Source organism: Nicotiana sylvestris, chromosome 3, assembly GCF_000393655.2.
Source record: "Nicotiana sylvestris chromosome 3, ASM39365v2, whole genome shotgun sequence".
Classification (NCBI taxonomy): domain Eukaryota; kingdom Viridiplantae; phylum Streptophyta; class Magnoliopsida; order Solanales; family Solanaceae; genus Nicotiana; species Nicotiana sylvestris.
In genome coordinates this window covers 2184889-2256977 of record NC_091059.1, presented here as the reverse complement: position 1 = coordinate 2256977, position 72089 = coordinate 2184889, and the positions used below count along the sequence as shown (strand labels likewise).

General features: G+C 38.7%; 3 protein-coding genes and 1 non-coding gene across 4 annotated transcripts; 1 reads left to right on the top strand and 3 right to left on the bottom strand.

Moving 5' to 3' along the window:
* Window positions 1-16853: 16853 nt before the first annotated feature.
* Window positions 16854-21731, bottom strand: LOC138886834 (uncharacterized). The gene is made up of 3 exons (XM_070168530.1): window positions 21362-21731; window positions 17860-17954; window positions 16854-16895 (listed from the first exon to the last, which is right to left on the bottom strand). The coding sequence occupies exons 1-3, from the start codon at window positions 21729-21731 to the stop codon at window positions 16854-16856; spliced, it is 507 nt and encodes a 168-aa protein (XP_070024631.1).
* A 21983-nt stretch (window positions 21732-43714) lies between these two features.
* Window positions 43715-45714, bottom strand: LOC104210193 (protein DELAY OF GERMINATION 1-like). The gene is made up of 2 exons (XM_009759023.2): window positions 45124-45714; window positions 43715-44381 (listed from the first exon to the last, which is right to left on the bottom strand). Exons 1-2 carry the CDS (start codon window positions 45557-45559, stop codon window positions 43990-43992), a joined length of 828 nt encoding a protein of 275 aa, XP_009757325.1. The 5' UTR covers window positions 45560-45714; the 3' UTR covers window positions 43715-43989.
* Window positions 45715-59886: 14172 nt separating this feature from the next.
* On the bottom strand, window positions 59887-61565 carry LOC138886833 (uncharacterized). The gene is made up of 3 exons (XM_070168528.1): window positions 61275-61565; window positions 60527-61091; window positions 59887-60458 (listed from the first exon to the last, which is right to left on the bottom strand). The coding sequence occupies exons 1-3, from the start codon at window positions 61563-61565 to the stop codon at window positions 59887-59889; spliced, it is 1428 nt and encodes a 475-aa protein (XP_070024629.1).
* Window positions 61566-61568: 3 nt separating this feature from the next.
* On the top strand, window positions 61569-61673 carry LOC138888828 (small nucleolar RNA R71). The gene has a single exon (XR_011406407.1). It is a non-coding gene; the product is annotated as a small nucleolar RNA R71 (small nucleolar RNA).
* The last annotated feature ends 10416 nt before the right edge of the window (window positions 61674-72089 follow it).

Below are 72089 nucleotides of genomic sequence, written 5' to 3'. Positions count from 1 at the left end.
AAACTACATGAACAAATTAATAATGTCTAAAACTACCAAGGACAAGTGGCACCTTCTATCCAGAATACACGAACATCTTTAGGGTCAGCTCCCGACTTCTTCAGCAGCTCCGCTCCAATAGTCTGCATGGAGTGTACAGAAGTGCAGTATCAGTACAACAGAACCCCATGTACTTGTAAGTATCTTGTCTAACCTCATCGAAGTAGTGACGATGCTTTTTAGTTAAAAAATGCTTATTGATAAACACTGTAATGTAAACTAGCAATAGAACAATACCACAGTATAATAGAATAGAGTTCATGACACGACTTTACAGGGCAATAATATAGTACTAGAAAGAATCACAATTCAACAGTTTCCAGCATCTCGACCAATCCTTTCCTTAGAACGAAAACCCATAAAACACAATAAATCCCCTTACAACTTTCATAGTGTGAGAGAAGTACTCAATACATTAAATCTAACAGCAGGACAACAGACTTCATGCATTTATCTCATCCTCACCATATATGCGTAAAAGAGTACCAACCAAATAATAGAAATATCGATAATATAAATGACAAGGAAGGAAATACTCAAATAGTAATAATGAATGAGAATGTGTAGAAGAGCATCAGTAACAGACTAAACAGAGGTAATGACAACAATTAGGAAAAAGGGGTTATAACTTCAACCAACAGCATGATGGAGGCATGAAGTAAGAGAAGGGGAGAAGGGTGCATGTTCTTGATAATGCAACAAGTAGAGCATGAATGGCCAACATGGAAGAAGACTCGTACCTAGTGCAACAAAACAGATATGACATGGATGCATCTATAACAACAGGAAGTAAGTATGATGTTTACAAGTTAAACAAATAGAAGGCATAGGCAACACAACAACAATTGAGATAGAGAATAAGGACAGAACAGTGACGACAGGTCACACATAAGAACCATAAATACGATAGCAACAATTCCAGGTAAGACATGAAGATATCTTCAAGAAACGAATATTATAGCTTAATGCATGTCTCTCGTCCTCACTTGCACGGAAACACCCATCATGCCATGAACTCGCATTGATACAAAAGTATAACAGTATAAATGCAATGGCACGGCATCACCCTTCGTGCTTTTACTCACAAATAACATGGCACGGCATCACCCTTCATACTTTACACTCTTCCTCACATGATAATGAATATAAAGAATGGCACGGCATCACCCTTCGTGATTTACACTCTTCCTTACCAAGAATATAAATTTCAATAAAATGGCAAAGCAGGAAATATAAATAACACCGAGGAGAGTGTTCAAACGAATATTCCTACAAATTCTCAATCACGACATTTCTAAGCCAACAATGATTCAATAAACCCTCTAGGGACGTATAATCCAAGTACTTCCACAAATCTCACAATTTATCAGCAACATAAGTATAGAATCCAGCATTTCAAAATATCGGCCGTAGCAATGTAGTAGTGTCACGACCCAAATTCCCAACCGTCAGGATTGTGATGACGCCTAACACTAATCTTGCTAGGCAAGCCAACATTAGAGCGTTTAAAAATTAAAATAATTAAAAACATAATACGAAGTCTAATATTATCCAATAAATGATACCAAAATAATTTATAAAAAAAATAATGAAACGAACCTACGAAACTAAAGCTAATATCTAGCTACCCAGGGTTTGGAGTCACAATTCACGAGCTACTAAGAATTTACTACAAGTATTTGGCTCAAAGAAAATAAATGATTGTTTTGAACTATATAAAACAGTAAATATTTTGAACTATATAAAACAGTAAATGAATAAATGGGAGAAGACTCCAGGAATCTGCGGACGTCAGCAGATCTACCTCGTGTCTCCGTGCGAAGGTATCAACTACTACTCCAACTCAACTCTGACCGGTACTTGGATCTGCACAAGAAGTGTAGAGTGCAGTATCAGTACAACCGATCCCATGTACTGGTAAGTGCCGAGCCTAACCTCGATGAGGTTGTGACGAGGCTACGACGGGGGGCATTTATAATATACCTGTATACAATGTTTAATAAAGGAAAAAGGAAATACTAAACTAAATGAATAGTAACTTGCAGTAAATAAATAAATAACTTAGTTATCTTTCCAGATCTCGGCTATAACCAATCCTTACGAGAATTTCCATGTTACAATTTAAATAACGGTAAGAGCAGAATATAAAAACAACAAAATAAAACAATGTGTATTCCGATCTCATCATTTAACCAGTAACAACATAAATGTTCTCCCTTATTACTCCTTGTTGCAGCGTGCAACCCGATCCCACATGTCCACTCTTATTACTCCTCAATATATATATATATATCTCACCCTTATTCCTCTTGTTGCGTATCACCGTTATTCCTCTTGTTGCGGCGTGCAACCCGGTCCCACCTGTCCGCCCTTATTACTCATTTTTGCAACGTGCAACCCGCTCCCACCAGACAATCACATTTCACCATTTATAATAAAGGTTTCACAATTTAGATAAAATTCCTTCACAACATTTATGTCTCAACTAATGTAAACGGAAAGCTGTACAATTAAGAAACTTCACCAATTGTTACTACACAGCGAAACCAACCGGAATGTATCATGAAACAATGACAACCAGCTCAACCATTAATGTACCACAATGAAGCTAAGGAACAATTAATACTTTCAAATAAGTGGAACAATATCAAACAAAACAAGTAGACATGGAAGCATCAATAATCATGGAACAATTAAGACAGGAATATAATAAATTGGAAAGGGGGAAGGGAATAGGCTAAACAGGTAATTTGGTGGCGCATAGGTACTCGTCACCTCACATATACGCCACACACATGCAAATTTCACATAGCAATTAAGTCGGGGATTCCTAATCCCTCAAGTTAAAGTTAGACCAAACACTTACCTCGATTTCACAAGCCACTCACTTGCTCAAGCACAGCTTTTCCTTTAGAATTTACCTCCAACCCACTCGTATCTAATCATAATTAGTTTAATAACATTAATTATTGCTAAAGGAACTAACTTTAATGCGAAATTATGGTTTTCCTAAGTTTTTCTATCAAAAGACAAAAATCAACCCCGGGCCCGCTTGGTCCAAACTCAAGGTTCGGACCAAAATCCATTTACCCATTCTCCCTCGAGCCCGTATATACAATTAGTTTTGGAATCCGACCTCAATTCGAGGTCTAAATACGCAAATTTCGAAACTCCTAAGTTCTACCCAAAATCCCTAATTCTACCATGAAAATTCTAGATTCTAGGTTGAAATCTTGTAAAAAAAAAGTATTAAGTGATTGAAAGAAATTAGTTAGGAATCACTTACCTATGATTTGGAGAAGTTTGGGTCTTTGTAATATCGCCTATGGAGTTTTAGGGTTCGAGAGAATTGAAAAATTGGTCTCGTCTAAGTCCCAACTTAATAGCTGCATATATCGCAATTGCGACTGGAGCTTCGCACTTGCGAAGCTCGCAATTGCGAGAAGGATATAGCAAATGCGAACCTTCGCAATTTCTGCTGCCTTCGCATTTGCGACTACTTGCCTTCCTGGACATTCTTCGCATTTGCGAGAACTAAGTTGGCCCAGGCTTCTTCGCATTTGCGATAACTGCCTATATCGCATTTGCGATGCCTGATCTTGCAATTGCGAGATCAGAGGCCTGCTATAGACACCAGGTGCTCCAGCTATATTTTTTAAGTTCTAAACACTTTGTAGCCAATCCGAAACTCACCCGAGCCCTCGGGGCTTCAAACCAAACATGCACCCAAGTCTAAAAAATATCATATGAACTTGATCGTGCGATCAAGTCACAAAAATAACACTTAAAACTACGAATTTATCATCAAAACTCATGAATTCCTCAAGAACACTCAAAATTACTATCTTTTCAACCGGACGTCTGAATCACGTCAAATCAACTCCGATTCTTAAAATATTTCACAAATATAGCTTAAATATATAATAGACTTGTCTCGGGCTCCGGAACAAAAATATCGTCCTGATACCAATGAGTTCAAACATTAATTCATTTCTTTAATTCCTTTAAATTTCAATTTAACAATTTTCATTAAAAATTCATTTCTCGGGTTAGGGACCTCGGAATTCGATTCCAGGCATACGCTCAAATCCCAAATTTTACTACGGACCTCCCGAGACTGTCGGAACACGACTCCAGGTCCGTTTACTCAAAACGCTGACCAAAGTCAACTAAAAATCAAATTTTAACTCTCAAAAATTATTATTTCAAATATTTTCACATCAAGGCTTTATGGATTCACGCCGGACTACGCACGCAAATTGAGGTAAATAAAATTAATCTTTTTAAGTCTAATGAGCCCTGAATGGAGTCTTAATTCATTAGATGCCCCTTTGGGTCATCACAATCTCCACCTATAAAACTAACATTCGTCCTCGAACGGACATAGAAAAAAACCTGAGCTGGCGAACAAGTGTGGATATCTACTCCGCATGTCCGACTCGGACTCCCAAGTAGCTGGCTCAACAGGCTAAACTTTCCACTACACTCAAACTGAAGGGTAACTCTTTGACCTCAACTGACGAACCTGCAGGTCTAAAATGGATACCGACTCCTCCTCATAAGTTAAATCCTTGCCCAATTGGACAGTGCTAAAATCTAACACGTGGGACGGGTCACCATGATATTTTCGGAGCATGAAAACATGGAATACCTGGTGAATTGAGGATAACCTTGGAGGCAACGCAAGTCTATAAGCTACTTCCCCACTCTATCAAGAATCTCAAACAACCCAATATACCTAGGGCTCAACTTACCCTTCTTTTCAAATCTCATGACACCCTTCATGGGCGATACCCGAAGTAATACCCTTTCTCCAACCATGAATGCTACATCGCGTAAATATTTTAGCACGTAAATATTTAATTTATGCCCAATATAGCTATTTCAACTTATTTTTACTCTTTTAATTTATTTTACTACAAGAAAATGAAAATTACAAAAAATATTTTTATTTTATGTACCTCTCATAAAGTAAAAAAAATATAAAAAAATAAATAATTCAAAAAATAGTACCTTAATTTTATTTTTATATAATCTTGAAAAATACAAAAAAAAATGTAATAGTTTCGTATTTTAATATAGTTTAGTTTAATTAATTAGAATTTATTTTTGCATCATGTAGTATAGTTATCTTTTTTTAAGGGAATTTAGCTATGGTTTTAATTAATAGTTTTTGGAGTCTTCTTAACCCAAAATTGAAACAAAAAAAAGACATGGTCCAACCCAATTACCCTTGGCCCATTCTTCCCAACCCATTAGCCCATTTAAGTGCAAGATTTAATCCTAGCCTTTTATTTCCTTCTAATCCAATGATCATCATCCTTTCCCACTTACATATAAAATACCCAATTATAGAAACCCTACCCCAAGTTTTTCAATTCCTAGACCTAGCTAAGAAAAAGGATTCCTACACAAAAAAGAGAGAAGCTGCGCAGCAGTTAACAGACACCGAAAACAAAACAAAAAAGCTTATGCCGTCTAATTCCCAACCTAAAACCCACCCTTCCAAAATCACGTCCTTTTACTTTCTTTTAGGATTTTGTTAGTTTCTTCTGTACATTCACATACAGTAGTTTAGGAAAGTAGCTAGAAAGCAGAGATTCGGGAAATTCTTCACGCTTTAAGAGGAGGAATTGTAGGCGATCAAGGATTGAAATTCTAAAACTAATAAAAGCAGCAAAGATCGTGACCCACAAAAATCAGAAAATTAAGAAGTTTAACTTGGACAAAATCATGAAGCTTATTTAAGATAGAAGACCGTATTAGATTAACACATGAAAATGGAGTTTGATTGAAATTTTAGTTTTGGTCATGTTCGAGTTCTAGTTTTCTGGCGAGTTTCGAGGTTGCCGTTCGAGGTTCTGTTCGCAATTTTGTTACTTTTGAGCTTCAAAACAGTACAAGCATTTGAATTGTAAATTCAGCTGAAGGTACATTTCTTACTCTTATTTCTAAATATTTTCTCTGTGTTCCCGTTATCAATTTTTCATGATTTTGAATGATATATAATTGTTCTACCGTTTCATTCTTTGTTTAAGATTATTTTGTTGAGTTTTTCATTTGATTTTGGGTACATACATGGATTAGTTAGTTTTATCCATTTTAGAAGGTGAATGCACGTTATCTATTTGGTCAATTGTTTTGAACCCAAAATTTGCCGAGAACATAATTAGAATTAAAAGCAAGTTTTGGATTGTGAGTTAAAAAAAATGAATTTGGACTCGGGCGTATATTCTGAGGTTGACTTTAAATAATTTTGTTGCTCTTTTATTCTAGCTCCCATTAAGAACCGCTAGTAGCATTGCTTTAGGCGCGATTAATAAATTGTCATAGCTACGGGTACGGTTCCCGTAACGTAGTTGTGACGCTTAATTTCCAAAACTCGGATGTGCATTTATGTGACCCAAATCTAAATCTCAGCAACGTTTGAAAAATGTGTCGTGGACCGCGGGTGCATTTATGTGACGTGGTTCAAGACATATTCTAGATGACGTTGAATCTTTCTCCTAAAAATAATTAAATAAAAGCGATTACAAAATTAAAATTGAACCATAGGCTAAACATGTATTAAAAATCAGATAATAGGCCAATTATAACAGTTGAGCGACCGTGCTAAAACCACGGAACCCGGGAATGCCTAACACCTTCTCCTGGGTTAACAGAATTCCTTACCCCGATTTCTGTGTTCGCGGACTGTAATACCGAGTCAACCTTTTCCTCGATTCGGGATTTGAACCGGTGACTTGGGACACCATAAAATTATCCCAAGTGGCACCTCTGATTTTTAATAAATTAATAATCCCATTTCGATTGTCACTTTAAGTTGGAAAAAATTCCCTTTATACCCTCCCTTTCGGGGGCGCAGGAAAAAGGAGGTGTGACAGCTCTGGCGACTCTGCTGGGGATTAGAATCCAGAATCTCTAGTTCAGGGTTCAAAATTCGAGCTTAGATGAATTGTTATATTTGGCTTTATTCATTATCTGATTTTATTACATGTTTGGGCCTAATGTGCTAAATGTCGCTTTTTACTGCTTTGATATTATCTGAACTGTATATATAAACTGCTACGAAACCCCTCTCTTCCATCTCCTAAGGAGTGCATGCTGGTCGTGACTTCTTTCTATTAGTGTCATATCCCAAATAGAACAAGGTTCGGACAAGTTGCAATGCCGGATGATCTTTTGATTACCGGTAAGCAGCCCCCCCCCTCGACTTGAGTTGTCTGCTCGGGTAAGCGAGGTCTAGAACAATACACTCAGGTTTTAAACCTAGAATAACTCAGCCTCATGTCGGATCTCTAGTAGGAACGTTTGTTTGCATCATGTGCATTTGACTTTGGGGACTCAACACAGGGGTTGGGTCCGTCTAGGACAGGTGTACCCAAATTAAAAGATCATCTTGATGCATCTTACGTGCTACTTGTGTATCTATCTGTTTCGGCTTGCATGTTGACTGGCTTCTAGAATAGGGAAAGAAAATTAAAAAAAAAAGTAAAAAAGAAAATCAAAAAGAGGAGAAAGAAGAAAAAGAAACAAAAGTGAGAGGTAAATATTTAGAAAATTCTGAAAATCTACAAAAAAATTGTAAAAAAAAGTCATTTCAAAATGAGCCAAAATTTTCAAGTGTCATGTTTTCGTGTTCCGTCAAAACTGGGCGAACTACGCGGGTCTGATTCTCACCGGATGTGAGATACGTAGGCAAACCTCATCGGTTCCAGCCCATAATTTTCAAAAAATCCAAAAATATTTTCCTTTACTTCCTCTCTAGAAAAGTCTTTTTTTAGACCCCAATTTCCAAAAAACATCCAAAAATATTTTCCATTACTTACTTCTTTAGAAAGCCTTTCTTTTAGACTCTAATTGTTTTTTTAAAAAAATATACAAAAATATTTTCTTTTAATTTCTTCCAAAAATCTAAAAATATTTTCATTCTTCTTTCAAAATTGAAAAGAAAATTCAAAATTCAAAAATATTTTCTTTTCTTTTAGAAGTATTTCTTTCATAAATTTAAAATAAAATTCCAAAAATATTTTCTTTCTTCTTTAGAAGTTTTTCTTTCGAAATTCCGAAAAAATAATTCAAAAAAAAATCTTTCTTCTTTAGAAGTCTTTCTTTGCAAAAATGCTGAAGAAAAATCAAAATCCAAAAATATTCCCATTCTTCTTTATAAGTCTTTCTTTCGAAAAAATAAAATAAAAATTCAAAAAAAAAAGAGTTCGTTTATTACTTTATTCATGTTCTTCCCCAACTACGCAAGATCTGATTCATGTTCCCATATGATACGTAGGCAACCCACATCAGGTTCGATCAACCATTGAAAAAAAAATGAAAAATATTGATAATAATAAGGACCAAGTGAGTCCATTCTAACAAGTTTTGTTTTGAATTGTGAAGAAAGTTGAGGTGGTAGGTTTGTGGTAAGCTGGAAACACAAGATCCAAGGAAAAATGATAAATGACATCGAAGCTGTTACAAGTGCTCAAGAGACTCAGGGTCAGAGGGTTCAACAAGAGTCTACCGTGTTTGAGAAGAATAGAATACTGAAACAGCAAATGACCGAAATGTGTCAAGCATGGGCCAGTGGTCAAGGACAGTCTCGTCATGAGTCTCAATTTGCTACACAGCAAGAGCAATTACCATTCTCCTGAGTACCACTCGTACTCGTTTGATCTTCCTGCAAACATTAAGAAGCCTGCCCAAAAGATGGTACACGAAGAAATGACCCAAAGAGTGAAAAGCTTAGAGCAACGGTTGAAAAACATGCAAGGGTTGGCAGGTCAAAAGAGTGTTGCCTTCAAAGATCTATGTATGTTCCCCGATGTCCAGTTGCCGCTTGGTTTCAAGACTCCCAAATTTGAAAAGTATGGTGGACATGGAGATCCCATAGCCCACCTGAAAAGGTATTGCAATCAACTACGAGGTGTGGGAAGAAATGAAGAATTGTTGATGGCTTTTTTGGGGAAAGTCATATGGGAGTAGCCTCCAAATGGTTTATGGATTAAGACACGTATCGCTAGTATATCTGGGATGACATGGCACATGCCTTTGTCAAACAGTTCCAATACAACATCGACATCGCCCGAGACCGCATTTCCCTTTAAAACCTGAAGAAGAAACCAACTGAAAGTTTCAGGGAATATGCAATCAAATGGAGGGAACAAGTAGCCAGAGTTAAGCTACCCATGGACGACCACGAGCTAATCACTGTCTTTCTTCAAGCTCAAGAGCCAGATTATTTTCAAAATATGATGTTCGCAGTGGGTAAATCCTTCTCGGAAGCAATCAAAATAGGGGAAATGGTCCAGAATGGTTTTGAAACAGGCAAAATTATAAGTCAAGCAGTTCTCAAAGCCGCAACTCAGGCTGTCCAGATCAAATTTGATAATTTTAGTGACAAGAATGAGAAGGTTGAAGAAATCATGATGACATCAGGATCGAGAAGAGGTCCTAGGAGAGTGTCTCGAAGGTATGACCAACCTCGTCTGTTTTCTGATAACTCCCTTGAGCATTACTATCCCCCTCAAAACCCACAACACTCTGTTGTTCCACCTCAGTATATTGCCCAGCCACCAAAACACCCCAAAAGGCGAGCACGAGCATCACAAAATCTCTACCAGCCTCCATAAAATTTTCAAGTGCCCTATAACCCATATCCCTGCCAGGGGTATAGAAGGGAACAAACATTGAAATATAATTTTACACCAATAGGAGAGTCCTATGCAAGCTTATTTGAGAAGTTAAAGAATCATGACATGATTGCACCCATTCCTCCAATCGTGTGGACCCACGTGCAAGGAGCTTTGACCCATCTAAAAGGTGTGAATATCATTCCAATGCCCAAAGGCACAATGTTGAAAGTTGTCGGGATTTGAAAAGAGAAATAGAAAGGATAATCCAGGAAAACCTGATTGTGATCCAAGGCAGTGACATCCAGAATATCGCGTAGAATCCTTTACCTGCACATCATGATGCACACTTTGTGGGGATGATGCCTGGTGACATGGAGTATGAGAATCCTCTCAGGAACTTGCTAACTGAAGTTAATGATGTTGAAGTTGGAGAAGGCTCTACTGATTCTGATGAGCAAATTTGTGGCTAAATGCCAAGCCTAGCAATTGAAAAGTCATTCCCTCCGCACTAGGAAGGAATCTTGGTAGCTTGTTTTGATGTTTTTTCTATTATCTGGGTTATTTCAGGGTTGTGACCCAGATTTTATTTACTTTATTGAGTCAAACCCTTCTATCCCTCCATTCTGTTTGTGTGAGTCTTGTCTGTCTATTCTGTTGCTATTTTCATTATTCGGGCTATTTTAAGGTTGTAACTCGTATTTTAGGTTGCTTGTTTAGTTGTAAAACTCTTTCATCCTTTACTCAATAAAATACAGTTTGTCCTTTTGTGTCATTTTGTTCCTAGTTCTTTTCTCGCTAGTTCTAATGACATGACATGCATGCGGAAATTTTGGCCAGATCTAAGGAACTGATTTAATTTGGAATTCAATGATTAAAAAAATACTTTTGAGGATGAATAAAGAGTTGTAATACTCTGGAACTAAGGTCGAGTAAAATTCACCTTCAAATCATTGTGAAGATCGGGCTTGAGGATGTTTAATCAATTGATGTTTGCTGGAAAGTTTGTCACTAAGGGATGAAAAAATGTCTTGTGACCATGGCACACCAAGAAGACAGACATGTTCGTCAATGTTGTGATCGCAAAAAGATATCATGTTTGACATTCTTGAGGTTGGGACGCCCTTTTTCTGCTACCCAAACACTTTATATCCTTTTCTACCCCTGTTGAGTCTGTGTTATTTTTCTTTGATTACCCTCTTTTGGAATCAAGTTTAGAGTCAACAAAAAAGTCCATGCCCCAAGAGTACAAACTGGGGCAGCTTTTAGAAAGCTCAAGTGAAAAAAAAAAGCAAAGAAGAAAAGAATTTTCAAAGGTCCATGCCCTCAAAAATAGAAGCTGGGGCAAACAAAAAAAAGAAGAAAAAGAAAAGAAAAAAAACAGAAAGAAAGATGAAAACTAATTTAGGCCAGATGTTTGAACTATGTTCGACCTGATTCTTTAAAAAATAAGGATACGTAGGCAGCCTCACAGTTCGGTCCAACCAAATAAGAATTTAGAAGAAAAAGAAAAAAAATAGAAAAAATAGAAAAATCCAAAAATCCCCTGCATCTGAAACTGGGGCAAGAGATCTTATTTCACTTTTGAAAGAGTCGATTCCAAGAGTTGTAAGTTCACAACCCCTTTTACTTTGAGTTTATTCTAAGCCTTCATGACGTCATTTCTTTCCAACCCTATCCAAAATCCTTCCAAATAAAGACCTCTCGATATGTCTTCAAGAATGCCAAGATAAGCATGCAATGAGCGACGGTTGTCACATGACGTAGAACACCGTCGAGTTTCTCACAAAAAGGAAAAGAAAAACAAAAGAAAAATGAGAGAGTCTTATTAGTGAAAACCCTCACGGGCACTGTAAGATGACGGTAAGCAGAGATGAATAAATGAGAGAGACTTGTTGGTGACAACCCCTCGGGGCACCACTAGTCGAAAGTGAGTCACGAAGCCGGTGCAAAGAATTGGCACAAACAAGCCCGAATTCAAAGCTCATAAGAATGGCAAAAGGGAAGATTGGATTAGTTTGATAGATCAGGCTGTTGTGTCCAAAATGCATGTCATGACCATTAAGGCTAGTTATTGAAAAAAAGAAGAAAACTCTTCTTTCTTTCCTTCCGACATGGGGCATTTCTTGTTAATATTGTTTCTTTATAGCATTGTGTCCTCCCCTCTGAGTCAGTCCTTGTCAAAACAATCAAGAAAAGGTTTCAAAATCTGCTACCAGCTTTTCAATTGCATAAAGCAAATTTGGCCAGCATTAAGTTGTTTATGTCAATATGCCTTGAGGATTCATACAAAGGCTCTCCCAAAAAACTCTTGTAAACCTACTTGGCGCAAACAAAGATAACTTTTGATTCTCTCTGACAGACAAATTGCTCAAAAAGCAGGAAGTCATTCAAGATATCAGAAAAGGTCACCTAAGCAAAGATATCCAATTGGGATAAGGCTGATTGAGCCACAACTACAAATGGTACTGGGTATGAAACAATTAGGATTGATCCAGAGGAAGAGTCTCTTGAAACCGACTCAAGCTGATTGAGCAGAAGCCAAGCTGTCAAAGACGTCAAGGCCACGAACCGACCACCACTTTTAAAACTGACAAAATTTTCCCTGTTTGAAATAGGAACAAAGCAGTGCAAGAAAAGTGGTTCAAAAAAAAAGAAAAAGAAGAAAACAGAAGAGCCGACAAAGGGAAGTTTCTCAAATCATTGCCTTTACTTGTCTGCATGTGCATAAAATTTTGCCATTTCTTTTCACATTTTTCCTCCTAGGATAAAAGTCCTAGATTGATGGATTTTTCTCCCAATAAAAATCTTAGTCTGACGAATTTTTCTCCTAAGATAAGAAAATCTAGTCTGATGAATTTTCTCCTAGGATCAAAATCTTAGTTTGACGAATTTTTCTCCTAAGATAAGTAAACCTAGTCTGATGAATTTTCTCCTAGGATCAAAGTCTTAGTCTGATGAATCTTTCTCCTAAGATAGAAGACCTAGTGATGAACTTTCTCCTAGGATCGAAATCTTAGTCTGATGAATCTTTTTCCTAGGATAAATGTCTTAGTCTGATGAACATTTCTCCTAAGATAGAAAACATAGTCTGATGAACTTTCTCCTAGGATAAACATCTTAGTCTGATGAATCTTTCTCCTAAGATACAAAAAAAAATCTTAGTCTGATGAATTTTTCTACTAAGATAGAAGACCTAGTCTGATGAACTTTCTCCTAGGATAAAAATCTTAGTCTGATGAATCTTTCTCCTAAGATACCAAAAAAACAAAACAAAAGAAAAGAGAAAAAGGACCTAGTCTGATGAATTTTCTCCTAGGATTAACGTCTTAGTCTGATGAATTTTTCTCCTAAGATAGAAAACCTAGTCTGACGAATTTTCTCCTAGGATATTTTGAAAAAAAAGGAAGTCTGGATTTGAAAAAAAGAGAGTCATTTTTTAGTTTTCTTAAGATTATCAATGTTTAGTTTTCCTGAAATCAGGGGGGCGCTTGGAGAATAGGGTCAGTTTTTACTTTAGTTAAGCTTAGTTTATAGTTTTCCGCAAGCTCAATCACGTTTAGGAGACGCACATCCTAGTCGAGTCATTAATTTTACTCTCATCATTGCATCCTTCATCAGCAGCGCAGGTGATTTATAGTTTTGTTAACACTCACAGATATTCCCAATATCAAACTAGGGCAGGAAAATATCTTTTGTTTTGTCTGTTTTGTTGTAATCAAGCACCCACCTGGAGAACAAGGGAAGACAACTCAAGTTTCTAGGGAAAGCAGTGTAGAAGGAAAACAATTTGAGTTTCAAGGGAAAGCAGGTCAAGTCTCAAAAGAAAACAGTTCAAGTTAGAAGTAGCAGAAGCTCGCGAAAAGAAGGCGAGTCAATAGACGAGATGATCAATGGAAGTAATCTCAGTCCAGAATTTTTTAAAAAAAAAAGGGAAAAAGGGAGTGAATCCAAAATGCGGAAGCTAAAACAAGAGGCGGATTGCTCAAGACATGACTGAGGTCACAAGCACTGCATGTCCGATCTTGATCCAAAAAGTTAAAGAAGAACGAGCTAGCACCTGCAGCTAACAAGCGTCGAGGTTCAAATCTAAAGTCTGCATGAAGAATCATTCAAGACTCCAGATCAAGCTTAAGAAAACTTATAGATAGGAATCTTGTAACTCATAGTTGACAGGCTTAGTTAGTCTTTTTTATTTTTTTATTTTTGATGTAATAATAGGACCGCGGACCAGAACCTCGACGGAACGGCACCTCGACCGGCTCTTCACCTCGGCATACTCCATCATCTCACTTACCTCTGAACTACACGTGGCCTGATTCCTTTATAGCCAAGGATATGTAGGCAGCTCAGATACCAGGGCTCGGTCACATTCCCTCTCTCTTAGTTTTAGTCTCTCCAAATAAGGGTCGGGTCAAAAAACCTGTCTAGTCGTTCTTTGTCTGAAAATACTTCGTCTTTCCAGCCAAAGAGGGGCAGCTGTAGACATACGATTTTTGACCCTCCCCAAGATTTTTCATATTTTAGCACGTAAATATTTAATTTAGGCCCAATATAGCTATTTCAACTCATTTTTACTCTATTTTATTACAAGAAAATAAAAATTACAAAAAATATTTTATTTTATGTACCTCTCATAAAGTAAAAATAATAATAATAATAATAATAATACAAAAAATAGTACCTTAATTTTATCTTTATATAATCTTGCTAAATACAAAAAAAATATGTAATAGTTTCATGTTTTAATATAGTTTAGTTTAATTAATTAGAATTTATTTTTGCATCATGTAGTATAGTTATCTTATATTAAAGGAATTTAGCTATGGTTTTAATTAATAATTTTTGGAGTCTTCTTAGCCCAAAATTGAAACAAAAAAAAAGACATGGTCCAACCCAATTACTCTTGGTCCATTCTTCCCAACCCATTAGCCCATTTAAGTGCAAGATTTAATCCTAGCCTTCTATTTCCTTCTAATCCAATGGCCATCATCCTTTTTCACTTCCATATAAAATACCCAATTATAGAAACTCTAACCCAAGTTTTTCAATTCCTAGACCTAGCTAAGAAAAAGGATTCCTACACAAAAAAAGGGAGAAGTCGCGCAGCAGTTAACAGACACCAAAAACAAAACAAAAAAGCTTCTGCCGTCTAATTCCCAACCTAACGCCCACCCTTCCAAAATCACGTCCTTTCACTTTCTTTTAAGATTTTGTTAGTTTCTTCTGTACATTCACATACAGTAGTTTAGGAAAGCATCTAGAAAGCAGAGATTCGGGAAATTCTTCACGCTTCAAGAGGAGGAATTGTAGGAGATCAAGGATTGAAATTCTAAAACTAATAAAAGCAGCAAAGATCGTGACTCTACAAAAATCAGAAAATTAAGAAGTTTAACTTGGACAAAATCATGAAGCTTATTTAAGATCGAAGACCATATTAGATTAACACATGAAAATGGAGTTTGATTGAAATTTGAGTTTTGGTCATGTTCGAGTTCTAGTTTTCCGGCGAGTTTTGAGGTTGCCTTTCAAGGTTCTGTTCGCGATTTTGTTACTTTTGAGCTTCAAAACAGTCCAAGCATTTGAATTGTAAATTCAGCTGAAGGTACATTTCTTACTCTTATTTCTAAATATTTTCTCTGTGTTCCCGTTATCAATTTTTCATGATTTTGAATGATATATAATTGTTCTACCATTTCATTCTTTGTTTAAGATTATTTTGTTGAGTTTTTCATTTGATTTTTGGTACATACATGGATTAGTTAGTTTTATCCATTTTAGAAGGTGAATGTACATCATCTATTTGGTCAATTGTTTTGAACCCAAAATTCGCCGAGAACATAATTAGAATAAAAAGCAAGTTTTGGATTGTGAGTTAAAAAAAATGAATTTGGACTCGGGCGTATATTCTGAGGTTGACTTTAAATAATTTTGTTACTCTTTTATTCTAGCTCCCATTAAGAACCGCTAGTAGCATTGCTTTAGGCGCGATTAATAAATTGTCATAGCTACGAGTACGGTTCCCATGACGTAGTTGTGACGCTTAATTTCCAAAACTCGGGTGTGCATTTATGTGACCCAAATTTAAATCTCAGCAACGTTTGATAAAATGTGTCGTAGACCGCGGGTGCATTTATGTGGCGTGGTTCAAGACGTATTCTAGATGACATTGAATCTTTCTCCTAAAAAATAATTAAATAAAAGCGGTTACAAAATTAAAATTGAACCATAGGCTAAACATGTATTAAAAATCAGATAATAGGCCAATTATAACAGTTGAGAGACCGTGCTAAAACCACGGAACCCGGGAATGCCTAACACCTTCTCCCGGGTTAACAGAATTCCTTACCCGGATTTTTGTGTTCGCGGACTGTAATACAGAGTCAATCTTTTCTTCGATTCGGGATTTGAACTGGTGAGTTGGGACACCATAAAATTATCCCAAGTGGCGACTCTGATTTTTAATAAATTAATAATCTCGTTTCGATTGTCACTTTAAATTGGAAAAAATTCCCTTTATACCCTCTCTTCTGGGGGAGCAAGGAAAAGAAGGTGTGACAGTCGGCATAACTCTTTTACTTGGACTGAGCTGTACGAAATCTATCTTGTATAATCTTGACCTTGTCCAAGGCCTCCTGAACTAAGTCTGTACCTAACAACCGAGCCTCTCCTGGGTCAAACCATCCAACTGGCGATCTGCACCGTCTACCATATAATGCCTCATAAGGAGCCATCCGAATGCTCAACTGGTAACTGTTATTGTAGGCAAACTCCGCTAACGGCAAGAACTGATCCCAAGAACCTCCAAAGTCAATAACACAGGCGCGGAGCATATCCTCCAAGATCTGAATAGTACGCTCGAACTGCCCATCCGTCTGCGGATGGAATGCTCTGCTCAACTCAACCCATGTACCCAACTCACACTGAACTTCCCTCCAAAAGTGTGAGGTAAACTGCGTACCTCGGTCAAAAATAATAGACACGGGCACGCCGTAAAGGCGAACGATATCCCAAATATAAATCTTTGCCTACTGCTCTGAAGTGTAACTACTTTCCACAGAAATAAAGTATGTTGACTTAGTTAGCCTATCCACAATAACCCAAATAGCGTCGAACTTCCTCTGAGTCCATGGGAGCCAACAACGAAGTCCATAGTAATATGCTCCCATTCCACTCAGGAATCTCTATCTACTGAAGCAAACCACCGGGTCTCTGATGCTCATACTTCACCTGTTGACAGTTCAAGCAATGGGTCACATAAGCAACAATATCCTTCTTCATCCTTCTCCACCAGTAATGTTATCGCAGGTCTTGGTACATCTTGGCAGTGCCGGGTGAATAGAATACTTAGTTGTGAGCTTCCTTAAGAATCAACTCACGAAGCCCATCTACATTAGTCACACACACTCTACCATGCATCCTCAAAATACCATCATCTCCAACTGTAACATGCTTGGCACCACCGTGCCGAACTATGTCCCTAAGGACCATCAAGTGAGGGTCATCATACTACAGATCTCTGATATGCTCAAATAAAAAAGACCGAGCGACTGTACAAGCTAAAACACGGCTAGGCAAAATATCCAACCTCGCGAACTGAGTGGCCAAAGTCTGAATATCTGATGCTAACGCCAACTAGAATGCATGCAAGGCTGCCCATACTCACTACTTTACTACTCAATGTATTAGCCACCACATTGGCCTTTCCCGGATGATACAATATAGTGACGTCATAATCTTTCAATAACTCTAACCATATCATCTACCTCAAATTAAGATCCTTTTGCTTGAACAAGTACTAAAGACTATGATGATCTGTGAAAACCTCACACGGCACACCATAGATATAGTGCCTCCATATCTTCAATGCGTGAATAATAGCTGCCAACTCTAAGTCATGGACAGTATAATTCTTCTTATGGACCTTTAACTGTCAAGACGCATATGCAATCACCCTGACCTCTTGCATCAATACTGCTCCAAGCCCAACAAGAAAGACATCATAATATACCGTAAAAGATCTTGAACTTGATGGTAACACCAACACCAGTGCTGAAATTAAAGCTGTCTTGAGCTTCTAAAAGCTCGCCCCACACTCATCCGACCATTTAAATGGGGCATCTTTCTGAGTCAACTTAGTTATTGGGGCTGCTATAGATGAAAACCCCTCCACAAAACGACGGTAGTAACCTACCAAACCCAAGAAGCTCTTGATTTCCGTGGCTGAAGTTGGTCTAGGCCAGTTCTTGACTGCCTTTATCTTCTTAGGATCTACCTGAATACCCTCTGCTGATACGATGTGACCCAAGAAAGCTACTGAATCCAACCAGAACTCACACATTAAAAATTTAGCATACAACTGACTATCCCTCAAAGCCTGGAGCGTTATCCGAAGGTGATGTTCATACTCCTCCCGACTACGGGAGTATATTAGAATATCATCAATGAACACAATTATGAATGAATCTAGATAAGGCTTGAAAACCCGATTTATCAAGTCCATAAATGTTGTTGAGGCATTAGTCAAGCCAAAAGACATCACCAGAAATTCATAGTGCTCATACCTCATCCAAAAGGCTGTCTTAGGGACATCATATGCCCTAATCTTCAACTAATGGTAGCCCGATCTCAAATCAATTTTCGAAAATAGAGGTTGATCAAATAAATCATCAATTCTCGGCAATGGATACTTATTCTTGATAGTAACTTTGTTCAACTGCTGTTAATCTATACACATTCTCATTGATCCATCCTTCTACTTCACGAACAAAACTGGTGCACCCTAGGGCGAGACATTAGGTCTAATGAAGCCCTTATAAAGCAGGTCTTGCAACTGTTATTTCAATTCTGGTAGGGCCATTCGGTATGGAGGAATAGAAATGGGCTGAGTGCCCGGAGCCACATCAATTCAAAAATTGATATCTCTGTCGGATGGCATCCCTGGCAGGCCTGCAGGAAATATCTTAGGTGTCACGACCCCGATTCGCCTTCCATGAATCATCATGACGGCACCTAGTCTCTGCGACTAGGTAAGCTTAAAATGCAGAAGATAAACCAATTTGTAAAAGAATGCAATTTAAAACAGAAATAATGTAATAAAACAGCATTTTAAAAGTGTCGCTCGGCATACAAAATATAACTCTCAAATCCAATATATATCTCTCCCAAAACCCGGAAACCCATGAATCACAAGCTAAGGATATTACATAGTGCTCTAACACCAGAATAGTCTAAAACAAGTAAATACAGAAGGGATATAACTACAAGAGAGAATAGAGAGAGACTCCTCGGTCTGCGGACGCGGCAGATATACATCGAAGACTCTAAAGGGTCGCCTTGCCTCAAGGATGGTAAGTCTGAGTCAAGGTACCTGGATCTGCACATGAAAAACATGCGCAGAAAGGGCATGAGTACACTACAGCAGTACTCAGTAAGTGCCAAGCCTAACCTCGGTCGGGTAGTGACGAGGAAGGTCAGGGCCCTACTGAGATAAAATAAAAATATAAGATATGACTGTATAAGATAAGTAGTACAGTCAAAAACTAACACTAAGAATTTAATACAGGAAAACAAGGAATTCAATAACTGAAACAGAGGCAAAAATTATCACAAGGAAATAACCGGGGATCTCTCAGTATCTCGAGGATCTCTTAATACTCTCAATATATGTCAGGGATATCTTGGTATCCCGAGGATCTCTCGGTATCCTCAATATATGCTAGGGATCTCTTGGTATCCCGAAGATCTCTTGGTATCCTCAATATATGTGTCAGGGATCTCTCGGTATCCCACACCTCAGTTCAAATCATAAATACGTACAAGGGATCTCCCGGGATATCGTCCCAAAGTAAAACACACAGCAGTAACACAAGAATACTCAATTAAGCTCAATTTCATATCAAGTAAACAGGTACTTCTAATATAACATGCTTCACATAATTCAATTAAGGCAGTTTAAGCAAATAAATAGTTAAGTCAATTAGACATGCTTTTTCTAAGTTAACAGCAGGTTTAAATTGCAAGTAAAATGAAACAGGAAAAGGAACACAATTGAAATTACTTAAAGAAAACCGGATTTTCAACAATTAGCTCAAGGACGCACTCGTCGCCTCACGTATAAGGCATTTCAAACATCAAATATACCAAATCCTAAGGGGAAGGTCCCCCACATAAGGTTAGACAAGCCACTTACTTCGAACTGGCTAAATAGTCAACCCGAGACCACGTTCTTGCCACGAGTACTCGATTCCAAATGGCCCAAATCTATTCAATTCAATTGCATAATGTAAATAACACTTCAAGTAACTAATTCTATAGTTAAATTCTAAGCTAATACGCGAAATTAGGTAAAATGACCAAAATGCCCCTCGTGCCCACATCTCAGAATCGGGTAAAATTTATATTTTTAGAATACTCATACTCTCACGAGTTCATGCATACCAAAATTATCCAAATCTAAGGTCAATTTCCAATCAAAAGTCGAATTCTAAGTCTAAGAACTTTCTTCCAACTTTTTCCCAATTTTCATCTCCAATCCGAAATTAAATGATGAAACTAACTATAGATTGATGGAATATAACTATAAAGGGTTAAAGAATTGTTACCCACTGATCTCCTCTTCAATTTCCTCCCAAAATCGCCCTCTCCCGAGCTCCAAATTGAATTTCCAACTTTTGAAACTAAACCCTCGAAATTTCATATTTCTACCCAGCTATTACCGCATCTGTGCTCCTGGGACCGCTTCTGCGGTCTAGCTTCTGTGGACCACTGGTCACATCTGCAACTTCTCACTTAAAACCAGATTTCTCATCTCCGGCTCACCATCCGCAGATGCGGTACTGCTCCTGTGGAAAGCCTACTGCTTCTGCGGCTCCTACTGAACCTCCCTATTTCCGCTTCCGCGATTGATCCACCGCTTCTGTGGCTCCGCACCTGCGGTCCTACACTCGCAGGTATGGTTATGACAGTAAAACAGCTAAAACTGCAACTCCAAATCCCAAAAATCTTTCCGTCAACCATCTGAAATCATCAAGAGGCCCCGGGACCTCAACTAAACCTACCAACATATCTCATAACTTCATTCAAACTTGTTCCAACCTTCGGAACACTCAAAATAATATCAAAACATCTATTTTTCATTAGATTCAAGCCAAAGAATCCCAAAAACTCTAAAAAATACGTTTTTGATCAAAACGTCTATCAAACCTCGTCCGAATGACCTAAAGTTTTGCACACACATCACATTCAACACTACATAGCTACGCCAACTTCCAGAATTCCATTTCGACCATCGGATCAAAATCTCACTATTGAACCGGAAACTTCAAAACTCGTCCTTTCGGCATTTCAAACCTAAATTAGGTACGAACCTCCAAAACACAATCTGAACACGCCCCTAAGCCCGAAATCACCCAACGGAGCTAACAGAACCATTAGATTTTCATTCCAAGGCTATCTTCATACTGTTTCAACTATGGTTAACTTTTCAACACTTAAGCTATCATTTAGGGACTAAGTGTCCCAAAACTCTCCGAAATTCAAAACTAAACATCCCTGCAAATCAAAATAGCAGAAATAAACTCGGGGAAAGCAGCTAATAGGGGATCGGGGCATAAATTCTTAAGATGACCGGCTGGGTTGTCACATCCTCCTACACTTAAACATTCATCCATCCTCGAACGAGCGTAGAGACATACCTGAAGTAGTGAAAAGATGAGGGTAATGGCTACGCATATCCTGCTCGGTCTCCCAGGTCGCCTCCTCGACCGGCTGACCCTGCCATTGAACCTTTACCGATGCAATGTTCTTTGACCCTAGCTTTCTAACTTGTCTGTCCAATATTGCAACTGGCTTCTCAACATAAGATAGATCCTTGTCCAACTGGACCGAACTGAAATCCAACACGTGCGACGGATCGCTGTAATACCTCCAGAGCATCGAGACATGAAATATTGGATGAACTCCTGCCAAGCTGGGAGGTAAGGCAAGCTCATAAGCGACCTCCTCAACATGCCTCAATATCTCAAAAAACCTCGGACTCAACTTTCCCTTTTTCCCAAATCTCATAACGCCCTTAAAGGCGAAACCCGAAGGAGAACCCGCTCTCCAACCATATAGGAAACATCACGAACCTTCCGGTCCGTGTAACTCTTCTGTCTGGACTGGCTGTACGGAGTCTATCCTGAATCACCTTGACCTTCTCCAAAGCATCCTGAACCAAGTCTGTGTAATACCCCAGCCCGCTAGTGATATTGTCCACTCTGGGCCTAGGCCCTCACGTGTTTAAAATGTGTCGTTAGGGTCTAAGGCTTGCTAAGTTTTGTCGATGTGGGATGCTGTCTAAAGCCTGGGGTGTTACAGTCTGTGCCCAATAATCTGGCCTCACCCGGCTCAAACCAACCCACCAGGGATCTACACCGTCTACCATATAAAGCCTCATACGGTGCCATCTGAATGCTGGACTGATAGCTATTATTGTAAGCAAATTCCTCCAATGGCAAGAACTGATCCCAAGACTCTCCAAACTCAATCACACACGCATGTATCATATCCTCAAGAATCTGAATAGTGCGCTCGGACTGTCCATCCGTCTGAGGGTGAAATGTTGTACTCAACTCCGCCCGAGTACCCCACTCATGTTGAACGGCTCTCCAAATCGTGATGTGAACTGAGTACCTCTATCTGAAATGATAAAAACCGGAATACCATACAGACAAACAATCTCCCGGATATAAATCTCTGCTAGACGCTCTGAAGAATAGGTAGTACACACAGGAATAAAATGAGCGGACTTGGTCAGCCGATCCACAATCACCCAAATAGCATCAAACTTCCTCAAAGTCCGTGAGAGCCCAACTACAAAGTACATGGTGATCCGCTCCCACTTCCACTCCGGAATCTCTATCTGCTGAAGCAACCCACCCGATCTCTGGTGCTCATACTTCACTTGCTGACAGTTGAGGCACCGACTTACAAATCCAACTATGTCTTTCTACATCCGCCTCCACCAATAGTGCTACCTCAAATCTTGAAACATCTTCGCGACACCTGGATGAATAGAATACCGCGAACTGTGGGCCTTCTCCAGAATTAACTCCCGAAGCCCATCAATATTGGGTACACAAATCCGACCATGCATCCTCAATACCCCATCATCACCAATAGTCATGTCTCTGGCATCACCATGCTGAACCTTGTCCTTGAGGACAAGCAAATGAGGTTCATCATACTGACACTCCCTGATACAATCAAATAAGGAAGAACGAGAAACCATGAAAGCTAGAACTCGACTGGGCTCCGAAAGATCCAATATCACAAACTGGCTGGCTAAGGCCTGAACATCCATCGCCATAGGCCTCTTCGATGCTGGTAAATACACCAAACTCCCCAAACTCTCTGCCAGGCGACTCAAGGCATCGTCCACCATATTATCCTTACCCGGGTGATACAAAATAGTGATATCATAGTCCTTCAGCAACTCTAACCATCTCCTCTGGCACAAATTTAGATCTTTTTACTTGAACAGGTGTTGCAAGCTCCGATGATCCGTATAAATCTCACAAGGAACCCCGTACAAATAATGAGGCCAGATCTTTAGGGTGTGAACAATGGCAGTTAGCTCAAGATCATGAATAGGGTAGTTCATCTCATGCACCTTCAACTGTTTGGACGCGTAGGCAATCAGCCTACCGTCCTGCATCAAAACGACTCCAACGCTAATCCTCGAGGCATCAAAATAGACCGTATAAGACCCTAAACCTATAGGCAATATCAACACTAGGGTTGTAGTCAAAGTTGTCTTGAGCTTCTGAAAGCTCGCCTCACACTCTTCCGTCTACTGGAACAGAGCACTTTTTTGGGTTAGTCTGGTCATAGCGGCTGCAATCGATGAAAACCCCTCAACAAAACGACGGTAATAACCCACCAAACCAAGGAAACTGTGAATCTCTGTAGCTGAGGAAGGTCTGGGTCAACTTTGCATGGCCTCTACTTTCTTCGGATCCACCTGAATACCCTCACTCGACACCACGCGGCCTAAGAATGCCACGGAATCCAACCAAAACTCACATTTCGAGAACTTAGCATATAACTTATTATCTTTTAAGGTCTGAAGCACTGTCCTCAGGTGCTACTCATGATATTCCCAACTCCGGGAATGCACCAGAATATCATCAATAAAGACAATGACGAACGAGTCAAGATATTGCCGGAACACACTGTGCATTAAATGCATAAAGGCTGTTGTGGCATTGGTCAGCCCAAATGACAAAACAAGGAACTCGTAATGACCATACCGAGTCCTGAAAGCAGTCTTCGGGATATATGGCTCCCAAATCTTCAACTGATGGTAACCTTAGCGCAAGTCAATCGTAGAAAACACTCGTGTGCCCTAAAGCTGGTCAAACAGATCATCAATACGAGGCAAAGGGTAACGGTTCTTCATTGTAACCTTGTTTAACTGGCGATAATCAATACATATACATATAGAACCATCTTTTTTCTTCACAAACAAGACAAAAGCACCCTAGGGTGATACACCAAGCCAAATAAAACCCTTATCAATCAATTCTTTTAACTGATCCTTCAACTCCTTCAACTCGGGAGGAGCCATACGATACGGATGAATAGAAATGGGTTGAGTGACCAGCAATAAATCAATGCCAAAATCTATATCTCTATCAGGAAGCATGCCCGGAAGATCAGATGGCGGCATGCCCGGAAGATCAGCTGGCGGCATGCCCAGAAGATCAGCTGGAAACACATCGGGAAAATCCCGTACTACTGGGACTGAATCAACTGAAGGAGTATCAACACTAACATTTCTCACATAAGCTAAATGCACGTCACACCCCTTCTCAACCATACGCTGAGCCTTAAGGAAAGAAATAACTTTACTGGGAGTGTGATCTAAAGTACACATCCACTCAACACGTGGTACACCTAGCATAGCCAGCATCACAATTTTGGCGTGATAATCAAAAATAGCATAATGGGGTGACAACTAGTCCATGCCCAAGATAATACCAAAATCCACCATGCTGAGCAATAATAAATCGACTCTGGTCTCAAAACCACTAAGAGCAACCAAACACGACCAATAAATATGGTCCATAATAAGAGAATCTCCCACAGGAGTAGAAACATAAACAGGGGAACTCAAAGAATCCCGAGGTACACCTAAATGTGGAGTAAAATAAGAAGACACATAAGAGTAAGTGGATCCTGGATCGAATAGAACTGATGCATCTCTGTGAGAAACCAGTATAATACCTGCGATGATAGAATCGGAGGCAACAGCCTCGGTACGGGCAGGAACAACATAGTATCTGGCTTCGCCTCCCCCTCTAAGGAGACCTCTACCTCTCCGACCTCTACCTCTAGCTAGCTGAGCCAGTGGGGTAGCAACTAGAGCTGTAATCATAGCATGAGAACTCTGCGGGGCACGCTGTGGCTGAGAAGTCTGTGGAGGTGCACCCCTCCCAAGTCTGGGGCAATCCCTCACCATATGGCATGTGTCACCACACTAAAAACAAGCTTTGGGAGGATGTGGTGGCTGTGACTGGCTTGGGCTAGGTCTACTGGACAGACCTCTGAAAGCACCCCGCACAGGAGGTGCGCTAGATATTGGAGATGCATAATAAGGCTCCTTAGATCTAGGAGGAGCTGGAATACCACTGGCTGCTAGAAGAGCTGAATGGACATGGCAACTCATATAACCCCTACCATGACGACTTGCAGCTGGGGAACAGGCACTAGAGTAATGGCCCAACTCTCAAGACCTCTTGGCCTCCCTCTCCTCTCTCCCCCTAGCATGCATACCCTCAATCTTCCCAGCAATGGTTACCACCTGCTGATACGAAATATCCATCTCCAACTCACGAGCCATGCTAGACATGATGATAGGAATAAAGCCCTCAATAAACTGGCAAACCCTTTCGCGAACAGTAGAAACCAAGGCTGGTGCATGCCTAGCCAAACTAGTATAATGGACCGCATACTTTGAGACAATCATAGCACCCTGGTGCAAATGCTCAAACTCTGCACGCCATGCGTCCCTAAGGCTCTAAGGAACATACTCTCTCAGGAACAGATCTGAAAACTAAGTCCAAGTCAATGAACCATCGTCATCCAGACTGTCTAACTCATAGGTACGCCACTACTCATAGGCAGTTCCTCAAACCTGAAAAGTAGTGAAGGAAACCCCGCTCGATCCTGATATACCCATGGTATGGAGAATGCGGTAACACTCATATAGAAATCCCAGAGCATCATCCGATGCTAGACCACTGAATACATGAGGCTTGTACTTCTTGAACCTCTCAAGCCTTAGCTCTTTATCCTCGAAAGCCGCTGCCTTGTCCTCGGGCTGATCTCGTACTGTAGGCTATATAGGAATAATCTCAGGGACCTGCTCAACATGTACTCACTGCTCAGGAGTGCGGGTGGTGGGAGTCTATGCTCCTCCCCCGGCCTAAGACGTAGCTGCAGCAAGAAGATGAAAGCCTGCCTAAGCCTAAGTGGTGTACATGCTCATGAACTATGCCAGATTCTCCTGAAGTGTTGGAGTAGTAGTAGCAGTAGGCGTATCAGGTGTTTGGGCTCTGGCTAGATCTGCTAGTGGTACCTCGGTGGCTACTTGTGCATATGCTCTGGCTGCACATGTGCGCGTCCTCGGCCTCTACCCTGGCCCCAGTTTCTGACGGCTGCAGTAGGGGGCACGGGTGCCTGATCATCTCGGGTAGCACGTGTCCTCACCATCTGTGAGAGAATAGAAGACAGAAGGTTAGAATTGTGACATCAAATCTCGCATGACAAGGAAATCAAATGAAGTGGAGTTTTCCTAATAGTTACATAGCCTCTCGTAGATAAGTATAGACGTCTTCATATCGTCAGCGAGACTCTAATAAACCGGCTTATGATTCATGACTCTTATAAACCTAGAGCTCTGATACCAACTTGTCACGACCCCAGTTCACCCTCCGTAAATCATCGTGATGGCACCTAGTCCCTACGACTAGGTAAGCCTTAAAATGTGGAAAATAAACCAATTTTCAGAAGAAAACAAATAAAAACCGAAATAGTGAATAAAATAGTGTTTAACAGAGCTGCTCGGCATACACAATATCAACTTTCAGACTAATAATTTTCCCAAAACCCGGAATCTCATGAAATCACAAGCTAAGGATAATACATAGTGCTCTAACTCTAGAATAGTCTAAAAACAAAGTAAATACAGAAGGGTTGTAACTACAAGAGAGAGAATGGAGAGAGACTCCTCGGTCTGCGGACGCGGCAGATATACCTCAAAGTCTCTGAAAGGTCGCATCACCTTAAGGATGGTAAGTCTGAGTCGAAGTACCTGGATTTGCATATGAAAAACATGCGCAGAAAGGGCATGAGTACACCACAGCGGTACTCAGTAAGTGTCAAGCCTAACCTCGGTCAGGTAGTGACGAGAAAGGTCAGGGCCCTATTGAGGTTAGATAAAATATAAAGTTCGATAGTGTAGAACAGAACAGTATAAATAATTACAGTAGTAAAAGTAACACAAGATATAAAGGTGCAACAACAACTATTACAGAGACAAGGTAAACATAGAAAGAAATACGGCTCAGCACCAAAATAACAATTGGGGATCTCCCAGGATACCGTCTTGTAGTCCCAAATATACATATCCAATAGATCTCCCGGGATCCCGTCCCGTAGTCCAACTCATAGTGCGCGGGGATCTATCGAAATTCCGTTCCGTAGTCCCAAATATAAATACCCGGTACTAGGGGAATCTACCGGGTGCGGTCCCGTATTTCCATATAACTATGCAGGGGGATCTATCGAAATCCCACATCTGTAGTCCCAAATGTAAACAGACAAGGGGGAGCTACCGGAATTCCACATCCGTAGTCTCAATGTAAATACACAGCTACAACAGGAAAATATTTAGAAATGTCAATTTCATGTTAAGGCAAACAAGTAATTCTAGCCTAGCATACTGCACAGAATTCAAGTAAGACAGTTTGAGCAAATAAAGCAATTAAATCACTTAGACATGCTTTCCTAAGCTAGCAACAGGCTTAATAGTGCAAGTAGTAAAAATAGGAAAAGGAAACATACTAGTACTTAATGAAAACCGAATTTAACATACTAGTACTTAATGAAAACCGGATTTCCAACAATAAGAACAAGTATGCACTCGTCACCTCATGTACAAGACATTTCAATTATCAATAATACCAAATCCTAAAGGGAAAGTCCCCCACACAAGGTTAGGCAAGCCACTTACCTCGAACCAGCTCAAATCAATCCGAAACCACGCTCTTGCCACGAGTACTCGACTCCAAATGGCCCAAATCTATTCAACACAATTTCATAATGTAAATAACACTTCAAGTAACTGATGTAAATAACACTGCAAATATATGCAAATTGACTTTAAAAATGCAAATGCAATTATAAAAATGCACTAAAAATATTTTAACAATATTTTGGCATAAATATAGAAATTAGATGGCTAAATCACCACAAAAATAATTTGAAGGATAATTAATGGAATTTTATGAGTAAAAAGGGGGAGAAATAAATCAATTTGAAGCCTTTAAAAATTCTAGAAAAATTATAAAAATGCTTATGCATGCTTATATATGTATATATGCTATTTTGAAAATATATATATGTATTAAAAAGTATATAGGGAAAAATTGGGTATCAACATCGGGTAGGATCGCCAATGCACTTTCGTAACATAGATACATAAAAAACCGGATGGACAGACTCCAATTCCGAGGGCAATTCTAACTCATAAGCTACTCGACCCACTCGAATGATCCTATAAGTCCCAATATACCGTGGGCTAAGTTTGCCTTTCTTGCCAAACCTCATCACACCTTTCATAGGTGACACCTTTAAGAATACCTAGTCATCAACCTCGAACTCTAAATCTCGACGACGCACGTCAGAATATGACTTCTGTCGACCCTAGGCTGTCAATAGTTGATCCCAAGTCAACTTTACTTTTTCAATGGCTTGCTGAACCAGGTCTGGCCCGTGTAATCTAGATTTTCTAACATCAAACCACCCTATAGGTGACCTACACTTCCGTCCGTAAAGAGCTCGTATAGAACCATCCGAATACTAGAATGGTAACTATTATTATATGCAAACTCAATAAGCAGCAGATGATCATCCCAACTACCTTTGAAGTTTATTACACAAGCTCGTAACATATCCTCCCTTGTCTGAATAGCACGCTCAGACTGTCCGTCTGTCTGGGGATGAAATGTCATACTAAGACTTACTTGAGTCCTCAATCCTTTTTGGAAGGACCTCCAGAAGTTAGCTGTAAATTGAGCTCCTCTATCCGAGATAATATATACAGGGACATCATGTAGTCGTACTATCTTCTTGATATAGAGCCTCGCATAATCCTCTGAAGAATATGTAGTTCTAACGGGTAGAAAAAGGGCTGACTTTGTAAGCCTATCAACAATCACCCATATTGAATCGAACTTACACTGGGTATGAGGTAAGCCTATTATGAATTCCATATTGATTACTTCCCATTTCCAAGTCGGAATCTTTATAGCTTGCGATAATCCACCGGGTTTTTGATGCTCAATCTTAACCTGTTGACAGTTAGGACACTAAGCAACAAATTCTGCTATATCCTTTTTCATTCCATCCCACCAATATACTTCCTTGATGTCATGATACATCTTTGTCGCTCCTGGATGGATAGAATAACGAGAATAGTGAGTTTCTCCCATAACCTGCCGACGCAGCCCTGCAACATTAGGCACACAAAATCGCCCTTGATATCTAAGAACCCCATCTTCTGCAATTTCAAACGGTGTCTTCTCCTTCTGAAGAGTGGTATCCCTATAATGAACTAGCACAGGATCCTCGTACTAGTGTTCCTTTACTTCAGTTACTAAAGAGGATGTTGTCGTATCCTGAAGAGTAATTCCAATGTCACTTGAGTCCAGTAACCGAACTCCAAGACTAGCTAGCTGATAAATCTCATGGGATATTCCCCTCATTTTTGGCTGTAAATACGTTAGGCTACCCATAGATATACGGCTGAGGGCGTCGACTACTACATTCGCCTTCCCCGAATGGTATAAAATATCAACATCATAGTCTTTAAGTAGCTCCAACCATCTCCTTTGACGAAGATTCAATTCTTTTTGCTTGAAGATGTACTGGAGGCTCTTATGATCCGTATAGATATCAACATGAATTCCATTCAAGTAGTGCCTCCACATCTTTAGTGCATGAATCACCGCGGCTAACTCTAAATCGTGGGTCGGGTAGTTCTTCTTGTAATTTCTTAGTTGTCTAGAAGTATAAACCACAACCTTACCATGTTGCATCAGCACACAACCTAATCCAATACCTGAAGCATCACAATAGATCGCATAACCTTAGGTCCCTTCTAGAAGCATTTGAACCAGTGCTGACATTAATCTGTCCTTTAATGCTTGGAACCTCCGTTCGCAAGCATCAATCCATTGAAACTTTGCTCCCTTCTGAGTCAACTTTGTTAAGGGTGCTGAAAGGGAAGAAAATACTTCCACAAATCTCCTGTAATAACTTGCCAAACCGAGAAAGCTATGAACCTCCATCGGTGTTGTGGGTTTGTGCCAAGTCTTTACTGCCTCAGTCTTTTATGTAGCCACCTGGATGTCTTCACCTGAAACGATATGCCCAAGGAAAACTACAGAGTTCAACCAGAATTCACAATTAAAAAATTTTGCATACAACTTCCTTTCTTGTAGAACTCTGAGCACAGTACGTAGATGATCAACATGCTCATCCTTTGAACGAGAATACACCGATATATCGTCAATAAATACAATTACGAACATATCTAAGAAAGGCTTAAACACACGGTTCATCAAATCCATGAATACTGTTAGGGCATTGGTCAGACCGAAAGACATAACCTGAAACTCAAAGTGTCCATATCTAGTCCTGAATGTTGTTTTCGGGATATCTTCATCCCCAAACCTTACTTGATGGTAGCCGGACCTCAAGTCTATCTTTGAAAAACACTTGGCACCTTGAAACTGATCGAATAAATCATTAATTCTCGGGAGCGGGTACTTATTCTTGATCTTTACCTTATTCAGTTGCTTATAATCAATACACATTCGTAAGGAACCATTTTTCTTTCTCACAAACAAAACAAGTGCTCCCCACGGTGATGTACTAGGTCTGATAAAGCCTTTTTCAAGTAAGTCTTTTAATTGTTCTTTCAACTCTTTCAGCTCTGCGGGGGCTATTCTATAGGGAGGAATAGATATTGGGTGAGTATCTGGTAGTAGGTCAATAGAAAACTCAATTTCTCACTCTGCCAGGAGACCTAGAAGCTCATCGGGGAAAACATCGGGAAACTCATTCACCACAGGGATGGACTGATTGGTTGGTGACTCTACTTCCATATCCTAAACCGGAACTAACTGATAAATACAACCCTTATTGATCATCTTCCTTGCCTTGAGATAGGAAATAAATCTACCTCTCGGTGATACCGTGTTACCTTTCCACTCCAAAACAGGCTCCCCTGAAAATTAAAATCGGACTATCTTTGATAATCAACGTTGGCATGACAAGAAACCAACCAGTCCATACCCATTATAACATCAAATTCTACCTTATCTAACTCGATTAATTCTGCTATGATAGGTCGACCATGGACTACTATTATACAAACCCTACATATTTGCTTAGCTATCACCGAGTCCCCAACAGGTGTAGATACCTCAAAAGGTTTAACCAATTCAGGTTTTATTCCAAACTTACCAGCAACTAGCGGAGTAACGTATGATAAGGTGGAACCTGGGTCAATTAGTGCATATACATCATATGAGGAGATTAATAATATACCTGTAACAACATCAGGTGATGAATCCTGGTCCTGTCGTAGTGCTAATGCATAAATGCAGTTCTGTGGGCTGCTCGAGCTAGATGCTCCGCCTCTGCCTCTATCATGACTCATTGGTGCTTGGAGACCTTGCCCAGGGGGCGTACTGATGATGATGAACCAACTACCTCTCATCGGACAACCCCTCATTACGTGGCTCAAATAACCACAAGTATAACAAATACCTAATCCCATACGGCACTACCTGCTATGTTGCTTACCACATTGAGTACATCGTGGCAAGGGCGGCCTTATCTGATTTGACTTACCCCTATACTGAGAACCTGAGGCCCTGAAATTCTGACCAGAACCTGAATATGTAGAACGATCAAATCTCTTACCGCTAAACTAAGGGGGTGCGCTAGTCGATGGCTGGGCTGGATACCTCGAGCACTGCTACTTCTGACCACCTCGAAACTCACCAGAAGGACCCGAAGACCTCGCTCTCTTATTCTGTGCCCTATCATGCTCATGATTGGCCCTTTGTTTCTATTTACGCTCCTCTACACCATGAGTGTATGCCTGAATACGAGAAATATCCATGTTTGGCTGAAGCGAGACTGACATACAATCGTTAAGCAAGTGAGGCTCTAATCTCATCACGAACCAGTGAACCCGATCCTCCATCTTAGATACAATAGTGGGAGCATACCTAGCCAACAAATCAAAATGAATACTATACTCCCAAACACTCATGTTACCCTATCGAAGGGGCAAGAACCTATCAACTCTGGCCCGTCTAAGCTCTGGTGGCAGATAATGACGAAGAAAAGCTTCTATAAACTCCTGTCATACCGCTGGAGGGGCATCCTCACCTCTGGACAATTCCCAAGACTCATACCAATTAACTACAACATCTCGGAGTCTATACGAAGCTAGCTCAACGGACTCATTCGCAGTGGCCTTCATTACCCGTAACATCCTCTGCACTCTATCAATAAATACCTGAGGGTCCTCGTTCGGATCTGCTCCAGTGAATACCGGAGGGTCCAAATTAATAAAGTTACGAACCCTCGCACTCACGGACCTATCTGCATGACCAATACCTACTTCCTGATGTCGAGCTTCTGCGGCTACTAATCGGGTCAATAATTGAAAAGCATCTCTCATCTCTTGACTCGGTGCATCCGACTGAGGTGCTGAATGTACAAGGGCGGGTGCTAGAACCAGTGCCCCTTGGAGCTCTTCTGAAAAGGGTGGGGGATGTGATGTCTGAGATGGAACCTCACCATGATACTCTCCCCGAGCCCTGGTAACTCATGGTGCTCGACTAGTAGTCTCACCAGCCACAGACTTTCCCTTCCGGGCGGTCGTACTCTTTGGAGGGAAATATAGCATATTGTAGGAACATGAATTCGTGTATCGCACGATCTGAGATAAAAAGAGAGGATAACATCTTATATGTCATGTAGCCTCCTATTTATAATTGTGGTGCACGACACACCCATAAATAAGATTCTACTAGACACGGTGTATAGACAACCCTAGGATAGAACTGCTTAGATACCACTTTTGTCACGACCCAAACCGATGGGCTGCGAATGGTGCCTGAGTCCTACCTGTCAAACACCCCTAAGCATGCGTCTAATATATGAACCTGAATCACATCTGCTGCTTTACGAAAATAACATACGTGAAGGAAACCTGTCATCAAGTCATATGTACGTATACATGCAGAATATAGTGGACCAGCCGGCAAGGCTTCTATAGACAACTATACATCCAAAACTGAAAGCCGACAAGGCCACATACAACCCAACTAGACATAATGTCCACAGATCTCTAACAAAAACATAACTGTACAAAGACGGGACTGAGCCATGCCATACCCATATATATATATATATATATATATATATATATATATATATATATATATATATATATATATATATATATATATATATATATATATATATATATACATATATATATACCAAAATAAAAGCAGCGATCAAGTGGAGCACGCCAACTCTCGCTGATCAAGAATCCTAAGAAGGGGGAAATCTCTATTTATATAAAATGACTATTCTTCGACGGGATATCAGCACCAAGTTGATTTGGCGTTAAACGCCTAAGTTTGTGTGAATACTTCATATGCACCAGGTGCCTTTTCGACTTACTCCACCCTTGCATCTTTTTTATTTTTCCTATTTAAGAATTTAGAGTCCTAGGTTACACAGATGCATTTGAAGGAAGGAGTAAGTTGAAAAGACACTAATGCATTTGAATCATTTACATAAATCTTAAACATTATGCTTAATAACGTACTAAAAAGGGATGGATAAGTAGGACACTGAATATATCACATACTTTGTATGCGGATGACACCGTATTGTTGTGCAGAGCTGATAAGGAACAAATATTGCATTCAAGAGTTGTGTTGCTGGCTTTTGAAGTTCTCGAAGGTATGAAGATCAATATGCCCAAAAGTTCAATCTTTTCTGTTAATGCTGATAATGAAATTGGATCTCAAAAAGATTTAATGTGTTGTAAAATAAAAAAGTTTCTAACTACTTACTTGGGGCTACTATTGGGTACAAAACAAAAAAACAACAGTGTACGGCAAGGAGTCACAAAGAAATAAGAGGGAAAGCTAGTGATGTTAGGCTATAATTACGTATTTCAGTCGCTTATTACACTCGAATTTACTGCATTTTAATTGAGTTTGAGCTTTAATCGCTAGTGTTTTGTGCCTTATAGGAGTGATTCCGAGCTATGTAGATGTTATGGAATGAATTCAAGTATTTTGGAGCTTTTAAATCTGAGTAAAAGCCCAAGGAATTAATCCGGGATCGTTTTCGGGGATCAACGGATGATAGTTAAGAACGAACGAAGAATCGAGTAGGCATATTGCGCACTATCTAGTAAAATGTACATAACTTTTCGCTCAGACCTTTATTTGGGCTCCATAATATATGGTTGGAAAGCTAATTCAAAGCGATACATTTTATGTTGTACGTATTTTCAAATTCCAGACGGTCCATGGTCGAATCTGCGACCGCGAATAGAATACTATGCAAATCCGCGGTCGCCCTGACCTGGAAAAGTGTCCTTTTTCGCGTAGGATAAGGTTTAATTGCTTGGGCCTGACCCTACTTGGTATATATACATGGAGAATTATATTTTGAGAACCTTGGATATACTTTTGACATAATTTAGACCTAACGAGACTAAAGAGACTGGAGATTCGACCTAAGGAGGCAAGAACACACTTAGGAGCAAGGCGGAAAATTCTTCTACGAGTTTTTCACTTCCATATTCCTACTTCCATTATTGGTTATAAATTCTAGTATTGTAATTATGCATACTATTATGAATAGCTAATTTGTTATCTAGGGTTTTGATGGAACCTATTGGAGGATAATTTTCTTGTTATGTTAATATAGATTTGTCATAGTATTTTCTCTATTTGTTCAACTATACATATACTGTGGTTGGTTGAAGAGCTCTCAATCGACTATGTCTATTTAGTGTCTATTACTTGGGAGAAAGTGCATATTTAGGTAGTTGTTGAACAACATCACTTCTAACATATACGAGGGATCAATACGGAGGGTTTAAAGGTGGGATTAGGGATAACGAAACCTTGGGTGTGATACGAATGAGTCGTACTTAATGCCAGCTAGCGTAATTTGAGAGAATATGTCTAGTAAATTGTGGTAATTACTCAGGAGAGAGTTACGACAGTCAGAGTACTCATGATCAGTAGAGAATACTTAAGCGAATTTATAGAAAATATAGCGGGAAGGATTCCGACAATAGGGGAAATCATAACTCTAGACCTCCTTAATCTCGTCTCTAACCCTTAGTATCTTTAGTTGTTAATTTACTATTTTAATTTATTAGTTAATTAGTTAAACACAAGAATCTTAATATCTATAAGTTAGGAATTGTTCAAGCTTGTCTTCTTGGTGTTATTTAACAACTGTAGCTAAGCCTTAGTTCTCTGTGAGATTCGACTTTGGACTTGTAAACCGGATTATATTTGCAACGACCGCTTAGTCCTTTTTATGCGTGATCAAATTTTTGTGTCGTTACCAGGGAACTAACGGTGTAGCTCTAGGTGTACATATTTCTAGGTTTCAGGTTTGAACTTTTATTTTTGTTTTTGTTGCATTTGATTTTTTTTGTATTTTTGTTTTACTTGTTAATTTGAGAAACATGACATCCTGGAATTATGAAAATTTTGATGTTGGTAATTCTACTGTTGATCTTCCTTGTGTGAATTGTGGCGGAAACACCTGGGTCAAAATAGTCAAAATATTCCGAGAGCGAGTTATGTGCACCAACTCAATCTTATGTGTGGAATGTATGTGATATGTGTGGTGGTCGAGATGGTCGCTTTCATGATTGTGCTTATATTTTTTATCTTTCCCCAACCCCTTACTTTGATAGTTCTACTTTTTCTTGTGAAGTTAATAGGAACAAAGAACATGGGGATGATAACCTGAAAGAGATCAAGGAAATGCTAAAGTACCTTGTGGAACAAAATGATGAAAGACAGATGCAGATAGAAAGGCAAGATGCTACTATTTGCAACTTGGAGGCACAAATGAGTCAACTAGTTGAGACATTTAATGCTCAACAAGCCAATATTGGGATAGTAGTCAAGAGGAGCATGAATTAGACACTGAAATTAAGGTGCTAATGGAGGAGGTTAGAGTAGAACACCAACAATCTATCCAACTAGAATTTTAGGATGTCGATGTTCAAGAAGTAACGCTAGAGTCAGCTAAGGACATTGAAGATACAATGTTAGTTGACTCTAGTGTGATTGGTGTTGAGGAGGTCAAGAATCATGAAGCTTATGTATTTGAGCGTGTTGGACCTCATTCCAAACACTTCTCTACATTATGTTCGGATGGTAAAAAAGGAATGGATCCTTACGAGCATAAAAAGGAGTCCAAGGAAGAGGTAGATGAGCCTTATAGTTTGAAATTCTCAAGGCTGTCTAGGCCAGGTGACACTCCTCGGTCGAGAGCCAAAAAGTGCATAAGACTATATCTAATTTTTGGCTCGCAAGAATTTGTTCCGCCCTATGAGCATAATCATAATCTTGAAGCAAAACTTGGGGTTCAATTCATAAGCTCTAGGTAGAGACAAAAAGTGATTCGCGTCGTGCCGCGACGTTAAATCAAGCGCTTGTTGAGAGGCAACCCAGCTTTACTGCTTTTTTATTTTTATTTTATTTTTTTAATTGTATTATTTTTGTAGTATCAATTTTTGATTTTCTAGGAGCATGGAAAGCAAATCTATTGGAAGGATGCAACATCAAATCAGATGGTTGAAACTAAGTATAAGGTACCCGCACAAAGGACCAAGCCTGGGAGAAGTCTGAGTACCCCATGAGCTGCTAGTGCTTCGGCCTTTGGCCTATCAGGAAATTTCTTTTACCCTTTTATAGCTATGATGTGCACTAGGGACAATGCACAATTTTAAGTGTGGGGTGAGGAGATTGTCTGGGTGACTTTCCATGCTATTTTAGTTGTGTTAGTTGATTGAATAATTTTATAAAAACAAAAATAGAAAAGATTGGACTTTTCCCGACAATGGATCTATTAGAAAATTTTCCTAAGGGATTTAAGTCTAAAAATAGAAAAAAAAAATTCTTTTGTTAGGTAGTGTAGCAATTACCCCTTGGTATTTCTTTGTGTCGCGGTTCTTTTCCAAGGGGTTTGTTTGAACCGGGTGTAGTTAGTTTTATTTTTCTAGGAGTTGGAGCCACTGTGAGATGAATTAAATTGCACCAATATCTCTTGACCTTATTATGCCTTGACAATAGTGAGTACTTTGGTTGTGACGCTTAGGCTTAGTTTTTGACTCGTGTATAAGTATCTTAAATCGTATAATCGTAACTTTGCTTAACTTCTTTGACTAGAGTGTCTTGATGAATCCGATCCTGAGTGATTTATGTGCCTTGTGTGTGTAAGGTTTTGTGTTATTCTGTGCATTGCATTTGATGCCTAGAACTTGCCCCGTGTGTTTGCAAAGCGAAATAGTAGTTTTGTTCAGTCTTGGAAGTGATATAGGTATTTCTTTGTTGAGCCATATACATATTTTTTCCGACTAATTGTTATGTATATATATATATATATTACCCGTCTAATTGTTGTGCATCGTAGTTAACCCCTTTGAGCCTGTAATCATGTTTCTTTGGAAACCACATTACAAGCCTTACCCATTTGTTTTAATTACCCATCTATTTGAACCTTTTAACCTCTCATGAGCACTTGAATTGTTATGAACTTTGTAAAAGTTAAAGTGTGGGGTGGTTGGTTTGGCTTTTGAATGAAACTAATGAAATAAGGAGAAAGGTGTATTGTTTTGAAAAAATAAGAGCCACTTGAATTGAAAAAAGAAAGAAAAAAATAGTTGTATTATTGTGAAAAATATTCCTTGATAAGTGATGGCTCTTGATGTAAGTATGCTTAAAGAAGAATGGAGTTAATATATAGTGATGTGAAGGTGGAGTTACGGTTTGACATAAGTGTGGGGTTTTAAATGCTAAAGTGCATGTATTAAAGTGCTTAGGGGGGTGTAGTCACTCTTATATCTAAATGTATTATACCCGTCCCGCAGCCTACATTACAACCAAATAAAGTCCTACTTGATCCTAGACTGAATGAGCTCGATTAGTAGAGTAGTACACTACGGGCAATCCTATTGTGCATCTTTTGTGGCATATGAATGTTATTTTTGAGAGTAAGTGAACTCTTTCTATCTTGAGTTCTAATTGTTCTTAAATTTTATTATGTGGAACTATTCTCTTTGTTGTGTGAGGGCAATTGATTCATGAAGGAAAGGTAATCCTTTACCTCTATGTTAGAGTAAGTGGGTGAGTTATGAATAATCCGTGATACTTTTGAGTTAAATCTTGAGGTGAAGATGTTACAGTTTTGTACTTAGTCTATTTTAAATATTCTTGGTGTGATGAGTTAGGAGAATTATTTAAAAATGTCGTGTCTATATAAAGTGTAGTGGGATGGATATTCCAGAGTGGAAGTGGGAGAGGATCACTATAGACTTTGTAGTTGGACTTCCACGGACTTTGAAGAAGTTTGATGTTATTTCGGTGATTGTGGATCCACTGACCAAGTACGCACACTTCATTCCTGTGTGTACTACCTATTATTCAGAACGGTTGGCAGAGATCTATATCCGAGAGATTGTTTGTTTGCATGGTGTCCCGGTTTTCATCATTTCAGATAGGGGCACTCAGTTTACTTCGCAGTTTTGGAGGTATGTGCAGCGAGAGTTGGGTACTCATGTTGAGTTAAGCACAGCTTTTCACCCTCAGATGGACGGGCAGTCCGACCGCACTATTCAGATATTGGAGGATATGTTGCGTGCTTGTATCATTGATTTCGGAGGGTCATGGGACCAGTTTCTACCGCTTGCAGAGTTTGCTTATAACAATAGCTACCAGTCGAGTATTCAGATGGCTCTATATGAGGCTTTGTATGGGAGGCGGTGTAGATCTCCAGTTGGTTGGTTCGAGCCCGGTGAGGCTAGGCTATTAGGGACAGACTTGGTGCACGATGCCTTAGAAAAGGTGAAGGTGATTCAGGAGAAGCTTCATACAACGTAGTCGAGGCAAAAAAGTTATGCTGACAGAAAGGTTTGGGATGTGTCCTACATGGTTGGTGAGAAGGTTCTGTTGAAGGTTTCGCCCATGAAGGGTGTTATGAGATTTGGGAAGAAAGGGAAATTGAGTCCTCGATTCATTGGGCCTTTTGAGGTGCTTCGGAGGATTAGGGATGTGGCTTATGAGCTTGCCTTGCCACCCAGCTTGTCGAGTGTGCATTCGGTATTTCATGTTTCTATGCTCCGGAAGTATATTGGGGATCCATCTCGTATTTTGGATTTCAGCACGGTTCAGTTGGATGATGATTTGACTTATGATGTGGAGCCAGTAGCTATTTTGGGTCATCAGGTTAGAAAGTTGAGGTCAAAGGATATAGCTTCAGTGAAAGGGCAGTGGAGAGGTCGGTCCGTTGAGGAGGCTACCTGGGAGATGGAGCGGGAGATGCGGAGTAGATATCCTCACCTGTTTGAGGCTTCAGGTATGTTTCTTGACTCGTTCAACGACGAACGTTTGTTTAAGTTGGGGAGGATGTGACGACCCGGCCAGTCGTCTCATGACTTACTGCTCTGTTTCCCCCATTTCTGCTTCTTATTGCTTTGTATAATGGTTCTATATGTGATCGGGTTGATTAGTTAGGGTTCGGAAAGGAATTAATAAAGTTTGAGTCACTTAGTCTCTTTTGAGGAAGGTTAAGTTGGAAAAGTCAACAGGATGTTGACTTATGTGTTAGAAGGCTCGGATGTGAGTAGATTTAGGCTTGAATTGGCGAAAGTGGATATTTTGGCGATTTCCGGTTGTAGGTAAGATTTTGATATATGGGTTGGAATAGAATTTCGAGAGTTGCAGTAATTCCGTTGTGTCATTGAGGATGTGTGTGAAAAATTTCAGGTCATTCAAACGTGGTTTGGTTGGGTTTTTGATCAAAAGCGGAATTCGGAAGATTTTGGAAACTTAGGCTTGAATCCGATGTGTTTTGATTGATTTGATGTTGTTTGAGGTGTTTGGAAGATTGGTACAAGTTTGAATAAGGTTTTGGGATATGTTTTTGCCTTTGGTTGAGGTCCCGGGGGCCTCGGGTGAGTTTCTGAGGGTTGAACGGATCATTTTAAGTTAAAGAAAAGTTGCAGATTTTGGTTTCAGCTGTTGCAGGTATTTTGTTCTTCACGTTCGCGAAGGGTTAGGAAGGGAGGCGTCAGGTTTGGCCTTCGCGTTTGCGAAGGGGAGTCCCGCGTTCGCGAAGGGCCGGAATGGTAAGCATTGCGTTCGCAAGAGGCTTGGCCGCGTTCGCGAAGGTTGGTGAAGCTGAGGCATCGCGTTTGTGATGGTGAGATCGCGTTTGCGAAGAAGAGTTTTGGTCAATTGAATTTTTGTGCTTCGCGAACACGAGGCTTTGACCGCGTTCGCGAAGAAGGATTTCAGGCCTGGGCAGAAGGTTTAAATAGTCGTCTTGTCCGCGAATTTGGGGTTTATTTCTTCCATTGTTGGTCATTTTTTGAGCTTTTTGAAGGAGATTTAAGAGGGATTCAAGGGGAATCACTTGGAAGTAAGATTCTTGGACTTAAAACTCGATTCTTATATGAATTCCACCTAAATAATCATGAAATCTAAGCCTAAAATTGAAGAACTAGGGCTTGAAATTGGAGACCTAGAAATTGGGATTTGAGGGGTCATTTGTGGATGGATTTTGATGCTTTTGGTATGTATGAACTCGTGGGGAGATAAGGAATCTATTGATGTAAAAATTATCGAATTCCGAGACGTGGGCTCGGGGGTCGGATTTTGGTAATTTCGGGATTCGTGTCGTATATTGATTATTTTCACTTGGGCTTCGTTTCCTTAGCATATTTTGACGTTGTGATTCTGATTTTGGATAGATTTGACGTGAGTAGAGGCCGATTCGAGGGGAAAAGGCTTCGCGAACTAGAGATTTGACCGGTTTGAGGTAAGTAATGATTGTAAATGATGTTCTGAGGGTATGAAACCCCGGATTGCACATCGTTGTACTATATTAAAGGGACACATACGCTAGATGACAAGCGTGGGGTCGTGCACTGTTGGGGATTGTGACTTAGCCCATCCCGAATGACTATTTTACCGCGTATTTGACTGAAATCTATTCGCTATCATCATTATTTGGGCTGAATGCCATATTTGGGGTTCGTGCCAACTATTTGAACCCTTAGGGGACTTTTATTTATATTTCCTCACTTTTTGGACTTTATACCTAAACTCAGTCATGTTATATTTCACTGTTTTCGTACTCAGCCATGTTTACTCTATTTTAACACTTAAATGATCTTTTAAATGATAATTGGGCTGAGAATCATGTTTTACTATAGCCTGAGTGGCTTGTGAGGATTTTGACTGAGTAAGGCCGAGGGCCTATGTTGTGAGGAAACATTTGATATTGATTATGAGGCCGAGGGCCTGAGATATGTACGCCACGAGGTGGCTTGATATTGCGCTTGGGCCGTAAGGGGCCCCTCCAGGAATCTGCACACCCCCAGTGAGCGCAGGTACCCATTGTGATGTGATATATAGCCCGAGGTACTGGTATTGTTCTGAGATATTGACCGAAGGGCGGATTTGTGGATATTGTGCCCGAGGGGCGAACCTTTATGTGTTTATTTTCCTGAATTGACAATCATATATCTGCTTAAATTGTTGAAAAAGGTTTTTCGTGAAGTTAATTTGAGTTAAATGACTTTCACATATCTTTTACTGATTTTACTGCTTTATTATAGTCTGCAAATGAGCTTTACATGATTTTCTGCATTCAGTCTTTATTTATGGTTATTACTCACTGAGTTGAAGTACTCACTTTACTCCCTGCACCCTGCGTGCAGATTTAGGCGCATCTGGTCCCGCTCCTGAGTGTTGATCTTCCCAGCTCAGGCGGATCAGAGGAGTCTCTAGGTAGTTGTAGGCGTTCGTAGCCCGGAGCTTCTCCCTATCTTATTTCTCCAAATTTTAGTTACTGTATTAAATCTGTAGTTTTCTCTGAGTATTCTGGATTGTTTAAATGCTCATGACTAGTGACACCCTAGTATTGGGCTGTGTTGTGTTGTATTCTGCATATTATACTATCATCTTCTTAAACTTTGGATTAATTTATCATGTTTTAGACTATTTCTTACTGTTTAACTATTAAATACTGAAATGGGAAGTGTTGGCTGGCCTTGTCTTCACGAGAGGCGCCATCACGACCAGGTCCATAATTAGGATTATGACAGATTGAGACTTGGTCCGTCCCGTGAGAATGTAATGTCTAATGCCCTTATTTGTGTTTATATGCATTTCTTGTCTGCTAGAAATTTGACTGCCTTCATGTAGAAATCATGCTTAGGTTATGTACCTGCTCATGATAGCTATACTCAGTCATAGTGATTCTTATACATGTTTACCTCAGTCTCTGTTATTTCCCTACTAATACACTACAATATTCTGATCTGGGTTGTTTTCTCTTTCTTTATTGAGGGATGCGAGACTAGAGTGGTTCATGACTGAGTGAAGCTGAGGGCTTATTTGTGAGATATTACCTTAGCATGTGAGTTGTCTGTGCGGATTCTGATGAGATATGGTGGCACGTGAGTTGTCTGTGCGGACCTTGATATGATATAATACCATGTGAGTTGTCTGTGCGGCACGTGAGTTGTCCGTGCAGATTATAGCGTCTGGGCTGTATGAGCCCCTCCGGAGTCTGAACACCACCAGTAAGCGCAGGTTTCTATGTGTTTTGAGGGCTGAGAGCCAAGCGTTGAGCTATTGAGAGCTTGAGTGACAGTACTTGTGAGGTTGCATCTGTTTCCCTTTGTTCCTGCATTTAGCTGATATTTGGTTTACTTGAACTTGGTAATTATGAAACTGATTTTACTCGTGTTTACTCTTAAACTTTGAAAATTATCAAATAAACTGTTATGGATAGCTCGTCACTGCTTCTCAATTCCTTTTTTTTTTGCTGAGTCGTTTGTACTCATACTACACCTTGCACTTCATGTGCAGATCCATGTGTGTTTGAGCACGGAGACCGTTGAGTTCAGGCGTGATTGAGTTCCGGAGACTACGAGGTAACTGCCAACGTCTGTAAGACCTTGTTACTCCTATATTTCTTTCTGGTTTGTACTGGTATTTAGACATTAGTTGTATTAGTTTTGATACTTAGACGCTCATGACTTGGTGACACCCCGACGTTTGGGGCTAATTTTTTCGCACTTTGAATCTATTTTTTTTAATTCAACTTTGTTTTTTATGAAAATTCCTGATATGGAAGGTTTTAAAGTATTTTTATATTTGATTTCTGATATATTTTGGGAAAGTCGGCTTGCCTAGTACCATCGATAGGCGCCATCACGACATGTTAGGTTTTGGGTCGTGACAAAAGAATTACCAATAACTGTGGGGCAAGTAGTACTATAATTTCCTTTATATATAAAAATGTGTCATTTTTTAAACTGATTAAAACAGAAAAAATGACATATAAAATAAAACAAAAAATTGAGTAGTTTTCTGTTGTTAGTTATCACAAATGAAAGGCTTCTGAAATTTAATAAGCATTTTTCTACAACCAAACTATATAGTATTATATTTTTTTCATTTTTAGCTACTAGTACCATTTTGCTACACGTGGATACACATACAAACTATTAGTGTTTAGAATTTACAACTACCCTACATAAGACCAGCCGCGATCTAGATCATGCTTATAAGTAGCATCCCGAACTAACACAATTCACGAGTGTGTATACGTATAAAATCATAACTTTAAAATATTAAAATTTATTTAATTAAAATACTTTAAAATATTAAAATTTACTTAATTAAAATTCTGGATTCGCATCGGAGTAGAGGGTGGCTGCATCCTTTTTCTTACCCCACTCATGAAGCCTTAAATGGAGCTCAGCAGCAGCAATCAGGAAATGAATTGCTTGAGTTGGTGTCAAAATGGCTAAAATTTCCTTGAGAGTGTTTAGCCTTAGATTATCTGCCTTTTGTAGGATTATTACTAGACCTTCCTCCTTAGTTGCCAGATTTGCTTCCACTTCTTCCTCAAGTATTCCTCCTCCTCCTCCACTAATCATCATCAGCTGAGTCACAACATGGGATAACTCCACCATTGATGCATCTGCAACAGTTTCTTGAACCTTGGCTAGTTTCTCACTTGAATCTTTCTCCTCCCTTATAGTTTTCTTTTGCAGTTCATCAACCTTACCTGCAGAGGCGTAGCCAGAAATTTCACTATAGGTGTTCACACTTTAAAAAAAGTAAATAAATTTTTTCTTGAAAGAAATCTGAACATTCATAATATATATTCCTCCATTTAAAAAAGAAATACTAGTACTTTTCAAATTTTGAAAGTCAAACTTCCTTTGAGATTGAATCTTTAGAATCATGTGCTTAAGAGGGTGAACGTAGAATCATCAATAGTTCTAGTCTGAATTTCTCTACAAGCTGATCGCGAGGAAGAATAGCAAAATTCCGCTTTAAAAAACCTTACCTTAAATGTGTCGAAATTGAAATTATCTCATTAGCGGTAATGATACGGTTAATGAAATATGGATACAATATTAACTTTGACCATGAATTCACATAACTTATTTGTTAATTATTGTGACTTATAGTATATACATAAAAAGTAAGTCACAATAATTAACAAATTAAATATTTAAAAAGTATATGAAAAAATCGTGGTTAAATAACAACTTGTTTGACTTTCAAATCCGAAAAGAATATTTGGGACGGAAGAATAATATTTAATTTACATATAGTAGCGGATCTAGTACCCATTGTGGGTCACTTATGGGTGCTCAAGCACCCATTATCTTTGACTAAATTTAGTAAATTTATATAGATAAAGCATTTATAACTAAACTTCTTTTTCCTTAAAATATTAAATCCGCTACTACCTGCCTATACAATATAAACGAAGAGTGTTCAATTGACCGCTTGCTTACTTATTTGGTCAGGAGAGAGGTCCCCTAAGTCACCCGTTGTGATTCCTCTAATCAACTGGGGAAGACGAGGTTCGAATTGCAACCCTGATTTTGAATAGAGCAAGTGAAAGGCCATGCTTGGTCTCCAACCTCCAATCCATAAGAAAGCTCCCTCAAGATTACTCCTCCATGTAGGATTTAACATCCCAAAAACATCTTCCTCTGTATATTTTGACTTTTCCCCATAATACCCCTCATAGTGTTGTATAACCCTTTCAATTAGTGGCACTAACACCCTCTCTTCTACCACAATATTATTGTCTTTGCTTACATCTCTCGAGGCAGAAACCAGCTCTTTCAGTTCTTGATTCTGCTCAGCTAGCCATGTTTCAAAAAACTTGTGAAATGTATTGTCGTTTTCTTCCACCCCGTTTCTGCTCATTAACGCGGGAGCCATTTATTTTCGGACTATGCAAATTAAATATGGATATTTGCATATATATATATAGAGAGAGAGTGGAAGATCACTCTTGGCCATTTTTGGTCTTATAAAAACTACTGCACAATCTGTGGGCTATTCGGGCGGTACAGCTAGGCGTTATCTGAAACATAGGTTTGGGGGTATCGGTTTGGGGGTTTAGTTCATTGTGTGGGTCTTCGTAAAACATGCATGCAATTGTCAGCAATAAATCTTGATGAGAGAGACAAAATACAAGTTGTACGCGGGGCCGGGATGTAGTGTGTCACCAACGGTTTCAATTGAATCCACAACTTTAGTGTCTAAAGTAAAAATTTATATATAAAAATCATTAAAATTATAAATATAGTAGATATGAACTCATAACTTTAAAATATAATGGATTTACTAAAAATTTAAAAGTTTAAATCCATAAAATTTAAATCTTAAACTCGCCTATGGTGGTACGTGTTTGCTTTTTTTTTTTTATGATGTAAGGAATGACAATTAAGTCTCTAAGTCGCAATTTCCCAAAAAGTTCTCTACGTCTCCGGTATGTAGCTCGTGTCCGAGTTCTATTAATGTTAGAGTAATATCATTGTTACTTGAATTGTTGGCAACAAAGATGCAACATGCCAAAAACCCTTAGGAAAGCTTTATGCGACATGCACAGGCTAACTATTCGCGATATTACTCAAATATATATTATTTTTTGTCCCAATTAATATAACTATAATTCACAATTATTAATAGTTCAAAATATTTAAATGGTATATGAAAAAATTGTTGTCAAAGAATATTTCGTTTGACACTCAAAATTTGAATACTGTCAAATAATTTGGGACGACGAAAGTAACAATTTCTATCATGCAATTTCATTTGAATCAATAATCAATTTAGCTACTAATTCTTATATTTTTAATGAATTATTTTATTGTGAAATTAATTTCTTCTAAGGGAATAGTACGCGCAAGAAAAATTAAAAAGTCAACTCGGTTCAGCTCAAACTCAGTACTATAAGAAAACTCTTTCCGACTCGGTTTGAGTTACTTGAGTTCAATTGTGTTTGGCTTGAACTTGGCACGAGTTCATTTGCGACGTACTAATAGAGTTCGTTTTAGGTTAATTCAGGTTAGACTCACTCGATACTGTAGGCTAGAGCCGTCAAAATGCACTTGGCCTATGACCCAAGTCAAAATGCACTTGGGTCAAGATTCTTCGAGCCCATTTTAAACAGAGGCTTATAAGACCCACCTAAGTCAGCCCTTTTATAACGACCCGACCGGTCGTTTTGAGAATTAGTATCGCGTTCGGTGGCTTAAGGTCTCGAGTAGCTTCATATTGGGTATATATGACTTGTGTGTATGGCCAAATTTAATTTTCTGATAATTCAGGATCGATTTAAAAGAAGGAATCTTATTTTAGAAGCTTAAGTGTTAAGAGTTGACCAGAGTTTGTCTTTTATGTAAACGACTCCGGAATAGTATTTTGATGATTCCAATAGTTGCGTATGGTGATTTTGGACTTGCGCGTACGTCCGGATTTGGATTTGGAGGTCAGTAGGTTGATTTGATGATTTTGATGAAAATTAAAAAGTTGAAGGTCTGGAAGGTTAAGAGGTTTGACCGAGAGTTGAGTTTATTGATTTCTGATTCGTTGGTGATTCTATGAGTTGGAATAGATCCATTGTGTCATTTGTGACTTACATGCAAAATCTGACGTTATTCCGGATTGATTTGATATGATTCGGCGCGAGTTGTAGAAGTTGAAAGTTCATTAAGTTCGATTTGAGGTGTGATGCATAGTTTTAATGTTGTTTGATGTGATTTGAGGTCTCGATCATGCCCGAATTATGTTATGGAGCTTGTTGGTATGTTCAAACGGGGTCCCAAGGGTCCCGGGTGTATTTCGGACATTTGGATCATGTTGGGTGAAGCTGGTTTGGGCAGGGATCTGGTGTGGTCGCACCTGCGGGCCACTAGGCGCAGTTGTGGTGACCGCAGGTGCAGACGAGAAGGGGCACAAGAGCAAAAGCAAGGGTGGATGAGGAAGACCGCTGAAGAGGAAGCCTGGGCGCATCTGCAGAAGCGCAAGCGCAGAAGCACATTCATGGTCGCAGAAGTACATTTGACTAAGGTACGCTATTTCCGCATAAGCGGATTATTGGCCGCAGAAGCGACCTTTGGACCGCAAAAGCGGAGTTCCTGGCAGATTGTTTATACTTCGAGAGTTTGCCCATTTTTATCATATCTTGAGTTGTAGAGTTCGATTTTGAGCGATTTTGGAGGGTTCTTCACGATTTGAACTAGGATAAGTGTTCTTTACTCGGATTTAATTATATTTCATGATTCCATATTTATTTTTATCACTAAATTAGTGATTTGAGTTGGAAAAAATTAAGGACTTTTGTAAAAACTTCCTAAAATATAAAATGAGGATTTGAAGGCCGATTTGATGTCGGAATTGGATAATTTTGGTATGGTTGGACTCGTATCGGAAAGGATATTCAGATTTTGTGAGTTTTACGGGGTTTCAATGTGCAGCTCCGAAGTTGACTTTTTGGGTTGACTTTTTAAAGATCGAAGCTTTATTATCTGAAATTATTTCCTATGTTTTTTATTTATGATATTGAGTTATTTTGGCTAGATTTGAGCCGTTCAGAGGTTGTTTCACGCGAGAAGGTCATTTTAGAATATTGATTTGGCTTCTTTGAGTTAAGTATATTGTCTAACTTTGTGTGGGGGAACTACCCCTTAAAATTGAGTTATTTGTGCTATTTGTATTATATGAAAATCGTGTACGTAAGGTGACGAGTGCGTACTTGAACTTTTATGTGGAAATTGACCGATTTAGATTCTTAGGCTTCTTTCATATATTTGCTTGAAATTGTTAGCCCATTTTATATCTTTGATTTGTTATGATTATGCTTACTCTGACATGCTTTATTTGAAGTTGTTAACACATGTCATATCCTTTACTTGTCAAGTCTGCTCGTATATGCTTTATTTGAAGTTGTACCTCTTTGATCATTATGTGATTTCCTTTATTGTTGAGTTATTCTTAATTGGAATTGTTGTTACATGATATCCTTTTGTTGTCGGATTATTCTCATGCATTTAGACATAGTTGCTAGTTCATGCCATCTCTTTCATTGTTAGCTTATTTCATATACTAGAATCCGAAGTTTGCCATTTCATGAATATACCTTCATTATCGAGTTTATCCTTAAGCAATTAATTGAAGTTGAAGGTATCAAAAGTCATTAATCTATTTTAGTTGAAGTTATATTTAAAGAGGGTGTTGTTCATTGTTAAGTTACTTTCCCGTTTATTTTGCTGTTATTAAGATTTTATACATATTGTATTTGAGACGTGGGCTAATTGTTGTGGAATATTAAAATTGTTGATTCCTTTAGAAATGTTATGGCCTATGAGCACTTATGGTACGATTTGATATGCCGTGTTGTTGTGATGTTAGCACATGTGATTGTTATGTGAATTGGTTGTTATTATACGGAGCATAGGGGTGGCATCTCACTGTTGTTGCTATGCGAAACATAAGGGTGACATCTCATTGTTGTTGATCGTGCAGAATGATACGGGTGGCTATTGTGTTATTGTCCGAGTGGAGCGATAAGGGTGGCTATTATGCAGAGCGATATGGGTGACTATCGGAGTGAATTAATTGGCATTTACCTGCTTTCTGAATTGGAAAATAAGAGAAAAAAATATTAAATAATGCAACTGTTAATAAACAAAGTATAGTAAATTGAAAAATCTAAATTAGGTAGCTTGTCTAAATTCTAAAAGTATTTACAACATCTCAATTTTAATGAATTCGTTGCACCAAATGTATGGAGATTTGTAAGTATTAGTGATTGTAGTTGAATTTCTTCGGAGACTTTACATTATCGAATTTAACTTTACTTTAATCAAATGCCTACACATTATGCACTCTTAAGTTAGTCGATCGAACTCTATACTAACCAGACAACGACAAAATATATTTGATTATACATGTACATACATGATGATTAGCTGCATATAATACACAATAAAAGACCCGCTGAATTCTACGGTGTGTATATGATTGAAAAATAAATAAAATTTTAAACCAATTCCAAACCTGTTATTACAAGAAGAGAAGTTGGTGCATTGCTAATTAAAAATATTTATGAATAATTTATATAGTCGAGTAACTTTATCATTCGCATCAATAGTAATTTTTGAAAGTAGTGGAGCAAGAACAACAACAAGTAATTTAAATAAAAGGATTTTGGGGGATTTTGGATTACTTAACAAATCAAGGGGTAATTTTTAAATATTTACTGATGATAGGGGCAATCATGGCCAGATAATATAACGGTAGGGTAAATTTGGCCGGATAGTATAACGGATATTAAATATAGACAGTATTCGAAAGTAGAGAGCTATACTTGGCCGTTTTCCCTAAATTATTTAGTTACCTAAAAAAATTGTTACAAGGTGAAGTGGTGACACGCACATGCTAAATATTCACGACATTACTATGTAGTAGTATCTTCTAAGGTATGTGCACGGTATGTATACCCCTCGTTATTAACTAACTAGTTTCTAGGCACACGCGTTGTGCGTGATTTCATATCAATTAATTTTTTTTACATATTACAAAAAAATTTACTATAAAATGTTTTTAGTTACAAATAAAAATTGAAGGAAAAAATATCTTCTTTTTTGTTGAAAATGATCAGCAATTCCTGTTTCAGACGTTTTATGACCGTTATACTTCGAGAAAAACAAGCTTGAATATCATATGCCTATAGAATTTAGAAAGATAGAAATAATAATAGCTATAGGAACTTTTTTATATCATTTTCACAAACAAAATAACTTGTGGTATATAAATATTATTCAGTGAAGGGTCAAACTTTTGAGAACATTAATGGGGACTTGAAGAAAAGTTTAACAAATAACAAATAATTAGTAGGGAAAATGCATAAGTACCCCCTGACTTATACCCGGATTTCCAACTATACACATTTTGTTTGTGGGAATCTTATTACCCCCCTAAACTTATTTTAAATGGAATTATTTGCACCCTTGACGCTAACGTGGCAGAGTGTGTGTATTTCACTCTTCCAAAGGAGAGTGAGAAGCAAGAAAAATGATTTTAAGATTATTTTTTATTCTTTTTTACCATTTTTTCTTACTTTTTTTTTCTTTTCCTTTTCCTTTTCCTTTTTCTTTGTCTTTGTTTTTACTTTTTTCGTTTCTTCCCTAATTCCGGCGGATATTCATTCACCGGCGACTTTGTCTAACTGTTTTTCTTCCATTTTTTCTTTTCACACACAAATTAAACTCTCAAAAAGATCTATTCATAAGCAAAGCAAAATACAATCAGATTTGGGGGGAAAAACTCATGGGAAAATGCATAAGTACCCCCTGACCTATACCCGGATTTCAACTATACACTTTCTTTGCGGGAATCCTATTACCCCCCTAAACTTATTTTAAATGGAATTATTTGCACCTTTAACGCTGACAACCAAGCTCTTGGCAAGTGGTGAGCTACACACGCCCCCACATGTATTTTTAGTACTTTTTTATTCTTTCTTCTTTTTCTTATCCTTTTTTCTTATTTCTTATTATTCTCTTTTTTTTTGGTTATTTCATTCTCTTTCTTTTTGTTTTGGTCACCGACGGCATAAAATGGTGGTTGTCGGAATTTCACAAACACCATTTATTCGGCGAATTTGTTTTTCCAGTGACAGATTTTTATCCCGATCTAAGTGTGTTTTGTTATATATATATATATATATATATATATATATATATATATATATATATATATATATATATATATATATATATATATATATATATATATAAAATTTCTTGAAAGTGTAATTTATGAGTGGGAGGAAAAGCAAAAGAAATAAAAACGAATATTGTAGACAATAAATTTGCGTCAAGAAAATAAAATCAGGACCGAAAAATATCGCAACAATCGTAGTATTTTATTTCGAATATTTGAGTGTTACAATCTCTATGGATCCTCTGATTCTTCTTTCCAATTGTAAATAAATTCAAGGGCCTTTGAGCTTGATCTTGAATATGTATTTGTTGCCTCGAACGATGATCTTGTTCTTGAGCTTGAGCTTGATTGCTTGAACTTGACCTTGATTTGTTCTTCGTTCTTGAACTTGATTTCTTCTTCATTTTTGAGCTTGAACTTGAATTTGAAGCTTGAAACTTGTGGAAGAATTTGCAGCGTTTGATCCAGGAGCTCTTTCTTGCTTCTTGTTATAACTTCTGGTGTCTTTTCTGAGTTGTGAAGACTCCTATTTACAGTTGTGGAAGGGAAGAGTTGTGATAAGAACAAACTCTTTCCAACCAATCAAATTGAAGTATGACATGTCCGTATTTGATTGGCCAGAATATGTCACTTGCACACGTGGCGCGATTTCATTGGCCTTTTAGTGTGACTTGGCATGCCTTGTCATTTTGACACGTGGCATGATCCTATTGGCTCTTTTGTTTGACTTGGCGTGCCACATCATTTGACACGTGGCACTGGGCCTCTAGGAAGATGACATCTTGGGCCTGATGAGATGGGCTCATCATTTGTAGCCCAATTAAATGGACTAGCCCAATGGATTAAGACTTACTTATTTAATCCATATACATTGGACTTATAATTAATCCAATTATATTAGCCCAATAAATTTATTTAAACTAATATATCTTGAATTTTAAAATATAGTCTCAATTATTTTACGAATCTAATTTTAATAAAATTTATATGCCTACAAATGCCCCCTACTTCAAGTCTTGTCGGCCGTAAACTTGATTGGAAGCGAAGACAAATACTTGAAGTATCGGTGAAGCATCAACCTAGGCCTCAAGTTAAGTTAGAGCTTCCGAAGGAAATATCCCCGATTAATTTGAAGATCACAAACTTGGCAACGTATCTTGGAGACATTAATGGTATTTCATAGTTGAACAAGCATAAAGCTAAACCGTAATGATGAAGCTTATATTTGTAATCCCATCATATTCATTATTGACGGAAAAGTTACTGTCCAACATGAATTTGGTTAGCATTTACATTCTTTGCAAAAGTAAACTTCTTTGCCACTAATAAGGATACCATTGAGTCCTTCAGATGACAGCCACGCATATACTTGATATCTTTTCCATATTGGAAACGAATTGTTGCCCCCTTACTAGTCATGTTCTTCTTCGAAGACACGAGTAGTAGCCGAATCCGAAAAATACAATTGCAATATCCCACATCCTCAAATTTATTGTCCGATGCCTTCCCATATGTGTATATATAGACGTATGTTCTTCCCCTCTAAACATCAATTTGTAGTATTCACAAGCTCTATTGAGTCTAGTTTTGTGAACTCAGAAGCATTAATGCGAAGGTAATTTTTTTTCCTTCTTTTCTTATGCTTTTTTTCCTTTGTTGTTCTTTTTTTTTGTAGGTCAAACAAGAAGGACATATCATTTAACGAGATGATCCATGCACGAAGAAGACATTCTTAGGTGTGAGGAGATGAGTACTCATCCTTCTCCGAATATCGAAGAGATTACTCTCATAGCCCGACTACCGGAGAGATTACTCTCAATGTGGCCCGATTACCGGAGAGATTACTCTCAATATGGCCCGACTACCGGAGAGATTACTCTCAAAATGGGCCGACTACTGGAGAGATTACTCTCAATGTGGCCCGACTACCGGAGAGATTACTCTCAAAATGGCCCTATTACCGGAGAGATTACTCTCAAAATGGCCCGACTACCGGAGAGATTACTCTCAATGTGGCCCGACTACCGAGAGATTATTCTCAAAATGGCCCGACTACCGGAAAGATTACTCTCAATGTGGCCCGACTACCGGAGAGATTACTCTCAATGTAGCTCGACTATCGGCGAGGCAAACTTAAAGTGCAAAGAGACTCATATGTCCACCTTAAGATTGGAAAGTTATAGTTCATTTTAAGGACAAACCTGCGAAGAGGCCAATTTAAGGTGCAAAGGGACTTATATGTCCATCTTAAGATTGGAAAGTTATAAAGCTTCAACTCGAAGACGACATCGACTGCAACACTTGGAAAACTTTGAAGATTTGGCGGACTTTGTAGACTTCAACTCGAAGATTCGGAGGACTTGAACAATTCAACTTTAATATCGGCGAATTTGAAGACTGAAACTTGAAGACCGAAGGACTTGAAGACTTTAACTTGAAGGGCTTAAATATTTCAACTTTAAGACCGGCGAATTTGAAGACTGAAAATTGAAGACCGACGAACTTGAAGACTTCAATTTTGAGACTTGGAGGGCTTAAATATTTCAGCTTCTCCTTTGCTTTACATTGTCCGACTTTTATCTTAGTCGCATAATTTTCAGCTTTACGCGCTTGTAACAAAAGATTCATATCTTATTGTGGGACAGTCCAAATAATGAACCGTTTGATTTCTCAAAAAATAGACTTCAATATCTAAAATATTTCCAAAACTTAGAATCAAACACCTTCAGAATTGCCCCGAATAATATATTGAAACCGCCTTTAGATTTTACCACGTTAAAAATTTCAGATTTGCACAATCTCACCAAAAAAAAACCATATCTTGGTGTAAAAATATCGAAATTGTAAACCGTTTAATTTTTTGAAAACTAGACTTCAAAATCTATAACATATCCAAAATTCTCAATCAAACAACTTCAGAATTATCCCAAATAATATTTTGAAATTAACTTTATATTGCACCATGCTATCAATTCCAGATTTGCGCAGTCTCACCAAAAAAATCATATCCCGATGTAGAAATGTCAAAATTATGAACCGTTTAATTTCAATAAAACTAGACTTCAAGCTCTAGAACATATCCAAAATTCTCAATCAAACAACTTTAGAATCATCCCAAATAATATTTTGAAATCAACATTATATTGCACCACGCTATCAATTCCAGATTTGCGCAGTCTCCCCAAAATATTCATATCTTGGTATAGAAGCCTCAAGATTGGAAGATGTCTTACTTGCCATCAATCGAAATTTAAGAGCTATATTCTCACAAATATCTTGGGTTCAAGTCTTACCGAATTTGAAACGTTGTGCCAAGCAATCTTTTCCTTATACTTGTGTTTCCTTTTGACGCCTCTCTTCTCTTCCTCTTTTTTTTTAAGGCAGAGGGCGGACTTGGAGACCAACAAACTTGAAGGTTTGGAGAACCTGAAGACATAAGAATCCCTGGACTTCAATGCAAATACTTGACATCCTCCTAAAATCGGCCCATTGAAGATATCAATTTACCATGGAGGGTTTCCCCCTTTAAATCAAATGAGATCAAAGTTCAACAAGAAGATGGCATTTCAGCTTGATCTTACATTCCTTCATATTTCATTCGAACAACAATTGGGGCAATATGTGTCTTTTGAACTTATGCGACTGAACTTAGAATGAAATCTAAGCTGCCTACGTACCTCGGCGAAGAGGATCAAGTCATACCGTAGTTCAGATTGGGTATTTTTTTATGTCCTAACTTTTGCCTAGGCCGTCTCTTTCGAAGTCTTCAACCTAGCGGACTCTTTTTTTTTAAAATTTTTACGTCCTAACTTTTGCCTAGGCCGCCTTTTTTGAGATTTTCAACCTAGCGGATTTTTTTTATAGGGGGTCATACACAATTTAGACTCATGCGGGCCAGGAGTATAGCAACATGCAGTTTAGGCTTGTGCGTCAAGGAGCGTTGCAACTTCAAGGATAATTCTTATTCAAAAAGTTGCCATTGATAGGGCTGATTCTCATACCATCTGCATCAACCTGCTTGTAAGCCCCACTTGAGTAAGCTTCTTGTACGACATATGGCCCATTCCATTTGAAGTGAACTTCCCTACAGGTTTATGGGAAGTAATTATGGATCTTCGTACGACAAGGACTTGATCTCCTATTTGAAAGGATCTCGGGCGAACTCTTTTATTGAATGCGCGAGATAATCGAGCTTGATAACATTCAAGACTCTGTTGAGCTTCCAATCTCTTTTCATCAAGAGCTTCCAACTCTTCTAATCGAAGTCGAGCATTTTCTTCATCAGTGATCCCTTCTTGAATAGATAGTCGTAACGAAGGTATTTGACGCTCAAGTGGCAAGACGGCTTTGACTCCAAAAACGAGTAAATAAGGAGTCGCCTGTGTTTACGTGCGGTGAGTCGTCCTATATGCCCATAGAGCTTCTTCCATACGGTCATTCCAATCTCATTTGGATTTGGAGACGACTTTCTTTAACAAGTTGCATAGAGTCTTGTTGAATGCCTCAGCTAGACCATTGGCGGCAACATTGTACATCGAAGAGTTACGTTGCTTAAAACCAAAGATATCACAAATCTTGTTCATCAACCTATTGTCGAATGGCTTTCCATTATCCGTAATTATGTAACGAGAAATGCCAAAGTGATAAATAATGTTTACTCGGATGAAACTTGCAACATTTTCCTTCTTTACTTCCTTAAGAGCAACAACTTCAGCCCATTTTGAGAAGTAGTCAGTTGCAGCCAAGATGTATAGGTGCCCACAAGAGGACTTTGGTAGTGGTCCAATAACATCCAATCCCCAAGCGTCAAACGACCAGGATGCAACAGTTGGGTGCAACACTTCAGGAGGTTGATGAATAAAATTCGCATGGAATTGACAAGCCTTGCATCTTCGAGCATAGTCCAAGCAATCTTTTACCATCGTTGGTCAATAGTATCCCATCCTTTTTATATGGAAGTGGAGCTTTGGTCCAGACTGGTGTGACCCATATACCCCAGAATGCGCTTCTTGCAAAGCTTGGAGTGCTTCATCTTCCCCTAAGCATCGCAAGAGTACTCCCTCGAATGATCTTCTGTATAGGGTATCTTTGTAGTAAAGGAAGCGAGGTGCACGACGACGGATTTTAGTTCTTCTCGCGGATTTTCTGGAAGTATCTCATAGCACAAGTAGTCGATAAAGGGTTGTCTCCATTCTTGTTTCTCGACTTCAGAAATAGCAACAAGATGTGTTTCTCCCAAACGCACACACAAGTATACGTGGTCAACAAGTAATATAATGATAAGTTAAGTGTCGAACCCACAGAGACTTGTGTAAACTACTCACTAAATCACTAAAATTGTTATTCAATCCAGCTAAAATCCAAGTCTAATAATATGATTATATTATACTACAATTCTAAATAATAACTAAGTTATCAAGTAACGAGTTGATTGTTGTGTATTCAGTAGAGACAAATATTCCAGGGTTGTGATCGATTCACCATTCGTATTGTGTTCTAATTAACTCTGCCTTTCATATAATTCACTCATGGTTGCTAATTAATCGATAAATGCTCTCATAGCCTTCTCCCGAAGTACTACTCACCTATTCTCAATAGATTAACGCCTATATTCCTATGAAATCAATCTATTAAGAACGCATTAAGATCACAATATTTAATTAAGCACGATGACTAGGTATATTCCTATCCTAACCACAAATCCGCTCCCCCTAAGGGTTAAGATCATGCTCTCTTCAATTCTTCTCTAATCTAAACATGGCTTTCCCAAGCATAACATAGATAGTAAATAGAACCTAACTGATGGCCAGACAATTAAGCAATTAAACACAGAATTGAAGAAACAACCATATACTGATGAATAATCAAGGTCAAGTCAACGTTAAACAACAATATTCATGGCTAAATCACAACCCCAGAACAATGGGTGTTTAGCCCTCCTCAATGCTTCTTGCATGTCTTTTTGCTCCAAGGTGCGTCTCTCCCCTCAAAAATAGGTTTAGTCTTGCTTTTATACGTGTTGGGTAGGTCTAGGGCCGAAATAACCTTGTCCCGGGTGAAATTGGAGAAATTTCACGTCACCGGCGCCCTGGGTAGCTCAGGCGCCCCACAATTTTGAGCTACTGTTTTTGGCGCCACAAGCCAAATTCGCACATTGCCCGGTTTCGTTCGTTTTGGCTCAAATCTCACGCGTTTCGCCCCCCAATTGCTCCTGAATCATTTCTATACATAAAAACACTTCAAATTAATATAAATCATAGCATTTAAGATCCCAAATTCACGAAACAAATGTAAAATATGAGGCGATATACATAGAAATATATATGCTTTAAGCTAAACATCAACACCCCACACTTAGACTCTTGCTCGTCCTCGAGCAATGGGACTATCTAATAAACCCCCAACTACATACAAGTATCAATTATAGAGGAGCACTTTAACTTTTAACCACACATTATACCCTTGACTATGATCAATGCCGGCACACAAGCATGAACACACAAAAATTCACATTCTTCCCGTTTAAGCAAGCCTAAGTATAACCCTTCGATTCAATAATTTCCAATAACCTATTAGTCACCACCCAACCTCAACATTCGACTTGCAACCACTAAGCACTCTCAATTTATGCACTTACCCAACAAGAAAGTTTACAACATTACCAATCATTCATGAGATCATGTGCCCTCACCAACAAACAAAAGAGTGAATATAAATTGGTCCACACATTCAAATATACTTTCGAATATAGATCAAGGAAATCACACAATTGAACAAAATTCGCTCACTCTCATAAAGAATTCATATGCATCCCGTGGTCGTACCATAAGCTTGCCCGTAGTGTATATCTCCACTAATTTAAGCTAGCCAAATCGAGGATCAATTAGGACTTTTAGGTTGTAATGTAGGCTAAGGGACGGGTAGGATATATTTAAAAATAGTGGCTCACCCTCCTAAGCACTTTAATATACTACATTTACAATTCAAGCTCATATTCTTCTCAACCAATTCATTTGCCACATATAACATAGCCCTCTTTTCAATTAAGCACTTCTCTATTTTTCACTAGCACAAATCAATAAGAATTTGAGGTGTTTTATTTTCTACATACATTCACACTATCATTTTTCTTCTCTTTTCTCTTTTTTTTTTTCACACACTCCATACAATAAAGTTCATCGGTTAGTGACCTTTAATTTCAACTTTAGTGCACCAACGGGCCCTTCTATGGTTCCACTTAAAAGATACTCCTCAATCTCTAACCTTATTCCTTTTAGCGACTAAGTGCCTTAGAAGGTAAAGGTTCAATAAATATCAAATTAAGAATAGAATGGGGTATGGCTTGTAATGTGGGTTCCAAAAGAAAGGTCTATAGGCTCAAAGAGGCTAGCAACGGAAAATTTTACTTTTATGTGACAAGCACATCTATGATCAAGCAAGAAAATGCCTACGTCATCTCCTAGATATAACACAACTTACAATTTCGCTTCAATTAACATACGGGACAAGTTCTAGACTACACAGGATAGCACAGAAAATCACAAATCCTCACACACACGTTGCACATGACTCAATCAAGACGGTTTTGTTCAACTCTCAAGTCAAGGAAGCACAATTAAATGAGAAATTTAAGCAGCATTGCACTATGTGGTATACAAGTCAAACAACTAAGAAACGGCGTCACAAAATAGGCTATTTACTTTACTTAGGCTTCACAAGTCAAACCAAATACACGGGAAAACAGAATGTATGTCATAGCCCAATTTGCCAGCATCAATCCATGTCAATGAGTATCTCAGAACGACTCGGTTTCTTCCTAAACTACTTCTAAAAAGAAATTAAAGTGCCCGATTCGAGCTACATCCTTGGAAAAGAACCGGTGCCCAAAGAAAAACCAAGGAATACTACCTAGCTATTCAAAAAAAAAATCTTTTTGGTGTTTTTAAATCGGACTTTAATCCCTCAAGAAAATTGTCCAAAAGATCCATTGTCGGGAAAAGTCCGAGCTTTTTCAATTTTTTTTATTTTTTTTTAACCTAGACTATGTCTACTACGAGTTATAAAAGAAAAACAATTATACTCTAGAAAGTAGTTTCCCCACCCCACACTTATATTATGCATAGTCATCGATGCATGATCATAAAGAAATATTAAAACAAGGGTGAGAAATACTCCCTGAGACCCTCTCAGACCTAGCTCGGACATGATCCTTAATATTAAGGGCTGGGACGACCCCACACTTAAGATCAAACATGCTCCTCAACTTCAACTTTGGGTACTCAAACTTCCCCTACTCTGCAAAATAAAAACAACACAAAACTTGACACCAAAAAAAATTAATCAATAGATAAAAGATATACAGGTTGGGTTGCCTCCCAACAAGCACCTTATTTATAGTCGTGGCACGACTCTACTATTCTGCTCAGGCTGGGCGCTTTCTCTTCTTCTTTCTCCCATGAAGTCTATCCTTTTTGCACGTTCTCAAAAGGTCTCCTCTTTTATCTCTGGTTCTTTTCTCAATCATCTTAACACGCTCAGCTGGAAATACCACCTCCTTTTAACACAGTTGTCCCATCTGGATCACTATAATTCACATAAGGACCCTGCTTTATCCCATTCGATTCTACCACAGTAATCATGCACAAGTCCTCATAATGCTTAGGAAGCTTAAGTTCCTTGTACACATTAAAAGTTACCTCCTCATCGTCAACTCTCATTTTTAACTTCCCTGCTCTCACATCAATAATTGCTCCACCAGTAGCTAAGAATGGTCGCCCCAAAATAATGGGCACTTCCACATCTGCCTCGTAATCAAGAACAATAAAATCAGCACGAAGAATAAACTTTCCCACTCGAACTAACACATCCTCAATAATTCCTTCGGGCATGACTAGTGACCTATCTGCTAGCTGTAAAGTGATTATAGTAAGTCTAAGCGCCCCTAGTCCGAGTTGCTTGAACAAAGAGGATGACATCAAATTTATACTGGCCCCTAAATCACACAAGGCTCTACCAACTTCTTGTTTTCCAAGAGACAAATGAATTGTGAAACTCCCAGGATCCTTCAACTTAGGAGGAAGTTTACTCTGAACTCTGGCACTGCACTCTTCAGTAAGTGCAACTATTTCAAACTCTACATGTCTTCGTTTGTTTGCCACAATATCTCTGAGATACCTTGCATACTTAGGGACTTCGTGCAAATTTCCACCAAAGGCAGATTCACACTCACTTGGCTCAAAATATCTAGGAATTTCTTATACTTAGCATCATCTTTTTGCTTCTGCAGTCTTTGTGGAAACGGAGGTGGTGGCCTAGTCTCACTTACTGTCTTGGGTCCTTTATCATCTTTATCATTACCCTTAACTGGCTTGGGAGCTAATTCTCCTTCAGGATGATCTGTATTTTTCTTTTTCTTTGGAACTTCTTCTAGTGCTCTTCCATTTCTCAAGGTAACCGCATTGACTTGAGCTTTAGGATTGGGCTCAGTATCACTTGGAAGAGCTCCAGCTGGTCTAGTGTTTTGAGCACTGGCAAGCTGTCCCATTTGATGCTCCAAATTTCTCACTGTTGTGGCGAGGGCTTGTTGTTCAGCCATCACTTTCTGAGAGAGGGCTTGCTGTTCAGCCATCACTTTTTTCAACATGTCTTCAAGGTGACTTGTAGGACTCACTTGTTGTTCAACCTGAGGTGGTCTATATTGCTGTTGAGGTGCTTGAGTCCTGTATTGATTCTGAGTGCCCTGGTTTCCACCCCAAGAGAAGTTTGGATGGTTCCTCTAGTTGGGATTGTAAGTGTCCCCATACTGATTTGTTTGGCCTCGATTTGCATTACCCACAAAATATACCGACTCTGGAATTGATGGGCATAGATTGCTCATGTGACCCTCCCCACATACTTCACAAAATATTTGAACTTGTTGTACCTGTTGCTTGTTGATACTCAAGTTCATCTGGTTGACTTGATTGGTCAGTGTAGCAATCTGCGTTGATAATGCTGAGACGACATCTAACTCAAGAACCCCTGCAGACTTTTGCACTGTGTGTCTGCCCATCTCTCCTTGCCAATCCGGATTGCTCTTGGAGAATCTGTTCAATAATGCATATATCTCGTCAAAGCTTTTCTCCAACACTTGACCCCCAGCTGTAGCATCTACCACAATCTTTGTTTCAGAATGTATCCCTTCTATGAAAGTGTGAGCTAATACTTCATTCATCTGATTGTGATGAGGACAGTCTCTGAGTAGCCCATTGAACCTTTCTCAAGCTGAGTATAAAGATTCTCCCGCTTTCTGTTTGAAGGAAACTATCTCACTTCTGATCTTTGCAGTTTTGCATGAAGGGAAGAACCTTGCCAGAATTTTTCTTGCCAAATCATTCCATGTTGTAATTGAATTAGCTGGTTCTGCTTTTAGCCATCGCTTAGCCTCGCCCAACAGAGAGAATGGAAAAAGTGTAAGCCTCACATAATCTGGAGTGACCCCGTTAGTGATGTAAGTATCACTAATCTCCAAGAAGTTCAGAATATGCTATTGTGGATCCTCGTGTGGAAGACCCATAAATTTCCCGTTTGCATGAAGTAACTGGATCATGCTCTGTTTCAGCTCAAAGTGCCCAGTGATTCTAGGCTTCACTATGCTGGAGGTAACATTAGCAATACTGGGCATTGCTACCTTATGAACAGCCATTTGTTGCTCCTCTGCCATGTTCACAGGAAATTGAATGAGTGCTTGAATATTGTTTGTATCCCTTGCTTCCCTCAACCTCCAGTAAAATGTTTTCTCAGGTTCGGGGTCAAAGCCGTTGAGTCTATCCTGGCTTCTGACCCTACGCATTCAATCAAAGTTTCTGAGATTAGAGCAACAATCAAGTAAAGTTAGACTAGACGAAATAAACAATTAAAGCAAAAACTAGAAAGCAGTTTATATTCAAGTCCCCGGCAACGGCGCCAAAAACTTGTTGCTCCCAAACGCACACGCAAGTATACGTGGTCGACAAGTAATATAATGATAAGTTGAGTGTCGAACCCACAGAGACTTGTGTAAACTACTCACTAAATCACTAAAATTGTTATTCAATCCAGCTAAAATCAAAGTCCAATAATATGATTATATTATACTACAATTCTAAATAATAACTAAGTTATCAAGTAACGAGTTGATTGTTGTGTATTCAGTAGAGACAAATATTCCAGGGTTGTGATCGATTCAGCATTCGTATTGTGTTCTAATTAACTCTCCCTTTCATATAATTCACTCATGGTTGCTAATTAATCGATAAATGCTCTCATAGCCTTTTCCCGAAGTACTACTCACTTATTCTCAATAGATTACCGCCTATATTCCTATGAAATCAATCTATTAAGAACGCATTAAGATCACAATATTTAATTAAGCACGGTGACTAGGTATATTCCTATCCTAACCACAAATCCGCTCCCCCTAAGGGTTAAGATCATGCTCTCTTCAATTCTTCTCTAATCTAAACATGGTTTTCCCAAGCATAACATAGATAGTAAATAGAACCTAACTGTTGGCCAGACAATTAAGCAATTAAACACAGAATTGAAGAAACAACCATATATTGGTGAATTATAATCAAGGTCAAGTCAACGTTAAACAACAATATTCATGGCTAAATCACAACCCCAGAACAATGGGTGTTTAGCCACTCATGATGTAATCAAACAATTGCATAAGTTTTGATTAATTGAAAATACTAGAAAAGATAAAGAATTCTGAGATGTTCTTGCTCCTCAATGTTTCTTGCGTGTCTTTTTGCTCCAAGGTGCGTCTCTCCCCTCAAAAATAGGTTTAGTCTTGCTTTTATACGTGTTGGGTAGGTCTAGAGCCGAAATAACCTTGTCCCAGGTGAAATTGGAGAAATTTCATGTCACCGGTGCCCTATCTAGCGTCGGGCGCCCTCCACGGTGCCCCACAATTTTGAGCTACTATTTTTGGCGCCACAGGTAGGGCGGCGCCCAAATTCACACATTGCCCGGTTTTGTTTGTTTTGGCTTAAATCTCACGCGTTTCGCCCCCCGATTGCTCTCGAATCATTCTTACACATAAAAACACTTCAAATTAATATAAATCAAAGCATTTAACATCCCAAATTCACGAAACAAATGTAAACTATGAGGCAATATACATAGAAATATATATGTTTTAAGCTAAACATCAAGATGCTTGAGTTCATTTTCTTCACCTTGAGCCTCATTTGGCAGCGGTACTACCCATTTTTGGTAGACAGTAACTTGCGCTTGATTAGGCAGGGTTAAATATGAAGCTAGGGCAGCCAAAGCATCCGCCTTCTTATTTTCTTTCCTTGGCACATGCTGAATAGTCACATCTTAACTTTTTAGCGTAATCATGATATGGGCGTAGTTCAGGATTCTTGACCTCGTAACTACCTAAAAGTTGATTGACCACTAACTGAGAGTCACCAAAGACTTGCAATTGCAATCGCTTCATTTCGACAGCCATTTTGAGCCCAAGTATTAGTGCTTGATACTCAGCAACGTTGTTAGAGTAGAGTTGCGTCAACGTAAAAGAGTAGGGCAGAACTTCACCTTGAGAGGTGACAAATACTACACCAGCACTAGCTCATCCGCGATGTGCAGCACCATCAAAGTACATCTTCCAGGGAGGATGAACTTCGATGACCATGGGGTCCTCATCAGGTAGTTCGTCAGTTAGCTCCCAATCATCAGGTATAGGGTGATCTGCCAAGAAGTCCGCTAACGCTTGTCCTTTAATAGCCTTTTGAGGGATGTACGCGATTTCAAATTGTTGAAACTGGAGGTACCACCTTGCTAGTCGCACTAAGGACATGTTTTGACATCACGAACTTGATGCGATTTGCTCTAGAAACCAAACAAACGACATGAGCTTGAAAGTAGTGTTTCAACTTTTGAATTGAGAAGACTAGTGCCAAACATAACTTTTCAATTGGCGAATAATTCAGCTCATTTGATGTCATCATCCTGCTCAAGTAGTAAAGGGAGTTTTCTTTCCCTTCACTATTTTCTTGGGCCAACAGCACTCCAACAGACCTTTCTTGTGCTGAAATGTATAGTATCAATGGCTTTCCAAGTATAGGGGCTGCCAAAACCGGAGGCTTCATCAAGTAGGATTTAATGCTCTCAAAGGAATTGCTACATGCTTGGTCCCATTTGAAAGGGACACCTTTATTCATAAGGAGACTGAATGGTTGGCTAGCCTTCCTTGCAGACTTTTCAATTCATGAATATTCTGAGGCTCAGACATTTTCAAGATTGCATCTATTTTGGATTTATAAATTTCAATCCTTCGATGTCGAACAATGAAACCAAGGAACTTCCTGGAAGTAACTCCAAAGGCGCATTTCAATGGATTCATACTAAGTTGGTACCTCCGGAGTAACTCAAACACTATTCTCAAGTCTTTCAAGTGGTCGCCCTTCTCTCTTGATTTTACCACCAAGTCATCAACATAGCATTCGACATTCTTGTGGAGAAGATCGTCAAAAATATTTTGCATAGCTCTTTGGTAAGTAGCACCAGCGTTCTTCAAGCCAAAAGGCATTACCTTGTAGTAATAAATACCCTTGGGGGTGCAAAACGCAGTAAGCTCTTCATATTTTGGTGCCATGCAAATTTGGTTATAGCCTGATGAACCGTCCATAAATGACATGGTCGCATACCGAGTAATAGCATCGATCATCAGTTCTGGAATGGGAAGCGGGAACCCATCTTTTGGACATGCATTGTTAAGATCCCTAAAGTCAACGCACACTCGAATCTGGCCATTTTTCTTCCTTACAGGGACAATACTTGAAACCCATGTTGGGTATTTAACTTCACGAATAAAGCCAGCTTCGATGAGTTTGTTAACTTCGCTTTCAATCAAGGGAACCAAGTCCGCCTAAAACGCCTTTGAGCTTGTTTAACAGGGCGAGCACCATTTTTGACTGCAAGGTGATAGACTGCTACTTTAGTGTCCAAGCCAAGCATCTCTTTGTAACTCCAAGAGAAGACGTCCCTGAACTCCTTGAGTAACTCAATATAAGTGCCTTCTTCATCAACTTCTAGTAAAGCACATAGGTAGGTGGGTCTTGGTTCTTCATTAGTGCCAAGGTTAACTTCCTTTAAGGCATCAATTGTTACCTTCACCCCTTCTTCAAGTTCTGGAGGAGCATCATTTGCATTTTCATCTTCTTGAGGGTCCCCATCGTTAAAGGAAATGTGATAACATGGTGAGACATCGTCCAATTTCTCATCATCCTCCATTAGAGATAAAACACCATGCTCGCCTTGTGCAGTAACATGATAAGAAGAACCCACACTTTCTTCGTCTTCATCACGTTCTTTAGTGTAGACCACAGTGTATGGCTTCACCTTTACTACTTCATCACACGAAACTATGACTTTTCTTTGTCGCTTCATTTTAGAAGGAACCAAGCTTTGGAAATCTTTAGAGATCTTGTGAATTTTGGGTGAAGCGAGTGTTTTTGTATTTCGATAATTTCTCTAGAACTTATTCCCCTTCTTTAATGGACCCAATCTCTCAAATACGAAAGTTCTCACAATTGATTTTCCAAGTCAATCAAAGACAGAAGACCTGTAAGAAGCGGCAAATTCATCTTCTACACTGATATAATTGCTACTCACCCTTCTTATTGAGATGCGCACTGGTGACGGTTGCTTGTATCCCAGACCTTTACGTGGTTGCCTTGTTGCAGCTTCTGATGGGAGCTTCCCTAACTTTGATGGCTTATTAGGATTGTATCCAGCTTTTGCCAATAGCTTGTAAGCGTTAGGATCAAAACCTTCATCTGTTCACTTTATAGGGAGTGCCACATTCTGCAAATGATTTTGGGCTACAAACCCTGCAAGCGGCTTTGAGGACAACTTTACTGCCTCAATTCATTTTACCGGAAGATTTAACTCCCTTAGCATCTTGGTTTGGAGATTATATGATTCACCCTCGTCTTTCTTCCTTTTAGGGACATATTGGAGCGCGATACTTACTTTCTTTCCATAAGACGCAATACCCCCTTTATGAGATTTATTCACATTTGTGTGTACCTCCTTAGTAACAACTTTGGCTTTACCAATAGTCACCTCAGCTCTTTTAGTTATTGGTTCTTCATTCTTGCTTTTCATGCCATCATCAACTTTTATCTCCTTCACAATGCGGTTCTTCAAGTAGAACTTTGCATCGGCGAAGTGTGACTCTGCCTCGGTGAATAGCTCATCATCAACAACTATCTTCTTCTCCACTTTACCCTCGTAGTATTTTAAACATTGATGGTAGGTAGATGGAACCACTTTATTCTCATGTATCCAAGGCCTTCCAAGCAAGACATTATATGAAGTTTTCGCATCGATCACATGTAGCCATGCACTTGATTGCATATCTTCAATGGTGATTTCTAGCCTGATCGTGCATATGGCTCTTTGCCCCCTTGGTTGAATCCCTGGATCATCACACGACTTTCTGAGAGTTCATTCATGGGAATACCAAGTTCTTTCACAGTACAAATTGGCAAAATGTTCACTGAGGATCCTCCTTCAACCAAAATTCGATTTACCCTTTCATCACGCATATAGCCAACCAGATACAATGGGCAATTATAAGGAGTGTCACCTAGTATAAGATCGTCATTTGTGAACGTGACTTTTTCCTCACAAGTATTAACTTCTTGAGGAGTGGACTCAATGAGATTTTCCGAAGATGGTTCCAACGGTAGGTCATCGCTCTTTTCTTCCCCTTTGTCAGCATGGCAACAAGAGGCATCAATACCCTCATGGGAAATCTTCGTGCAGAACCAACTTGGTAAAAACTCCTCCAAGGTCACTGGAATTCATGGCTTTTGAGAATGGTGCATCTCCACTTTTGCTTTCTTCAAATGCCTAATTGGATTCTTTTTCATTTGTCTTTTTACCATCATCTTCCTCGTTGGTTGTTCTATTGATTCTTTTCGTGGGCTCCTTTTGTGGCACCTACAACTAGTCACCAACATCCAATCTTTATCATGATCAGGTTGATCGTCTTCAACTTTGTTGTTCACCAGTAATTCTTCATTTTTTATTCCTTTTAAACTACATAACTCATCTAGACTGAATGAGCCAAAGGTGATAGAGACTTGGTTCGCGCTTGCTTTCTTATCTTCAAGCACGCTCTTCTTTTCACGGGCCAAGTCCATAACTTTGTTCTTGAATACAAAGCACTTCTCCAGAGGGTGGCTTACAAGTCGGTGATATTTGCAGTAATTTGGGTCATTCGTTTTGCCAGCTTCATTTGGTCGCTTCATCTCCGGAAGCTCAATGAGATTTAACTCAAGGAGTTCTTCGAAAATGGCTGGCATATCAAAATCCAGAAATGGGTACTCTTTATCCTGCATTTCTTTTAGAGTAAACTTTCCACTTGGCTTATGTTGAAAAGAAGTGGATTTCATAATCTGCTTCTTGCTCACCTTTGTCGTGAACTTCAAAGGTGACGTGTTGACATTCATAGCTTCTTTGCTTTTAGACTTGGGTACAAACTTGCCCCACTTCCTGACTTCTTGCTTGTCATTCCCTTTGCGAGGTTTATACATAGACAGCCTTTCATTTCCAGCGGAGGCCATGCTCAATTCCATGTCATGGGCACGAGTTGTAAGTTCTTCGAATGTGCCAGGCTTGATACCTTGCAAGATGTAGCGCAATCTCCAATGCATGCCTTGGATGCAAATGCCTTAAGCTTCACTAAGCGTGTCTTTGCAATTGAGGCTTACATTCCTCCAACGATTAATAAAGTCGATAACTGGTTCCCCCTTTCGTTGACGAGTATTTGTAAGTTCCATCATACTCACAGTACGTCTCGTACTATAAAAGCGATTGAGGAACTCTTGCTCTAGTTGATCCCAGCTATCGATAGATCCAGCCTCGAGGTCTGTGTACTAGTCAAAAGCATTTCCTTTTAGCGAGCGAACAAACTGTTTGATGAGATAATCTCCATAAGTCCTAACATTGTTGCACGTCTCCATGAAGTACGCAACATGTTGCTTTGGGTTACCTATACCATCAAACTGTTGAAAATTTAGAGGTTGATATCCAGCAAACATCTTCAACATATCAACCCTTGTAGTGTATGACTTTGCATATGTAAGGGAGGATTTGGCAGCAACTTCATACTTGTTCTTAATGGTTCCTTCAATGAACTCCTTTAGTTGATCGATTGGAATCATCCCTTCAGATGAGACAGGGATAGCCTTAGTGGATGCTGCTTATCATGGGGGAGAGTCACTCTCTAGAACTTCTGGGAGCTTGCCAGGTGCATGGGTGGATTCTTCTTCCATCAAGATTCCCACCCTGTCTGTTAGCTTGTCAATTCTAGCCTCTTGATTTTGCATGCATTTGGTCAAGCCAGCGATTGCTTCCGTCAAGTTTGCCAATTGCTCCTCCATAGATGAAGTGTTTGTCACCATGGATTGCATGATTGTCATGGACGACGGAGAGTAGCATGGATTTTCACACAGATTGATCCTTGATTGGCTCACGCTATGTGGTGTAAGTGGGGAGGATCCATCACTTGAAGCATCATCATCTTCCTTCACAGCAGAGTGCTTGGATCCGGAGAGGTCAAGTAGAGCAAGAGTTTTCTTGATTTTTTCAACAACATCGCTTCCTCCTTCAGATGCGTTTGTGGAAGATCTTTCTCCTTTTGAGGACGAAGATCCGAAAATAGGGGTTGACGAGGATAACACTTGGAGTGCTTGTTGTCCTACAGAGCTTGCTTTGCTCCTCGTAACTAGTCTGAAGCTTCCGAAGGTAACATCGAGGATGTTTTCCACATCAGCATAGAACCTGGAGTTAGCAGCCTTGGTGGAAATGAACCGGAGTTGATTTTCTTTGAAGCCATTTCAATGTTCTTGGACTTTGGTGATTGAACAGTTGAGAAGAGAGGTAGAGATTTTCCCACTAGGTGTGCCAGAATTTGTAGAATATAAATTTGCGTCGAGAAAATAAAATCAGGACTGAAAAATATCGCAACAATCGTAGTATTTTATTTCGAATATTTGAGTGTTACAATCTCTATGGATCCTCTGATTCTTCTTTCCAATTGTAAATAAATTCAAGGGTCTTTGAGCTTGATCTTATATATGTATTTGTTCCCTCAAACGATGATCTTGTTCTTGAGCTTGAGCTTGAGCTTGATTGCTTGAACTTGAACTTGATTTCTTCTTTGTTCTTGAACTTGAACTTGAAGCTTGAAACTTGTGGAAGAATTTGCAGCGTTTGATCCCCGAGCTCTTTCTTGCTTCTTTTTATAACTTCTGGTGTCTTTTCTGAGTTATGAAGACCCCTATTTATAGTTGTGGAAGGGAAAAGTTGTGGTAAGAACAAGCTCTTTCCGACCAATCAAATTGAAGTGTGACATGTCCGTATTTGATTGGCCAGAATATGTCACTTGCACACGTGGCGCGATTTCATTGGCCTTTTAGTGTGACTTGGCATGCCTTGTCATTTTGACAAGTGGCATGATCCTATTGGATCTTTTGTTTGACTTGGCGTGCCACGTCATTTGACACGTGGCACTGGGCCTCTAGGAAGATGACATCTTGGGCCTGATGAGATGGGCTCATCATTTGTAGCTCATTTAAATGGACTAGCCCAATGGATTAAGACTTACTTATTTAATTCATATACATTGGACTTATAATTAATCCAATTATATTAGCCCAATAAATTTATTTGAACTAATGTATCTTGAATTTTAAAGTATAGTCCCGATTATTTTACGGATCTAATTTTAATAAAATTTATATGCCTACAAATATAAGCTGAGAAAACTTTTTCCAGTTAAAATTTCAATATATTATTTTTTTCCGGCATGGGAAGGTTTTCCGATGATGAATTCCCCCCCCCCCCAAATCTGAGTGTATTTTGCGTTGCTTATGAATAGATCTTTTTGAGAGTTTAATTTGTGCATGAAAAGAAAAAATAAAAGAAAAACGGTTAGTCAAAGTTGCCGGTGAATAAATATGCGCCGGAATTAGAGAAGAAACAAAAAAAAGTAAACAAAAAAATACAAAGAAAAAGGAAAAGGAAAAAGAAAAAAAGTAATAAAAATGGTAAAAAGGAATAAAAAATAATTTGAAAATCGTTTTTTTTGCTTCTCACTCTCCTTTGGGAGAGTGAAATACACACACTCTGTCACATCAGCGTTAAGGGTGCAAATAATTCCATTTAAAATAGGTTTAGGAGGGTAATAGGATTCCCGCGAAAAAAAAAATGTGTAGTTGGGAATCCGGGTATATGTCAGGGGGGTACGTATGCATTTTCCCAAAATTCATCATCGGAAAACCTTCCCATGTCGGAAAAAAAATAATGTATTAAAATTTTAACCGGAAAAAGTTTTCTCAGCTTATACGTTTTTATTTCTTTTACTCTTCCTCCCACTCATAAATTACACTTTCAAGAAAAATTTATATATATATAAAACAAAACACACTTAGATCGGGATAAAAATCTGTCGCTGGAAAAAAAATTCGCTGAAAAAAATGGTGTTTGTGAAATTCCGACGATCACCATTTTATGCCGTTGGTGACCAAAACAAAAAGAAAGAGAATGAAATAACCAAAAAAATAAAAATAATAAGAAATAAGAAAAAAGGATAAGAAAAAGAAGAAAGAATAAAAAAAGTACTAAAAATATATGTGGGGGCGCGTGTAGCTCACCACTTGCCAAAAGTTAGGTTGTCAGCGTTAAGGGTGCAAATAATTCCATTTAAAATAAATTAGGGGGGTAATAGAATTTCCGCAAAAAAAAGTGTGTAGTTGGGAATCCGGGTATAGGTCAGAGGGTACTTATGCATTTTCCCTAACTAGTTTTTGGGTACGCGCAATGCGCGTGTACTCCCTAATGAGTATTAGACGTTAAAAATAACATAAATATAATTAAAAAATTATTTTTAGTTAAAAAAAATTAATTGCAAATTCTAAAATAATGAATGTTAATCTTGCTTAGCAAATTTCATAAAAGAAGAAACCTTATAAGTTCTTGGATACCTTAGATGCTAAGGTTCTTTTATTTTAGATAACCTATAAATATAGTAGCAAAGAAGCCAATACAAAAGAACTGCGCAAAGCAGACATTTCAATTTAATTGCAAAAAAATATAAAAAGTGCAATTGACTATTACAAGAATGTCATAATCATAAGAATACAAGCTTTCGGGAAGCTAATTTTAAACAAAAATTTTAATAAATAAAAGAACAAAATGATTAAGGAATACACATCAATTTAAGATAAATTTATATTTTTGTATGTCAGAGATATTTATACCGGAAGAGAAACTAACCACTTGCACTCAACTGCTTCACTTGCTGCATCTTTAACTCTAGTAGGCAAAATTTTGACCTCTATCTCACACCTGCAACAAAAATCATAAAATGGGGTTTAAGATTTCAATATTTTAAATTAATCCAAATCAGAAAATTTAAAATTATGAGTGATGAACGTGCATATATAAAAAAAACAAAGTGGAGATAATGAAGTTTCTTTCGTAGAATAAAAAGTAAAGTTACATCAGTAGAATTCAAATACGAAAAATATAAATTTTTGAGTACAACTTACATAGAGAAGTTTTTGCCCATAAATAAGAGGTAAAGCTACGATATGAAAGGTTATGAAGATCAGTCAATTAAGAAGGTGTCTTTCTAAATTTTTAAACGGAAGAATAAATATGAGTGTTCTTGTAATTTAGTGTGATTTAA

Excerpts from the sequence above, each read along its gene's own strand:
- LOC138886834 (XM_070168530.1), bottom strand. The coding sequence starts at position 21,731 with ATGAGATTTGGGAAAAAGGGAAAGTTGAGTCCGAGGTTTTTTGAGATA. Across the intron at positions 17,955-21,361 it reads TCATCTTTTCACTACTTCAG|CAGAGGGTATTCAGGTAGAT; the intron begins GTATGTCTCTAC and ends ACATCGTATCAG. Across the intron at positions 16,896-17,859 it reads TCAAGAGCTTCTTGGGTTTG|GTGAAGTATGAGCATCAGAG; the intron begins GTAGGTTACTAC and ends AACTGTCAACAG.
- LOC138886833 (XM_070168528.1), bottom strand. The coding sequence starts at position 61,565 with ATGAATGAAGTATTAGCTCACACTTTCATAGAAGGGATACATTCTGAA. Across the intron at positions 61,092-61,274 it reads TGAGTATCAACAAGCAACAG|GGCACTCAGAATCAATACAG; the intron begins GTACAACAAGTT and ends GGTGGAAACCAG. Across the intron at positions 60,459-60,526 it reads GAAGTCCCTAAGTATGCAAG|AGTGCAGTGCCAGAGTTCAG; the intron begins GTATCTCAGAGA and ends CACTTACTGAAG.
- LOC104210193 (XM_009759023.2), bottom strand. The coding sequence starts at position 45,559 with ATGGCTCCCGCGTTAATGAGCAGAAACGGGGTGGAAGAAAACGACAAT. Across the intron at positions 44,382-45,123 it reads CCTCTCTCCTGACCAAATAA|GTAAGGTTGATGAACTGCAA; the intron begins GTAAGCAAGCGG and ends ACGCCTCTGCAG.